This window comes from Saccoglossus kowalevskii, chromosome 2 (assembly GCF_978046115.1).
Source record: "Saccoglossus kowalevskii chromosome 2, keSacKowa6.1, whole genome shotgun sequence".
NCBI classification, from domain to species: domain Eukaryota; kingdom Metazoa; phylum Hemichordata; class Enteropneusta; family Harrimaniidae; genus Saccoglossus; species Saccoglossus kowalevskii.
Genome location: NC_140642.1, coordinates 25,016,927 through 25,089,015, shown reverse-complemented (window position 1 = coordinate 25,089,015; position 72,089 = coordinate 25,016,927). Strand labels below are relative to the sequence as shown.

Below are 72,089 nucleotides of genomic sequence, written 5' to 3'. Positions count from 1 at the left end.
TTTATAACGCTTATGACAACTGACAGCACAGTGATTTGGATCACCACAAATATAACAGCCTGACTTTGGCTTAGACTGACCAAATCGACTTTGTCCTTTACCCTTCTAACTACCACCTTGAAACTGGCTAGATTTCAGGTTTTTACCACCTGTCTGTCTACGTGCATCTCTAAACTTATTAGCTAATTCAGCCATTTCTTTAACTGACTTGGGTGACCTTTCACCTATGAAAATAGACAACTCATTACCAAAAGTACTCATCAATTTTGTTTTTTGTAATTTGTTTACCCCGGTTCTTGTGGAAAATAAAAATTACAATGATTTTTACGCTTCAATCGAAGATTATATGACTGATTTAGATATAGAGAATATTGGTATACCTGATGTAGATTTGGAATTAGCAGAATTTAACCAACCAATTACTATGACAGAGGTGAAGAAAAATTTGGATAAACTGAAGGCTAATAAATCACCTGGCCCAGATGGAATTCCTTCTGAGTTTTGGAAATTTGCACCTTTAGACATCTGTGATCTGTTGTACAGTCTATATAACAAAGTTTTTGATCAAGGGGCGTTTCCTATAGAATGGAGCAGGGGACTAATTTCCCCAGTGTACAAAAAGGGTTGCAGGGATGACCCAGCAAACTATCGAAGTATAATGCTTTTGAATACTATAAGTAAAGTATACACAGTATTCTCAGTGATAGGTTAAGTAATTGGTTGAATCGATATAATAAAATAATTGAGGAACAAAGTGGATTTCAAAAAGGTAAATCAACTTTGAATAATATTTTTGTTCTCTATACCCTTGTAGAAAAATATGTTTATACTCTTGGAGCTAGATTCTATTGTGCCTTTATTGATTATGAAAAGGCATTTGATAGAGTACACCATTGTTCATTATTTTATAAGTTGTCAAAAATTGGGATTAAGGGGAAACTGTTTAAATCACTTTATTCTATGTATCAAAATATTAAGGCTGCTGTGAAAAACCCAAAGGGAGTTACTGAATTTTTCCATATTAATGTTGGGCTGCAGCAGGGTTCTGTTATTTCACCTTTACTGTTTTGCTTTTACATAAATGACCTTAAGAGTGCCCTCCAACAAGGACGGGAATCAGTTGTGTATATAAATACTTTAAAACTGTTGTATTTGTTATATGCGGATGATTTGGTGTTGTTCAGCAGCACACCTGTTGGATTACAAAGATTACTTAATAACTTAGTGGATTATTGTCTAAAATGGAGACTGAATATTAATCTGAAAAAATCAAAAATAATTGTTTTCCGAAAAGGGGGTCGTCTGAAAAAATATGAAAAATGGTTTCTGAGGGGTAAAGAAATTGAAATTGTAGCAAAATATAATTATTTGGGCATAGTTTTTTTGAGTTCGGGAAAATGGTTTCAAACACAGAAAGATATCTCGGCGCGAGCTAGAAAAGCACAATTTTGTTTGGAAAAAACCATTATGAGGTTGGGGGGACTGCAGCCTGATCTTGCATGCAAAGTATTTGACTGAAAAATATTGCCAATTTTGTTATACGGTAGTTGTGTGTGGGGAATGCGGGGTGTAATAGCTGACATAGAAAAAGTACAAAATAAGTTTTGTAAATTTCTATTGAGAGTTAGTTTCAACGCTTCCAATGCTGCAGTAAGGGGTGAATTAGGAAGACACTCAATTAGAGTCTATGTTAATATTGAAATGGTCAGATTTTGGCTGAAACTGATTCAAGAGAATGGCTCAACCATTTTAAAGGAATGTTATAATTATCTATATCATAGAGCAGAAGGGGGGTCTAGGTGTTGGGCTTTAGGGGTAAAAAATATTTTATGTACATCTGGTTATGGACATGTTTGGTATGAACAAAGAATTGATAATAGCGAAATGTTCTTCAGTGAATTTAAAAGAAGATGTTTTGATATATCTAGACAGAATTGGTGTGCAGAAATTAATAAAAATGTAAAGCTTCAAACATATTGCATGTTTAAACAAGATTTAATATATGAAAGATATCTTACTGCTATTTCGTTGGCTACTCCTATCTATTCATGTGCTATAACTAGACTTAGAATTTCCTGTCATCCCCTAGAAATTGAAAATGGTAGATCATTGGGTATTCCACGTGACCAAAGATTATGTCCATTTGGTTGCAGGGTCACAGAGGACGAATATCATTTTACTATGGTTTGTCCAAAATATGAAGCACTTAGACAAAAATTCTTACCAAAATATTATTTTTCACCACCAACCAAGATGAAATTCATTGCATTGCTACAGAGTACTAACTCGTATATTTTACTAAGTTTGGGTAAATATTTGTTTAAGAGTTTTCATTACAGAGAAACTGAAATGGAAGTATGATTTGAAGTATATGTATCTTGTAATTTTAAAGCGACCGTGTGTAATTTAAGTTTTGAAATGTAACAGTACTTTAGGCCGGTGGCCATATAGTGCGGAATAAAGAAAATAAAAATAAAAATACTCATCAATTGATCTTTCATCACTAATTCCTTGGCTCCATCAAAACTCCTGTCAACTTCAGACAGCTCTACCCATCGGTCAAAATAACTACTTAATCTAGCTGCAAATTGTGAAATGCTCTCTCCACCTTCTGCCCTACTAGTTCGAAATGTCTTTCTATAACCTTCTTCATTCATATCATAACGCTTCAACAAAGCAGTCTTTACAACATTGTAATTGACGGACTCTGCTGCAGACAATGCCGAAAACACATACAAAGCTTTGCCTGTCAATAATGCACTAAGATTCATAACCCAACAGTCATGCAGCCATTTCCGAAAAGCACTCAAACCTTAAAATAAATGCGTCCATCTCATATCTAGTCTCAACAAACAATGGTAGCTTTGGACCCTTAGAACTAACAATGGACTGAGCCAACTGTTCTAGGACTCCATTTTGACCATTAGCTTCCGCACGCAACCTCAACACTTCAAGTTCACGCTGTCTTATTTTCTCTTTCTCCATTGCCTCATGTTCAATTCTCAACCTATCAGCCTCACGTTTGGATGCTCTCTCATCCCTCTCCTCACGCTCTCTCTCTCACTCTCTCTTCCCACGCTCTGTCCTTATAAATTGAGTCAGCTCTTCCTCCTCACATCCCAATTCTCTACCTAACTCTACCCTAAGTCTTTAACAATATCCATGCTTGAAAAGGTGTAAATCAAGTTCCAGTAGTATTAAATAAAACAATTTAAGGTAGCAAGACTATTATTTGTGTTGAAAAATATGATTTTCACATTTATTTATTAATTGATGAAATGCACCATAAACTTTCATATGATAAAGTCAACATAACATAGAATGTCATGTAAGTTGGTTAAAATGTAGATTTTCTGAAGGGAAGCAAGGCAGCCTCAGTAGTGTTTGCCAAAATCAACAACACAGGTTTAATCTGTGTGTCTATAAGTTTCAAAGATTAACTCAAGACAATGCAATGTGTATTCGCCACCACTCGATATGTTGAAATTTGCATCCCTTTTGTTCCAGTGAGCACAAACAATTAATAAGAAATGGGTTCTTCCATATTGAGACAGAGTTCAGTCAAAGACACTAATTCGTAATTATGACCTTCATGATTATTTTTTTCTCGCTGCCTACTACAGCATGAAAGGTCCAACATACTAGAAGTTCTAATCACACACACACCCAGCTGTAAGTATTGCAAAGTCCTGAGAAGTATGAATGTTATTGTTCACGGACTACTACTATCTATAGTCATAGATGTGTTAGTACGTCCATGCTATCGTAGTCTGAGCCCTGTACAATCGATGCAATTTTTCAAAACTAATCAAAGTTCTGGGAGCGTCTATTGTACACCTGATTGCGTTGTGACTGCTCGAGCCTTGGGTTTACATTACCGATTGTTTCGTGTTCTTAACTGAATTAACTGCTGCCCATCTGCATTTGGAGGTCTTACACTCTTTCGCCATCTCATGTAATCCATAAAGTTAGGATGTGTTATTAGTAGCTATATGACACACAATGAGTGTTTACAAACACTTTAGTGGTTGGTCTCAGCCCCTGTTTGTTTCACAGATTAGTCATTTACATATAAATGTGTCAGACACAAGGTCACACAGCCACTAAAAAAATCATTGATTTTGGTGTTCAAATCTGCCGATTTTATCGATTTGTAGCTATCCCATTCCTTCATTTTTTTGTTTCCAATAGCCTTATAGATTTGGATGCCCCTACATATGTTAAAACAGACCTTGATGTGAAAACAAATCGCTTGTGCTGATAAACAATCTGAAAACTTTGCCGTGACTTCATCAACGTTTTCTAGGAGTTTATGTTTTTTCAAAATATGAGGTCTTTAACAAAAAATAACGTATACTTATTGTCGTTGGATTAAGTTTCACAGCTTTAAGGTGACAATGTGAGGAACTTGAATGTGTCCAGACAAAGTATTTCGTGGATTATTTACCAACGTGTTGCAGTTTGAGTTGGGGCAACGTGACTAAAACTGAAATTAAAATTCAGCACACTACTTTTTAAAACGCGTTTCTTGAATAAAACTGACAAGACACATTCACTTTACCAGACTATTGAACAATTAAGGAAAAAAAACTTCTTATCACCAGCATAAATGCATAATTTTTTTTACCTTTCATTGAGTAACGCGTCGTTGAATGCAGATAGGGACATGAAAAACACACGTTTGAAAAGCTTGAAGTCTGGCGATTCCAAAAATATGTACTTTCCTGGGTCTTTTTGTAGCCATTTAGTCACAATTAGAAGATGAAAACAAGTATGCAAATAATAGTCTCGCTACCTTAATGTCTACCAAGCAGTACAAGCTGGTCTGACAACACCGGGTTCTCTAGACCTGAGCAGATACGAAACAGTCAATTAGTTAGGGGATTACTGACAATAGAATCCCAAATCAAAATCACAATCCCACTTCTGACACCAAAATGTCACAGTGTAAGGCCTGCTTATTGCAATTGAGGGACCACCCACAGAACTCACACTGGACAGGGGGTTCTTTCACTGCTAGAATGGGGTAGACAAGACAATAGTACTAGAAACGAAATACACATACACCAAAATATCTTGGCTTTAATACCTCTCAAAATAATTACAAGAAATAAAGCAAAGAAAAATTCAATGAATAAAGTCACTAAAATAGGGGATTTCTTAGGAAAGTGTGCATTGGTGATAACTCACAGTTCCAGGATGTAAAAATGGATGACAGTCAATGGCTTCTGCAACACAACAACAAAGAAATACAGGAGTCTTGCAGAGGAACGCTGGTATTCTGGAGGGCACCGCTGAAAGCAGGAGATCGCAGAGCAGTTCATACAAGTCTCACAGAATGATGGTTGAAGCCTGTATCACTTGTCTTACAATATCGTAGCAGCAACACACAGGACACTAAGTTGAAATGATGGACCCAAACTGTCCTCAGTCTGTCTAATTTATAGGCATGATTCAGTGACACCACCTGGGTTTCCACATGACCCAATCAGAATATGATCTTGCTAGCAGCTGTGTCACGTAGGCAACTCAGTAGATCATAAACATTCATTCAAATAACAGCACACCTGGTAGATTCAAATTCTCCTTCCAAAGTTGTAAACACCCTTTGTTATGTAAATCACAAGCACACCTGGTAGATTCCAACTGTCCTTCCAGAGTTGAAAACAAGTATGACCTGTCAATCACCTTTATGAGATGCTGACACATTTATTTTGTAGTAACATGTACATGTATACCATAGGGTCCACAGTATCTTTTGCTTACTGACTTGGCTACACTTTGTACTTGGCAGTTTCCAGCATAAATATCCGATTATTCGGAAACATAATATTGTAATGTAAATTTTGTTCATTGTATGTATGCTGTATGTTGATGCTACATTCAGGTCCTACCTGTTATCCAGAGTCTCATGTTGACTATGCCCCGGATTGTTTACTAACTTAATACTTACTTATCAGTGTAAAATTTGACCGCGAAAAAGTCAGAATAGTAAAAAAAGAAAGATAAAAGTCAGTTGCCCATGTCAAGAAAACTACAGAATCGAAATAGTCTGTTAATACCAGCGATATTTTACCCATAGAAATTGAAAATCACAATTGCATAGAAATGAACAATACAGCTATTCCGGCCATCAATCGAATCATCAGTCTTCATGATTGACTTAACTGATATTTCCATCCATCTGCTTAGTTGTCTGAGAGTGAATTTTGTCAAGTTCGAGAGTGTGTTTCTACGTACGGCGACGTCAACATTCAGTTATCAATTACATCACAGTCCCTCAACACTGTGATTACATTAAAGACATGTTGAACAGGAAGTCCATTTAGAGAGTAGAGGACTTTTTATACTGGAGACGTTCCAGTACGGAGTTGTTCGATTGGCATATCAAAATCCTTTATTTGAATAGGACTTGTTCTATATATTCACCAAAATATCAACGTTTCAAACTTGAAACAAAAGAAATCGTTGATCTAAACGACCTGCATCCTTGGAAATCAAGTCTTATGGCCCTTGTGTTTCCGAGCGAAAATACCACCGAAGATACCCGCTGAACAAATATTAATGCTGTAATTAGCAGGATGCAGGACTTACATTATAACGGTCATTATTATATATTAAAAAAAAAGTATTATTATATTTTTCCGTCCTGTTTTTATGCTAGCTTTCTCAAATTAAATTTCGAGATTTAATATCAAATTTCGAGATTCTTATATATATATATTTTTATTTGTAAGTGCGTTTAAAATGTTTTAAGGCAAAATTCCATGGGTCCCTCCCGTCTTATTGTAAAGTTCAGAAGGACCACAAGACAAACCCCTCGTATTTTCCAAGTGCGTTTAAAAAAGGGTTATTATATTTTCAAAATAAATTTCGAGATTAAATAATAAATTTCGAGATTATTATATTTTTCCGTCTTGTTTTTATGCTAGCTTTCTCAAATTAAATTTCGAGATTTAATATCAAATTTCGAGATTCTTATATATAACAGTTTTTTTATGGTAATTTTTTACATCTTAAATTTGTTGATGTTTTTTGTTTAATGTTTGTTTTTGATGTTTTTTTTAATGTTTTTTGATCTAACCGTATAAATTGTATAAGATTTACAATACTGTGGGAATCGAAATTACAGGATAAAGGAGACGATCGATTAAGTCAAGGAAAGAGACTTTATTATACGATATAGACTACACGAATACTATACAGCTACTGTCGAATAAAGCGTGAGTTGAAAGTATACATACAGTGTGGCCGGAAGTTTGGGCTTACGTAACTTGTTACTGAGTACCCAATCAACTAACTCAATAATAATTAACTTAAGTACATAACGTATCTCTTTGTGGTTTCCGCAGTTCGATTGTGATCGGCGTCATCATCAGAAACTGGTCTACCATCGCAGTGTTTCCCTGGTTTACCCCAAAAGTGGTCCTTAACGGGTTGTCGGCATCCAGCGCAATTGTGTTTCCTTTTACCAGACGACATTGTGTAATTGCGAAGCGTAACAAAAGTTCGTAATTGAAAACGAAATCGAAAAGTTCACGGTTGACTTGAAAGCAGCAAAGGACGCTACTAACTAACAATACAAAATTGCGCATGCGTGAAACAATCAATTTGCATAAATACAACAAGACAATTGCGCATGCGCGCAGTGCAAATAATAAAATTCACGGGAATAATTAACCATTTTGAAATACAAAATTACACCATTACTCCCGGCCCGCAAGTGATTAAATTCGAAGTAAATATAAACAGAAATACTAAACGTAAGTGTAAAAAAAAAAACACACTGGGGTAAAGAATCGATCATAAACAAAATACGACATTATACTAATACAACGATGTAGCTACAATCATGTCAAGTTCTACGTAAAATATCTTCAAATACTAGCATGTAACAAATTCAACTAAAGATAAATATCCATTTACATAGGCAAATTGTCACACACAAGAACTAACACAATTTCAGTTCGTTTAAGTCTGTTATTCTGCAACGAGCAACGGCGGCCGCATTTCTACGGGGTCTGGTTATTTCAATGCCGTTAGTGTCTGGTACCGTGTTCATACCGTTAATGTTAGGTAATTCGATGTCATCTGCAGCGTTTAACTCAAACGGATAGAGTTTACTGATCGGTCGATTGGTTCGTCCGTGTGGTGTTTTAATATCCACAGATCGGACTAGTCCATCTCTTCCGTAGTTTAATCTCTCAACTTTTGCCATATTCCAATGCAGTCGCTTCTGGTTGTCATGATGGACGAGAACAATGTCACCGATTTTGACGGTATTTGTTGATTTACCAGTGAGCATATGGCGTTCGCGGAGAGCGGGTAGATATTCGGAGATCCATCTACGCCAAAACTGCTGAATCAACTCAGACAGACGTAAATATCTTCGTTGAATTTCGGTTTGGTTATCACCGAAGGTGGGATCCTGTAATTCGTCAGGGTCGACTGGTTGACTTGGTAACATCGTGACGTCCATTTATTAAATGCGATGATGTGAGTGCTATCAAGTCGTCCGCGTTTCCAGAAACATAAGTAATCGGCCTATTGTTCAGGACGGCTTCTATTTCCGCTACAATTGTGCTAAGTTCATCACAGGTTACGAATGAACGTTGAAGTACCTTCTTAATAGCGGTTTTCGTAATACCAACCAGACGCTCCCAAAAACCGCCATACCATGGAGCGCGTTTGGGAATGAATTTCCATTGCATTCGCTTGTAGGTTAAATATCTGGTGACTTCAGGAGAATTGAACAGATCTTGTAGTTTATCGGCGGCTGACAGATACGTAGACGCATTGTCGGAGATCAACACGAATGGCAACGAGCGTCGTGCGGAGAATCGTCGAAATGCGCGTAAAAAGTTGCAGCAGATAAATCAGACACGACTTCCAAATGTATTGCTCTGATAACAGCACAAGAAAATAAACAAATGTAAACTTTCTGGTCCTTTCCGTCGTGTTGTCCCTTTACGTATAATGCACCGGTAAAATCGACACCAGTAACCGTGAACGGTGGCGCATCATTTACACGACAGTGTTGTAGTGGGGCTTGTATGGGCTGTTGATATGGTTTCCCGGTGATTTTTCTACAAGTCACGCATTGTCGTATAATTCTTTTCACGAGTTGGCGGATCTTTGGTATCCAGTATGTTTGTCGTAGATCTGTGACCGTGGATAATAATCCTGAGTGGAGCATGCGCGAGTGGGATTCCAACACAACGAGGATCGTATATCGATGTCCATATGGTAGGAGTATTGGAAATTTCGTGTTGTAGTCGAGAGGGGCATTATGTAACCTCCCCCTACAGCGGAGTAATGTATCATTGTCGAAGAATAAACCAAGTTGTCTGGTGAGGGTTGGCTTTCGGCGATGAGTGGTGACTCAGCGCTAAACGCTTCACGTTGAATATCTCTTATCCACTTGGTTTCGGCTTTGCGTAATTCCTCAGCGGATACTGTACTAGATGTACGTTTGTCATTTCGAAGATTAGATACAAATCTTAGCACAAGAGCTGTTGTACGTAATAATTTATCTTTTCTTGGTAATGATTTCAGAGGTGATAATAATAATGCACACGAAGGTGTGGCTATAAGCACCATAAACATCACCGGCATTAATGCTACAGTTGGTATAAGAATCCCCAGAACACTTATAGCTACTACTCCTTGTATCACATATACACCACCTTTTAATTTTCTAGATAATTTAAAGCTCTTTCTATAGGCTTCATATTCTTTCCGCAATGTTTCTATAAATTTATCTTTATCAATTGATATGTTATACGTATTTGACACATTCTTATATGAAGTGAGTTTTACATGTTGATCCATATTTAATATATATATATATAATTTATTCATTTGGTTGTGGTTGATAATATCCATTTAATTGGAACTTTTTTATATAAATTTCCAATGGAGTCACAAAATTATCATTTTTTTGAAACTCAAGAGATTTGGTAAATATATCTTTCACCACTTCAGTTGGATTCTCTTCAAATATTTTGCTTCTTACATATGTCAACAACTGTTTGTAGTTTTTATGCTGTAGTTTAAGTTTCTCTTTTTTCTCAGAAAGTTTTAAGTTCTGGTTTATTATTGTTAGAATGACTGGTATTGCTCCTATTCCAGCAATGAAAACAGGTATAGCAGGTACTAATACTAAAACTGTTGTACTTGTTAGAATACCTGAACTAATTAAAATTGCTTTATTAACTCTTGAAAGTAATTTGTAAGATTTTCTGTATGCACTACAAACTCTTTCTAAATAAGTTATTAATGCTTCAATTGAAACAATGTGTTCACTGATCATTATATAATAAACATATATTTTTTATAACTTAGTAAGAATGATAGTTGTGTTGAATTCTGTGAATATTACTCGATGATCATCTATAACCTTCTCTACAATAGTAAATTTTTTGTCTTGGGTGATAACATGGTTTTTTACAGTTAGAGTTGGATATATAATGAAAGAGTAATTAGTTGTTACTTGTTCTTTCATAGTTATCTCTATAAGGAAATGTTTACTGTCAGAATTAGTATCACCATACTCGTCTATAGCATGAAAATTATACTGTAAAAGAAAGTCTCCTGACTCATTCACAAAATACTCTAAGTCATTAACGGTCACGTTAAGAGTACTGCTTGGATGCACATGTATACCTGGTATACGACGTCTTGTGACACGATCAAAAGTGTGTTTCCTTTCAAGGATAGCAAATTTTTTCCTTGATTTTAATGGAACTATTGGTTTTAAATTGAATATCTGATCATTTTTATTCAATTCTAGCATATACGGTGTTTTATGTTTACCTTTTTTTGCTCTGTCTATATTATTTATATCCTTAATATCATTTATAGCGATATTTTGTCCTACTTCCATATATATATTATGGTGTTAAAAAATCTACTTCGATACTATTTAGAGATCTATGTAGAAATTTCATATCAATTAAGGCAATATTATTGAGATGTATTTTTTCGATATTTAGTTTAGTAGTATTAGTGTTTTGTTTAACTAGATTAAACCCATCAATAACCGTTTCATCTACTACCGTTTCTAACAATGGGGTTAAAGGTTTAACCACTTTATCACTTCTATAACTCTTTGTTTCAATATCTATATAGTTATCACGTTTTTGGATATGAATAATTATATATACACGCATTCTTCTTTCAGAAGTGAATTTTATATCATCAATCAATTTTACTTCTAAACCATTCGTATTATTTACAATACAATCGATAATCACAGTACCATGATTTGGTGTTTTTATATTATCATGCATATACTGATTAAAGGTAGATAGTGATAACACCCCATTTAGATTAAAAATACCTAAACATCCAAAGGTATTATCATATTGTAACCTGCAATTATCATCTGCTTGATAACTTAAATATAAGTTTCCTGAATTAATTAATCTTTTAACGATATTATTACTCTTTGTTATCGTTTCAAGAGGTGATACCTTGAGATGTATATCATATTCTTTATATAGATATGCTGGTTTTATAAAACTTTTAACATTATGTAGTTTAAATTGGTTAGTGATTTTATCATAATAGACTATTAGAGGGATATTTTTGATACCATCGTCTACTATAACCCGTTCTTGTAATATTTCACGAAAATTTCTTTTTACTATTGGATAAACGGTGAAATCTTTAGTTACTTGATTCAATACAAATCCAAAAGGTGTTAGTGTTTCTGTACCCTTTAATTCAGCTACAGTTTCATCAATATCAAATAGCTCTGATAAACCAATAGGATGATGTTCATGCGGATGATTATGTACAGCAACATCAGTTTTTACTAAATTAAATGTTTTTGATTGATGATTATATTGAAGACCAAATATTTTGTTATTATTTGAGTTTTTTTTTTATTTGTTTAACAACAACATCTGCCATATCAGATAGTTCTAGATTTTGATTTTGAACTACTATTTGTCCCAGACCATAATTACTTGCCATTTATATAATATATATATATGTATAATATAATAATGAAGTTATATGTAAATACTGCATATCTTAATAATCAAATAACTAATGATGTAACAGTCCAGTTTCATGAAACATTGTCAGAATTTAAATACATCAGACTTTTAGAATGTAAATTGTACAACAGTTGGTATAATATTACTGAAAACAACAATAGATTGAAATTTTCTATGACTGGAAAATCAGCACATGTAAAAGTTATTGATCCAGGAAATTACAACGTAGATACATTATCACGTGCCGTAGATTTAAACAAATTTATTAATTTTAAAAGAATACATGCTACCGGAAAAACCTTATTAGTAATGGATGATACATATAAACTGGATTTTAGAGTACAAAAGAATTTTGCTGAAATATTAGGTTTTGAAGAAAAAATATATACTTCATCTACAGTAAGTCCCAATAGAGCCAACTTTTTAACTGTTTCAGAATATGTAGTTCATTGTGATATTATTGATACTCAAAATGATATTAATGGACAGAGATGTGATTATTTACAAATTTTAACACTTCAGGATACATCAGAAATAAACAAACAAGTGACATATAGGTTTCCTAATCCAGTTAAAGTTCCGATAACACATAGATCAATAAATAGCATCAGAATATGGATTACAGATCAGGATAATAATCCAATTGATTTTAATAAGTTTCCAATGAGCTATCAGTTAGAATTATTGTAAGTATAATATATATATGACAGACCAATATCTGAGAGAATTGTACTATAATAGTGATGTTTCATATACAGGAATACAATCATTATGGCATAAAATCAAAGAAGATAAGAAAAATATAAAATATGATGAATTAAAAGAATGGCTACAGGAACAAGAGGTATATTCTTTACATAAACCAGGTTAGTGTGAATGGAATTGATTCACAGTGGCAGGCTGATATAATAGAGATGCAGACATTTAGTAGAGACAATAAAGGTTTTAGATATATGCTTACAATTATTGTTGTATTATCAAAATATGCTTGGGCTATTCCACTTAAAAGTAAACGTGGAGATGAAATGGCAGATACGTTTGAAAATATATTTAAGAAGAAAAGGAAGCCTGATAAGATACAATTTGATGAGGGTAAAGAATTTTATAATAGGCATGTCAAAGAATTATTTGAGAAAGAAAATATTGAATGGTTTTCTACAAAATCAGATAAGAAAGCTAGTATTGTGGAAAGATTCAATAGAACATTGAAAGGTAGAATGTACAAATATTTTACAGAAAAACAAACAAGAACATGGATTGATATGATTGATGAGCTTGTAAATTCATATAACAATACATATCATAGTAGCAATCATATGACACCTATAGAAGCATCCAAAGAAGAAAATGAAGGTATTGTTTGGTATAATCTATATGGAGCATATTTAACATCTGAATATGGAACTTCAAAGTTTAATATTTCTGATACAGTTAGAATAAGTAAATATAAGAATGTTTTTGCAAAAGGATATTTACCAAATTATACACAAGAGTTGTTTAAAATAAAACAAATTATATATGGACCAGTTATTGTTTACAAACTTCAGGATCTATCGGGAGAAGTAATTGAAGGAACATTTTATGAGCAGGAATTATCAGCCTACACAGATAAATCTGAAGAGTATAAAGTAGAAAAAATATTAAGAAAGAAGAGAATAAAGGGTAAACAATATGGTCTAGTAAAATGGAAAGGTTACGATGCTAAATTTAATTCATGGGAACCCATGGAAAATATTCATACTCTATAATATAGATGTTTGGTGAAAAGAATATTAACAAGTTTCTAACAAAATACAGAGAAATGTTTGGTTTTAATATTGAATTAGAATGGTGTTCTATAAGAAGAAAGAACATACATATTTTGATAGCAAATCCTGGATCTAAATTAAAGGATGAAACATTATATCAAATTATTTTAAGTTTTACAAAAGAATGTGAGAAACAGAACTTTTTTAAACGAGTTGAATTTCTAAATTTATTTCCAGATGCACAGGATAACCAAGAGGTTAGATATTTAAATGAATATTGGGTTCTTAAACTGATACAGGATACTAGAAATAGAAATGTTTTCCAAGATAAATATGGTAGTTTGATTGTTGGTTTTTTGTAGGTATAATATATATATATAATGTTTGGTGAAAAGCATATCAACACTTTTTTAACAAATTACAGAGAACCTTTACATAAACCAAAAAGAGAACCTTACATAAAACCAAAAGAAAAAGAAATTGTAAAAGAAAAAGAAGAAGAAAAAGAAATTGTAAAAGAACCAAAAATTATAAAAGAAAATTTTCCATTATCATTTACATTAAATGAACGTGTAAAATATGATCTCAACAGACCTTTTAATGTAAAAATATACTATGATATTAGAGATATATTAGTGAATATGGATGTATATACAAGTAGGACAGAAAATTTCAACATAAAATTACGAGATATATTTACAGATTACATCTTAGTACATAAAAACCCATCAGAAATGAATACATGGCTTAAGTCACCAAACAATGAAATATTGGGATCAACAGCTTAATTTTAGTATTTGGGCGGCTACTAGTGGTTGTGGTATCTCTATTAGAGACCATTTATTTAATAATAAAATTCCACCACAAATAAGATCGTTTTGTAGATTCCATGTATATTATACAGCTCGTAGAATTTTGTATGAAATGGGAGGCATACAAGCTATTCACGCTTTACCTTCAGATAGTGTTTTCAACAAGTTTGATAATCCATATGATGAAGCAGCATACCATTCAATATGTGACGAATTTGATATAGATTATAATACCGATTTTCGTTTTACATACGATCACTCTCACAACCATGGGGTTGGGGAGATGTATCAATATTATACGAATAAAGGATTGCGGAAGGTTTCTTATAAAAACGGTAAATACACAGGTAGTAAATTTTATAACACGGACCCAACCTTTACATTTTCATCAACTTTTTGACCTGTTACAAATACTTTACCAGATACAGCCAGAGCTCATTGGCATCATTTCAAAAATAATGATTATAAACAATATAATTACTTTATACCTAAGAATGGTAAGGGGTTAACACAAGCAGGGTTGACTAGATTGAATCAAAGCATTGAAGCTTATGTTTATTGTGTCCTTGGAGCTCAAGCAAATACTAGAGTTTCAATTTTAGGGAGTTCTGGTGGTGCTCAGGAAACGAGAAGAGATTTTTTGAATTTATTGGAAGACAAAACTTCAGGTGTGATTATCAATAGAGATATTATAGACGGAATACGACGATTTCAAGAAGTGATAGATGCAACAAATGTTAAATTAGATTTAGCTATATCACCGTCTTTATGGTTACTCCCCTCAAATATGATTATAAATACACAAACAAATATAACTGGTTATAATAATTTTTTACAACAAGCTAATGATGATATGAAATTTGGATATAATAATATAAACAATGATGTTAAACAGTCAGCTATGCTAACAATGGAAGGACATGATGATCCTGTACAGAGAGAAGTTAAACCACCAAAAATAACTGAAGAAATAGATACTGTACTTCCTACTACTGCAGTAGTAAATGATGATATAATACACGACTATACAGTGCTAGGATTATTAACGGGATCATTGATATTGTCATACGTGATTTTCTAATTATATAATATATAAAATGACAGATTTTGATCCTACGGAAAATATTGAAATGAATGAATTGAATAATTTTGCTGGCGATGATGTTGTTGATTATGCAGAAACATCATTTTCAAAATTACCAGCAGAAGATAATAGTAATGGTGAAATGAGACCAACTACAGCTGAAACACCGAGGATAGAAATTAATAATCAATATATAAATAAATATTTTGAAAATTTGAATTATGATGTTGATCCTATAATAAACAGATCTAATAGTAAGATATGAAAAAGGTAAAAAACAAATATATTATAAATTACCAAAAAATCAACCATATAATGGTAGACATTTGTGAATTACAAATCCTAGTAATGGTAAACCAACATCACTGAAAACACTATCACGGACACCAGATGGTAGATTTTATGTCAAAGAAGTATGAAATTTAGATCTAACCACCTTCAAACCAATACAGTCTGAGAATATAAATACAGATCCTGATTTATTAGACGTATTAGAGAGAACACAGGCTGAAAATGAATATAGAAGGGTAACAATATCGGGTTATGCTCGGGAGAAACAATTTAATGCCCTAGAGAAGCCTATAAAAGATTTATCACCACCTGATATTGGTATATTACGAGATTATCAAAATACTCTCAGATCTGAAAATGACATAGATGGAATCAAAAGTTATAGATGATAAAATTGAGCAATGGAACATTTTAAATCCGGAATATAGAAAAATAAATGAAGAATTAGAATTTGCAAACAAATCCTTAATAGATTTATACAAAAGACTTGATGAAATTAACACTAGAGAAAAAATAGAAGAATTACCAAATGAAATAATAGAAGAAAAAACTAAAATAGAAAACCAGATATATAAGTATCAAAACGATATAATTGAATTAAATGGTAAATTAGCTGACACAAGACCATTGAAGGAAGTATTAAAGGATCCACAATTAAATTTGAAAACAAAATTGAAAACATTGTTTAAGAGACATGGTGTAACAATAATATCATTGGCGACAGCTTTAGGAACAGTATTAACATCAATTGGGATCGCATTAGGAGGAGGATCTAGTAGTCCATCAACAGCCAGTGGTGGGAAAAAGCCCAACAATATCCCAAGTAAGGCTTATAATACAGCTAAATCTGCTATAAAACGTGTATCAGAATGGTTGAAAACATTAGCTCAGAAATCAGCAGCTGCTATCCCTGGTATCATAGGTTCTATTATTGGATTTATTTTAAAAATAGCTGGAACTGTGGTTGGATATGTAGCTGAATATCTCTGGATCGCATTAGTTGGAATAACAATATATGTTTTTGAGTATTTGAAGAAATAAAATGTAATTATAATATATATAATGGTTTATAACAAAGAAATTGAGCCTAGTTTTAATGATAAGATCGCCCTTGGTACTAAATCAGAGAGATCAGTTCATAGAGTAACTCACAATCCAAATATGGCTTTGTCTTCAGAAGTTCTATATGTTAGATGTCCAAAACTGAATTCTGATATGAATATGGTGTCAGACAGTCTTAATCTATTATTTGATATAACAGTCGGAGGAAATGCTGATAATACTCTTGTTCAAAATGTATCAAAAAATCTATTCTCAAGAGTTGTACTTAAATTTCAAGGAAATTGAAACATATAGAGATCTATATCGGCATACAAAAGACAGAAATAATAAAACGTTTTATGGAATATCAGATGACAATTTCAGAAAGATACAATCAGGAAATAGTGCTGTAGTTGCTAAAAGTGATGAAGGGTTTCTCTATAATGTTTATGGAAAAAAGTTTGCATATAAATTAACTCATCCAATTATAACTGATCATGGTAGTATAAATCCATCTGCATTAGGAAGTCATATTGAATGGGAATTAACACTTGCTGATCCAAAATATCTTATTAAAAGCCCTGACGGTGATATGAATTACAAACTTACAAATATTCAACTAGAATATGAAACTATTCAAGATCCAGAATTAAGTAAAAGAGTTGTTGGATTATATAATAGTGGTAAAAGTTATCTATATGAACATGTATTACATTTCAGAACATCAACTTGGAAACAATCAGACACAATTTTAAATGAAAACATAAATGTTCCTAGAAGGTCTTTGAAAGCTATATTACTGTTATTTACAATGAACCAACCACAAGAAACATATGACAGTAAACAATTTGTAGAAATAGACTCTACCGAAATAACGATTGAAGGTGTTAGTAATAAAATTTATGCTCAAGGAATAAAAAAGAGACATCAATGGAAAGAAGCAAGAAGATATTTTACTCAAATGTTGTCTGATCATGATATGGATATGAATGAAGTTAAGTTTTTAAAAGATAAATTTGCAATGTTTATAGACTTGAGAAGTTTTCAGAATACAAAGTACCATGGTAACGGTTTAAGAGTGATTAATACAAAAGATGGTGTTCAGCTTCAAATAAAAAGGAAAGATACACATGTAGGTGATACAGATGAAAACATTTATGCTCATATTTATGTTTTATCAGATGCCATGTTGACTATTGAGGGGTTTAAATTACAAAGTATTATGTATTAATAATATATAAATGATTTGGCTAGAACCTCCTTATAATATGTTGGTACCAGGCATTACGAAATGCGGAAAATCTGAATATGTAATAAAAGAGTTATTATGTAAACATTATAAAAATAAATTTGACTATATTAATATATTTTGTCCAACATTTCATGAAAACATTACTTATGAAGAAAAATGCATTTATGATGACAAAGACATAATAGTTTTAATAGTTGATGACAATTTAAACGAATTATTAATATTAGTAACAGAAACATATAAAAATTAAACAATGTATTATTTTTAATAGATGATTGTAGTAATCTACATGACAGCAAACTAAAATCGTCTCAAATAACTAAATTAGCTTTTAGTGGTAGACATATGAATATATCTGTTTGGTTTATTAGTCAAGAATATAATTCTGTGGTAAAAGACTTTAGAGAAAACATAAGAATGTTAATATTATATTATAATAAAGATGATGACAGTTTAAAAGATGCATTTTTAGAAAATAATATTATACCAAAATATAAAAGAGATGATATAATAGAATATTTAAAAAATAATAAATACAGTAAAGTTGTATTAAAACTAGAACAACCATGTAATTATAAAATATATTAAAATAATTATTATTTTTGAGATTTTTAAAATAAAATGTATAATGTAATATTAAATGGAATTATTATTACATTATTATTAATATTAATTACCATTTATGGGATTTATAAAATAAAATTTATATTAAATGGAAATAATAATAATATTTAATACATTAATATCAATTTTAATTAAATTAATTATTATTTATGGAATAAAATGTATATATAATTATATTATGGAAACTAAAAACGAAATTAATGATGTATTAATAGAAGCTGGTATTATTGATAATGAACCAAAAAAGATTGAATTAAAAAAAAGGTAGACCCAAAAAAATAAAAGATGAACCAGTAGTTGATCAAAAAATGGAACAATATAGAAGTAAATTGGGGTGTATAGTAGCATCGGGTCAATCAAATGCATTTTTAGGAAAGACATTTACATTACATGATATTAATAATATGTCAGAAACTGATATTAATAAATATTATAAACTGTATGAATCAACATATAGCACACTTGTATCTGATAATATTGTTGATGGATTCCTTAACGGAAGCAGCAAAATAGTTAGTTTTATCATGTCAATTGATGATACAAACAAGCTATCAGATGATTTAAGAGCTAATTTTCTTGTCACAACAGAATTAAAAAAATTGACTGGTTCATTAGCATATAGCTTTGGTCCAGTGCTTGCCATTATGTCGGGCGGACTTACTATTGCAAAACATATTGAAATTAAAAAAGAGAAATGTCCACTCAAAGAATTAAAAACAGATGACACTTAAAAAGAATAACGTATAGTTTGATAAAAACAATAGCGTATGGTTTGATAAAAATAATAACGTATGGGTTAAAGTACATGATATTGCTAAATGCTTATAATGCATTAAAAAGCTATGTAGATACTGACGATATTGAATGTCTTCAAGGGCATTGCTCAAAGGGTGGAAAAACACCTATATATATTAATAAAAATGGTGTTAAATCTTTGATAATAAAAAGCAAGATGCCAAAATCGAAAGATGTGGTTAATATTAATATAACTAATGATAAATGTTTGTATAAAGAACAAAGCACGGTAAGTTGTATAATAAAAGCTTTTAAGAGTGAAAATATGATATATAAGTACACTGTTAATAATTATAAAATAGATCTGTATTTCCCTGATTATAAAATAGCTGTTGAATGTGATGAATATGGTCATATAGATAGGAATTTACTAAATGAATTAAAAAGACAGAAATATTTAACTAGAAAATTCAATTGTAAATTTGTAAGATATAATCCAGACTCTGAAAATGTTAATATTTTTGAAGTAATAAATGAATTATATGTATTAATAAAACATTGAATACACATATGTTAAAATGTTTATAGTCAATTCAATTGGTTTTCAAGTGTATTGATTCAAATGGTTCAAGTGTATTGATTCAAGTCATTTTATAGTCAGTTCAAGTGTATTGATTCAAATGGTTCAATACACTTTTCAAGTCAGTTCAAGTGTGTTCAAATTATTTTATAGTCATATTATATAATGAGTGAATCAGAAACTAAACCAAAAGTAGAACCAGATACTACAGATAAGAGTGAACCCGAAAAAGTCACAACAGAAAAGAAAAAAAATCCTAATAGGGTTGAATGGGAGAGAAAATTAGCCAAATTATCTTCTGAGGCAAAAAAGAGAAAGAAAGAAGGTAAACAGATGAATAATAAACTAATAACAATAAAAGAGACCACGGAGGAGGATTTATATATTGATAGATCATCTAATAACTATTTAATAGCTCTTACTGTGGTTGGCTTATTAGTTGGTGGAGCAGCATTGTATTATCAGAGAAAAACATACATACATGACACCAAGATTGAAGAATCGCCGCAAACAACAGTAAAAAACCCTGAAAACATTATTAATATGATGGAATAAAATATAATTCTAATAATATATATATGACAGACTATACTACTACTAAATTTATTGTAAATGCTCTTTATGGTGGAGGTATTTTAAGTCTACTAACTATTGGAAACAGTTTTGTTCTCGATAAAGCTTTTAAAATGGCTCCTGATAGCCCTAAAACAAGCACAACAATGAAAAAAATTGGAACATTAACATTGGCTATATCTTTAGCTGTTCTCGAAAAAGATATGTTGGAACTAAATAATGTAATCCCAGTTGATCCATATAAAGGAATGATGTAAAATATGTTGTAATTATATATAATGGCAACTGCTGGAATAATGATCGCTGGTGCTATTCTTAACGCAACAGCATTCATTGGGGGTAATCAACTTGCAAAAATGTTAGACCCAACTGCAACTAACTTAGAAGAAGAAAGAAAAAGACATGATTTAGCTATTGAAAAATTCAATAGAGACCATAATACATGGAGCGAGCATAGATCTAATATGTATGATTTCATGCAAAAACAAAAACTAGCTCAAAATGTAGCACAAACAGATTTTGAAGTTACAGACGAAAATTTGGAAATGTATAAAGAAATGTACAGATAGATGATACCGTAGAGCCAGTGTTTTCTAAATACTATCAACCAAGTGATAAAATGAAAAAATATCAATATCTGTATATAATTAGTGGAACGGTATTAAGTGTTTATCTGATTAAAAAGTATATAAAGTAATAACACTCTTATAATATATATAGAAATGGATTATGAAGCTTTTTATAAATTGTTGGATGAATTCATCTTCTCCTGTCAATGATAAGACACAAGAAAACATGTGTGACGAATGTAAAATATATCTTATAAATGATAATGGTACAAATATATGTCAAAAATGTGGTATTGTTTATAATTATGATATTATCCCGGAATATAATATATATAAACGATGTACCATAAAACAAAAAAGCATATACAAGAGGAGAACACACTTGAAAAACATATTATTAAAACATAACATAAAACAGTCGGTTTGGAAACAAATAGAATACTATTTCATCAAACTGGAACGAATATTTGAAAAGAAAAATACAAGTCGAAAAAATTTCATCAGCTATAATGTAGCTGTCAGAGAAATATTAATTAAATTACAAGAACATGAAGAAGTAAAGAATATACCCAATTTGAAGACAAAAAAGACTAGAATCACACATCAAAAGATGTTTAACAAATTATGGAATGAATTAAATGTCACTTAAGGAAATAAAGTATAATACTAATTATATATAAAAATGTCTAAGAATTCAGTTGGTAGACCTAGAAAATATTTTAACAAAGAGGATAGAGAGAGAGCTAATAAAAAACAGGTAAAAGAATGCATGGAACGTAATCCTTTTCATTGTTCGGTTTGTGATACGAATTATCATATGGCATGTAAATCAAGACATCTTAAGACAAAAAAACATACCAAGAACCTCCTTTTACGTGATAATTAAATACCATTAGACCGACTTTGCTCGTGTTTTTCATTCTTATATTAGAGTTCTAATAATCATATTAGACTTCTATTATTTTTTTTAATATCAACAGCTTAAAGAATTATTATATATAATATATATATAAGAATGATTACGAAAAAATTATTATTGAAAAAACTATCAACATTATTTACAGTTGATGAGTTGACAAAGCTGGTAGCCGACAAACAGGCACTAACATATGTTAGAAACCCACTAACTAATCGGCAAATAAAAATGAATGGACCTACTTATAAAAAACTTATAACAAAGGGATATGAATTAAATGATGGGGTTCTTCAGCAGTCAATAGCAGACCTTGAAAAATCGTTAAAGCAGCTAATAGCAAAACACAAAGACCTTGATATAAAAGGCAAAGAACAAACCAAAGAAGATGATTTAATAAAAAAATGGGTAAAATATTACAAGCAGATAAAAAGAAGGCTACTGTAGACGCATTAATTTTTAAACGTCTTGACAAAGATGACTTACCAGAAAAGAAAAACAAACTAATAAAAGATACGAAAGGTGATTACTACAAATTAAAAACAAAACGTTTATATATCATATCAGACAATCAAATAAACAATTACGTAGGTAAAAGAACATATGATTATCAGAAAAATAACTTCACACATTTAACAAACATTCTTAATGAATCACCTGATTTTGCCTACGAATTTGATAATTATGAAGATTATATACATTGTATAATAATAAGGTCAGTTATGAATATTGCTCCTGGAGATCACAAAGAAGTAGACCATTTAGATGACGATTTGTTTAATGATTGTTCAGAATTCAACGCATATAACAGATATATAAACTATGACATGAATAAGAATGCAAAAACATTTGAGAAAATGTTCAAACTACGTGACAATGTAAAACGTGTGACAGAGTATATAAATAGCTGTTTTATAAATATCATTGTAAACACATATCAACCAGCATTCGAAAAAAGCAAACATTATAAAATAGACCTTACACATGAAAAGTTGTGTGATATTTGCAATATAGATTATAAAAAAGATAACATTGGTTTGTCAATCAATAAAGCAATGAGGTTCTTTGAAAAATACCAACTTGGATTTTGTGCATATGGACCATTTGGTAATATCATAAAATTATTCAAACCAGATGAACAAAACAAAAATATAAACCCTAGATCCCTGTATATCTACGTACATAACAATCACGCATACAGAATAACTGATACAAAATCATTCGCACAAACATACTTCAAAGGTGATGAAAATTTAGATGATGAAATAAAAACACTTTCCGTGTCAAACAAATATAAAATAAGAGATTCAACAATACATAATAATAAACCAGTGTATATTAATACATTAGACGACATAGTAAACTGCATTAAAAACATTGATGATAGCCAAAAAAAAGAGTTCATAACATTTGTATATAATGATAACTTGAAAGATTTAGTGTTTCAAATGATAAACGGTAAAACATCATACACCCCTGATATACATTTTGAATTAGGGGAAATACAATCTTTGACAATCAAAATAAAAAATATAGTAGGTATAATAATTAAAAGTGATATTAAAACACCATGTGAGGGTCATATTGAACTGACAGAAGACGAATATAGTGTATTTCACAAAGCTGATGATGAATTTTATAACGGTTTGGTTTGTCCTGAAAATATGTCATATTATAATGAACAAGTCAAAGAAATAGAGAAAAAATATACGATCGGACCTACAAGCAGCTATTTTAAAGATTTTGTACAAAAAACTTATTCCGGAATAGACAGTAGAAAGGCGTATACAAGCGATTGTATGGACATAGAACAGTACCCGGTATTTAATTATTTTGATATTTGGAAAAAATATGATAACCATAAAATAGAAGATTTCACACAATATATCGTTAAGAGCAATTATAATGTAATATTATTTCCTTCATTATACAGTAGATGCTATGGATACAAATTAAACAGGATCCCCAACAAATATGAAGTGATATCATATAGACGTCCATCATCATTACATAAATCTAACTCAAAAGAGCTTGTAGATACGTTATGGTGTAAACAAATATCAGTATCAAAGGAATTTGATACAATGTACAAGAAATGTATATGTAATCGTAATATGGGAATCATTGAGAAGAAAAAGAAAAAGAAAACTATCTCAAAGGTATTCAGGTCATATAACGAGGCGTTTACATATCAAATGCATTATAATAAGGGAGAAATCTATACGGTAGGAAAGGAAGAATGGATTGAAGAGGATAAAATAGACTACGAGAACGGTTCAACGTATATATCTCGCAGACAAATAGTAACAGACAGATTATATATCCTCTGTATTTCTGTCGAAGAGGAGCTTGTAAATGGCTTTTATCCAATACAAGACCTTGTATATGATATCAGAAGTTTGAAGAATTATAATACATATATGAAACTACTTAATAATAATATAACACCAGTTGGTATCAAAACAGATTCAATATTGATAAATAACAGAGATGTTAAGAAAGCAGCGAAACTATTTGATTTTTCAAACAAAATAGGCTGTTTTAAGGTCGAGAGAGAAAAATGGTTGACAGACAAACATGTTATACAGCATAAAAACGACTATGTAAATGTTTCAGAGATCAGAGTTCATATGCATAAAATCACTGATGAATGGGACACTAAAGAGATAAACAATATATTGTCACAACACAATTGTATGATACTTGGATCACTCCCAGGAGTTGGAAAAACATATGCAGCATCAAAATCCCCTTATAAGAAGCTATTTGTTTCACCGTACAATAAATTATGTCAACAATTACGAAAATCAGGAAACGACGCTATTACCCTTAACATGTTGCTTGGTTTGAAAATAGATGACAATATACATACTAAAATAAATCAATATGACTTATCTGCATATGAATGCATTATATTTGATGAAATGTTATTATATAATCCATATCAATTGTTTTTAATAAAAAAATGTATTAATAAACACCCAGATAAAAGAATATTAGGAACCGGAGATTGCGATCAAAGAAAACCCTTTACTTTTGGTGTGAATAATATAAATAACAAAGCACAATATCAAATGTCTTGTATTAATCAATTATTTCCTAATCAAATAACACTGAAGGTAAACAAGCGCCTAAAATCAGAATCTGATAATTTAAAAAATAAACTTATAAAGATGAAGACAGATCTGTTTGACAAGAAACAGGATGTGATAGACGTGTTTCGAAAACATAATATTAAAATAATTAAAAGGATGAAAAATGTCACAACAAAAAACAATATATGTCTATTCAATTTCAAGTTAATACCCATATACGTAAAAATGTGTTGAAACAAAAAAATGAATTCTGGGAAGAAATGGAAGTGGTGTGTAAAAAGCATTATAAAGCAAAAAACAAACGTCTATATGTAAATTATCATTATAAATTGAAATCAATTGGAGAGAAGTTTTTTATCGTAACCGAAATAGTTGAACAGAATGATATTATACTTGATATTGATAAATTGAGTCATTTTAAACTGCCATTTGCTAATACTTGTGATAGTGTACAGGGTCTTACTGTGGATAATGATTTCACAATATTCGACGCCAATACTCCATATGTTGCTCGCTTCTTTATATGGACTGCAGTATCACGTACAGATGATTTATCAAAAGTACAGGTATTTGAACACAATAAAATGGAAGTTGATTCACTAAAGCGATTTTGGACAATGTTATATTTCAAAAACAAAATCACAGGATACAAAAACCAAGACAAGAAAATGAACAGAGATACAACATCAGAAGATTATGTAGATTTAGATTGGATAAAAATTCAGTACAGAGATAATAAAACATGTCTATTATGTAAATGTTTATTTGAAACAAGAATTACAGCTGATAATACTGTAATCAGTAATATAACAGTTGATCGAATTAATAACAAGCTATCCCATACCAAACCTAATTGCAGATTAATGTGTATAAACTGTAATAGAGCGAAGCATTAACAACCCAATAAAAACAGGACGGAAAAATATAATAATCTCGAAATTTAATATTTAATCTCGAAATTTATTTTGAAAATATAATAACCCTTTTTTAAACGCACTTGGAAAATACGAGGGGTTTGTCTTGTGGTCCTTCTGAACTTTACAATAAGACGGGAGGGACCCATGGAATTTTGCCTTAAAACATTTTAAACGCACTTACAAATAAAAATATATATATATAAGAATCTCGAAATTTGATATTAAATCTCGAAATTTAATTTGAGAAAGCTAGCATAAAAACAGGACGGAAAAATATAATAATACTTTTTTTTTTGATATATAATAATGACCGTTATAATGTAAGTCCTGCATCCTGCTAGCTGTAATTCACTTTGATGTGGGAATATGTGACAAAGGTCAAAAACAAATTTGAGGGAATCCATCCGAAAACATAACTTACTGCACGTGAATTTCATGACGACGTTTTCAACGTTCTGGTTATCTCTGTTATCTCTTTACTCTACCAGTTTAGTTTGCTGTAGAAATGAAAATCTTTGCGCATAAAATGTGTTCGCGGTGATGGTTCGAAGACGACTGCCTTGAACTTGGTGCATCATAGATACAGACAACTCAGAATATGCTCAAATTAACAACTAGTCTGAATCAACAATGTATGACCAGTCGAAAACTCCCAATTTTACGACTATCAGTGATAAAACTTGGTCACCTAATAATTACGGCTCTCAAATCACGTGACCACAATTGATCGCAATGTGTTTGGCGCAAAAACAAGACCTTGCTTGTATTGTGGTTTCACATTTACAAACTTTGTGTGATTCATTCATTCATCGATGTACTCTATTTCCTGGTGTTACAACTATGAGTACATGTGTAACACAGTTAGAATATATCGGCGGCAATGTACAGAACAGGCTGATGCTTATAGCAATGCTATACTCGGACAAAGTTGGACTTGAAAGTCAACGTATGTCACCTTTCACGAATTTCAAAGAAACCTGCGTTACATTTATATATTTTCATTTTTTTCGAAAAAAAAAGGATCAAGATTTGTAGCCCAGTGGGAATTGTCTATTTGATCATAAATTAAAAACAAAGATTTGTAAAAAAACAAAAAAAAAGTTACGTGCAAAATGTGCAAAATCAATCTCACTCTAAAATGTTGGGGACATGACGTCATAAGTGTAATGACGATATCATTGATCGTTTCATGTTTGTCATTGAATATGTAATTATGAACGAGATTGTTAAGTAGAATGTGCTCCGACATGTATTAAACCTTATATGTTTTAGAGTTTAAAGGGTGAAATTAATTCGTCACGGCCATGGATATTTTTGTTAATATATCATTCCATTTTAATGCCAATGTTTTAATAATATCACTTTGATGTGAACGAAACACATGGATAATTCCGTTGCAGTAAAATTTCAGGGCATTCTAAACATATTTTGGCGTACGCTATACTATACATAAGTTTTCACTGTCATTTGTAAAAATAACCAAAGTATATACTAGAAAATGTTAAGTAATGTAATATTGTTCATATCAGCGACGTTTTGTATGAAATATTTTTGGGTGATGATACATACAAAATGTCACATTTTCAAAGTTTACAGTGATTGTGAACAAAGGAAAATCCCGTAGGACTATTTCCATTGAATATGCTTGATATCATGCGGTTTATGTATCTTGTTTTGAGTTAATTAAATTTCAGATTTAATAATATATATTATGTAATATATATATTGTAAGCATTCTAGAGAAGAACAGCCCGCATCGGCATTTATTGGAGTATTTATCGATGGGGGTGGTGGATTGACGAACATCTCACCGACTGAGGGCAGTATTGCATTAGCTAACTAAATACGTAACAGATGTATCATTCCGTGTTAAAATATTTCAGGTGTGATCCCGATAGAAGTAAACACGGAAACAATATTAGAATACGAAACTGAATACGAAGAAAGCCTATGTCGATACAGCACTCAAATGTATCCGTAATTGGATTATTCACTAGTGTGATGGTGCTGTTTCGGGTTCTTTGTTGAACCCTTCATCAGTCCGAACAGTACTTGACCGAATCGTTCGATTTATTTAGCTTTCAGAATGTTCGACGTTATTACTTTCATTATACAATTTAGTTAAAATGGAAAGTAATTCTTCGTCGTTTGTTGTGTCGTTTTTCACGAGTTTTTAGAGTAGAACTTGTAAGTTTTATTCAAGTTAGTATTTCTACGAAATGCAAGAATAAAGGGAGGATTTGGAAAAACGTTACTGAGTAACGGATCATTCCGAATTAAGTCCCAGTTTTCTAATAGGGCTCTTTTGAGCTTAGACCCTTGTAGGGCTAATACCACTAATTGAATTTCCATAGACGACAATGTTAACATATGACGAGATTGCTATATGAAAATGGTGAACAAAGTTGAAAACATGGCTCATAAATGGGAAATCAACATGCCAGTAATCAACCACATGAAAAAAACTAACATGTTGGTCAGCTCAAACTCTTACAAATCTCAGGTAAACAAGACACACCTACTGTATTTGGATTGCACCTAGAGAAATCACTGGAAAACACCAAGATTAGAACATCCAAATACACACAGAATAAACCAACAGGTACACAGCCGCTAAGTAGTAAACAAAAGACCACGTGTTGGTCTCACCTTTGACCCAAGTGATTACGCCCTCAAACAGGGAGCACCTGAGAAAAAAAATATTTAGAAAATTCCATTGGTTCTTGCAAAGCATTTACATTGAGCAGCCATTGGTTGATTTGTGGCATGAGACCTGTATATAAGCGTTGAATGTAGTTGCGAATATTGTTTGCCCTTCATTATTAGGCACTGATTCACGTAAATGTGAGATACGATTGTCATGTTCATTAATTGAAGAGTATCTTTCGATATCATTATCTGTGTAAACACTTTCACGCAATTTTTCAATAAATAGATTACGTTTATGTAAGAAATCGTGCAGATTATTACATGTTCGAAACCGAATGGTTCGCCTTTAATAAATTCTTTGAATGCTGATGTAGGGTGACAAAAAATACGTTTCAAATATTGAAACGTTTCTGTTGTCTTGGTGTGCGTTTTCACGTCTAATATATTCAGATCATGGAAGCGTTGTTCTTTATATAGGTCAAGGTCAAGGTACGTGACTTGGAATATTCAAATGTGAACCGGTATTTGTTATGAAGCATATTGGCTTCCTGAACAATTTTGTGTAATTCAGGTATGGTACCTTTGAATATCATGAAGATGTCATCTCGAAAACGATACCAAGTTTTAATATATCGAGCACCAAGTAGTAAAATTCAATTTTCCAGTAGGTGGGATGTAATGTCAGCAATCTCAGGTGAAGATGGTGATCCCATGCTAACTCCACATGTTTGGGTATAATATTCATTATTAAACTCGAATGTGTTTCTTTTCAGAATGATTTCAAGGTTTTTAATTTTATATTTCAAAGGTAGTGGACTTAGTATACATTGATGCGACATCCATGGTTACTAGGACGTTATTTTCAGATACTTGTATTTTTTCGATTTTGTTAATAAAATCAGTAGTATCTGTGATGTATGTATGTTGCTTTTAACGATTGGAATTAAAAAGTAGTCAATCAATTTTGATATTTGTAGTAGAAAGTCGTGCTGACTATTTTGATATTTTAAGTTTATTGAATGTTTCAAAATTTGCACGTTTTTTCAATGCACAACTAGTTTTTGCGGTCGGCATACAATGGATGTAAGCTATTAAAACAGCGTGCAAAGTGAGTGCAAAGTTGGTAGATTTGCGTGTATATTTGAACTAAGTTGTTGTCATATCTAACTGTGAAGTTTTGAAAAGTAAATAAAATGCAAGTGAAATCCCCGTATATTAGTGCCATATGAGCTGACTGTAACATGTTCTAAAACAGCCTAAATTGATATGAAAAGCATTTGAAAAGTTGGTGGGTTTGCTAACATATTTTACCTACGTCATAGTTATATCGACCCCGCAGTTAAAAATATAGATACAATTAGCAAATATGTTAGAAAAGCCATTATATTGGCAGATTATACCACTATCAAAGCGTAAAATGATTGAAAAGTTGGCAAATTACATGGAAATGTGAACTATGTTTTATATTACCGAGAACCATCGTTAAAAGTTCGAAAATGTAAATAAATATGTCGTATATGACCGTTTATTATCGTACCGACTGCTGACGCACGTAGAGGTCACAGGTCAGCTTACGAAAGATACAAGTGCAAACGAATGCAGTTTTGAAACATTTCCAAACATTAAATGGCTGCCAATTTGAATAAAATTCAAATGACCCTAAGAGCCGTGTGATCAGGTGATCGACCTGTCACAAAAGTTAAGATCAATCGGGCGTTGCTAGTAATTGCATGGGAGACTACCTTGGCAAACAATCTGGTACAATACTTTTTCTGCTTCGTCACAAACATGAAAAAGACATAAATCATTTTTTTTTGTATAGTAGAAAGTCGTGCTGACTATTTTGATACTATTCTACCCAAGCAAGAATAACGAGCATGCAAATAATTGTTTGCTATATTTTCACTCTGTGAAATACACACGTACCATATCTATTTCATCCCATTTTCAGTCAAAAATCATCTTTTTCAACTGAAAATCCACATTTCTCAGCTGTCTTAAATAGTTCTTGTAGATGTTTTCGTTGGTAGTCACCCACATTCACTCCGTTATCTTAAAACAAAACTGTTTAAAATATCCTGATGACTTCTTCCGTGTTGCATATCTACCGGTGCTCTTTTGACTTTTTATATTTATGTCCTACCCTCGCCCTTTTATAGGTATGTTATGCGCAAATAAAATTACATCGCATCTGACGGGAATTCGGAAATCGTGAATTCATTAAAACAAATTTTTACTCGTTACATTGATATCTGTTCATGTTTCACACTGCTGAATGTGCCATTAACTGTGTAGTTCCTCTATGGTATTTCGATGTATTTTCGACAGCAAACGATGTACTAGTACAATGTACAAAAACGTATGCTAATGAGTATTATTAAGCACATATTGCATGGCCATGAGGGCGCTGGTATACGCCTATTTCCCCGAGGGGTTGTGGGGTACCAACAATACCTGCTATTGTTGGTAATCCACAACCCCGAGGGGAAAATAGACTTATACTAGTGTCCGAATTAGGCCATGCAATATATGTTTTATAACGCATTACACGTTCATACTAGGAACGTGCATAGATCGTCTGCCGTCTTCTTCTCGACGTCTGCTAGCGGTGTCCTGATTTCTTCACAAAACGATGTAAAGACGCTTCTAGAAAACCTGATTGCGTCCTTCGTCCTCGGTGCATCTTTATTTTCTACTAGTGTGTCAAGTTCTTCTTCTGAACTGAAGCTAAATCGTCCAGTCTTTCGAGGCGGACCATCGATATCAGCGACCGAACTAGCAGACGACATATTGGAAATCACACGATCAGGTGACGAGTGACGTCCTCCCCGGGCCCTAGTTGATGTACTAGTCTCCCCAGGGAACTAGTAATTTCCCTGGTGCTACTATGGTAATTTAGCCGATAACACGTGATCCTGTCTTGACCAATTACAGTACAGTATTAACGAGTGATGTGTTATAAAATAAAATAGTACATACTGTTTTTGTTTAGGAGAGCGGATGAGTGCGATGTACGTTAGGAGTCTATTCCATGTTATAAAATAATAAGCCATGGTCATTCGGGCAATATCATGAACATGTGATATTATTTAATAATGACAAAAATACTGTTTGCCAGCTATATAGTTATATATGTTCATTTCTCATTTGCCGCAAAATACGTATTATTTGGTTATGGATAACTATGTTACATTTCGGATATCCAATCACAAAAATTACGTGCTGTTAGCAATCTTTCCGGGTGCAGTAAAAGAATAAGTTTACTTTCGTTTAAAAAACGATAATGCCGTTTTTGCATAGAGTATGTTTTTCTTGGGTTACATAGATATACTAGAATAACAAGTCATCTGAAGATGACACAGTCCCCACTTGTCAGATGTGATTATGGCCATGAATTATGAAGTTTGAATGTATATGTATAAATCGGGTAGGAAGATTAAGTTGAAACATTACAAGGCACATACCCTATATCGACATATCAAATAAGTCTATACCAAGTATGGTCTTATTTGGACTAATAATTCACAAGATATTAACAAAAATTAAAAATTTATTAAATATGCAAATGAGTTTATTAATCGATACCTTGAAAAAATAAATCAATGTGCATCTGTACCAGTGGTCACTCTGTCTTTGTACCAAGTCTCAGCACAATCGGTCCAGGCATCTCCGAGAAATAATGATGGACACACCCACAAAACTGGATTTTACAGGATTTTGACATTCAAAATGGCCACCAGGCAGCCATATTTGATCAAATCAGGAAATAAATTCATGTGAATATGTATACCTCTTCACTGTGTATTTGTACCTAGTATCATTGAAATCAGTCAAGGCATCTCTGAGAAATACCAATGGACAGACAAAAGCCATGATTCACAATCAAAATGGCTGCCAGTCGGCCATATTTGATCATTTAAAGATCAAAAAAGTAAAACGTGCATCTGTATGGGTGGTCATTTTGTCTTTGTAACAAGTCTCAACAAAATCGGTCAAGGACCGAATTTGACTGAATTTTGGCATTAATAATGGCCGCCAGTCGACCATATTTGATCGAATTGGAAAATAAATTGACGTGCACATGTATAGTTGACCACTCTGTCTTTGTGTCAAGTTTCAAAAAAATTTGTCCAGCCATCTCCGAGAAATCACTCCGAACGGACTGGCGGAGGCAAAACTACAAGCCTCCTCCCGGACATTGTCCGGGTGGGGGCTAAAAATACTAGGGTCCATAATAAAAACAATTATTTCCCATCCATAAAACACCTAGTTATTTCATAAACACGAATAAAAGTGAATGTCATGTATAAAATTTGTATTGTGTATATTTAGTCTTATTGCTAATGATTACATTCTATATAATAAAATAATGTTTTTTTGTTTAGTATTGTGGCTAAGTAAAATATGGCGCTCTAAATGTAAACGCTAATTCGATTTAGTGATAGGTATGGTATGAATTATATTGACGTATGAATTTTCAAGGCTCGGAAAATTCTCGGACTGTAACAACATGGATTAAATGTAGCTGCACACGCTCTACTTCTACACGGTGGTATGTTTCTAATGTCTACGAGTCTTTCAGTGTTCTTTTACATTGGTAAATTTTAAATTTGTTTTTGCTTGATTTAGTAAAAGTTTTTATTCACAACAATTCTGAACACTTGAACCATCATTTGCCGAACAGAAAACCAGCACTAAACTGTGCAGTGCTCTGGGTAAACTAGGGCCTATATAGAGCACAACACGACGACGCATTTCCGGTAACAAGAACAATTTAATATAACCCATATAAATATGCGATACACAAGTTATCAAATTACCTTGACGAAATAACTACGAAATAAGTACTGAACGTTGTTATGCAAATTCAACGTCACGGCTCGTCACGGAGGTACATTATAGAGATTACGGACCGACCTATCGATTTAGATGTGGTGTTCGATGATGTGTTCTCGATAACCGTTTTATCATATGACCATGGCAGATATCACCGTAACACTGAGCTCAGCGTTCTCATACCCTGCCATATCGGCAGTGATATTCCGTGTTAAACGTAACGTAATGGTAAAATACTTGCCATGGTCATATGGTAATATAATATATTGACATGCGATTAGGGTCTGTGAAAAAGTATACACATTAGAAATGAAACAAAATACCAAACGTTGTAATAACATTCTTACGACATCACCCAATGGATTCATATAGTAACACAAATATTATTCATAACCTTTATTCCTGTGGATCACCGCACAGATATGGTTTATTCTACTAATATTTCCAATACAGTGATCAAGGAATGCCTTTCCATCCAAACACCTCCACTTCACACATATGTAAATAGTTTCTATGATCTTTCAGTTGTACGGCAACATAACGTCCGTTTAGCTGACAATCAAATGTGATTTTCTCTCTATATGTGTTTGCGTTCCAGTCTATTTGATCTCCACATTGGTCATTTTGGCTTATATCAGAGCTGCTACCAATTGACACAACAGCACCGTCAATTCTATTAGCTGAAATATTGAATATGCATTTTATTAGAAATATTGGGTGTATTGAGGGATATTGAATCCCATTGGGGCCGGGTGATGCATGGCATAAATTCAATAAACTATAATGAAATGAACAACTCAAAGTCTGCGTTATTCAAACTTCATATCATGATCACCATTTTTATAACAAAAAGCAATTGCATTTATGAACACATTGTCCTAATTCAAGAAAGTTGGCATATGATATATTATATTTTTTTATTCAAATTGTTTATTTCAAACAACTTACAATGAATAAAATCTGAGATAATATTAATGCGTTCCGTGTATTATTGTTTAAATGGTATATACTTACAACAACAATCTTGCCGATTTGTTATTACCACTTGAGATATAGAGTATGTTTCTCCCAAATCTAGTTTCCACCAAGCGCCCATTTCCTCTGCAGTGTGGGTGCAAATATTACTATATCTGGTATCATCATTTCCATCAATAGCGTACCCAGCATGTCGATCATTAGTAGTGCTGCTTTGGCTTGCTGTTCCTTTTAGTGCAATATTTTCTATTTAAGTAAAACATAGTATAGAATTGGTTAGATCTTTTAAGAACGTCATATTTTTCAAACATGCGTCTTTTCATGTTTGTGCTATTCGTCAAACTACAGCTCTTTTTCTATAGTTAATTCAATACCACAAAAATATCAGTTGGGTGATCAAAACTATAAACTGTTCTCAATTCGTGAACACATACATATATCCTCTGTAATGTTACATACACGGTAATGATGTGAGGTATGCAGTTTTTTTCTCTCTCATTTCTATTTGTAAAAAAACTGATGTTTTTAAGACTGCAAACAATAAAACACTCAGAGTGCAAGATATATAGATATATATATATATATATGAATCAATATCAAAGTGCATTTAATACTGTTTGCTGTATAGTGTACATAGTTATTATAGTTGATATACTAATACTGTGTAATCATATAGTTTATGTGCAACATTGTTCAGGTAAGAACTATGTGTACATACAGCAACGGATTGCTTCTAAATAAAAAGACTGATATGAGTTCTGAAAATTAAGTGACTAAAAACACCAACCGGTATATTGACAAATGTAAGCCTTTTCTTTCCAGCAGTAATCGTCATCAAACCAAAACATTGGCTTTTCCTGAGGCATCTCCCTGGAAACGATTTGATATTTGAATCAGTAAATTTTAGTGATCTACAACTACATTATTTTTCGTTCTGAGAGTTATTTATCTCAAGTTTGTATGTGAGGTATTCTAAGACTGGGATTGTGTCGGAGCTGACACCGACCACACTGCACTGATACAGTTTTTGCAAGAATGCACGCATATGTATTATGTGTGCCCATTCCCTGCTGTTATTCATGTGTTACATTTACTATGTTGACTCGGTCTGGGTACGAATCTCAGGGCATGGCTACTTCACGTCACGTGTCACGTGTGTGATAACTCACCATAATTGCACACAGTCCTGTCCATGAATGTCTTTTTCAACGTTATTATTGGGTTGCTTGTGTGTTTTCTCTCCTCTTTTCATCACGTAATACCAACGTTCGTCGCTAGTAAATGAAGTATCGTCATCATCTGTCCAATGCAGTCGGGACGATTTTTTTTAAAAACATTGGTGTAATTTTCAAAAAAAAAATCATTTTCTCCACTCACCGCTAAATCACCACTCACCGCGAAAGTGGGGATTTCACGGCGAGTAGGGTATTTCACGAAAACATTTATTTAATTCATTTGAGACAGGAACAATTTAGTCTCCCTGACTGTAGTCAGTGTATGTCACATTGAGGTGGTTCGTAATCCCGGTTGACAGCAATCATGGCGTCTACATGGTGAACGCAGGCGGGATCACGTGACATAAGTTGCACTATTCAGATTGTAGTTATCTCTGAATGCCGTGACGTGTTAATAAAATAGCACACGTGGACATGTGCACTATTCTGATTAACATTAATTACAGTGTAACAATACCTCATATGTATTGAATTTGAAACTAAGGATAATTTGATCGGACGTGGGAGGACAGGTGACTTCAACTTTGGATATTTGACTTTGGAAAGCTAGTTGAAGGGCATTTATTTTATGAGGACACTTTCTGTTCACATGTTATTTACTCTTGATATAACTGAAACCTCCGCTGCTCAACGTAATAAGTTAAACTTCATATCTCAAGTCATTTAAATCGGCCAAAAACATTACGGGATGACAGAAAATTTATTATTTTGTTGTTCGTAAATATGTAAATATTTTATTTACAAAATAGGTGAGTCAACTCACCAGGGGGGAAAATATGTTATCGTTATGCACACCGATTCTTCCTGTGATTTCTACGTCACTGTTCGTCCAAAACCTGCACATAATTTCCTATAAATAATGAAATTTCCGTGCGTTGAATACTTCCTAAAGAACCCATATTGAACACGGCGCGGGCGTGAAATTCGATGATTCGCGGTATTACACTCCCCGCCGAATCGAACGATCGGTTCTTTACTGTGAAAAAATAGTGACGATACATCATGATGACGACGGTGAAAAAGATTGTAATTAAAATTGTTTCAGTCTGATTTTAAATGTGCCGAATATGCTTGAACACGCACATAAATACATTATACTAGTAATAAGGTATCATTTAACACTACCACACAGTTATTCAGGAAACGAATCAAACAATTCGAAGATATCGTATACGTGTGAGAACTGGTAGTATAAGATTAGTCATGCTTTTCCCTATCCAGTTAAGTTTGCTGTAGAAATGAAAATTCTTCAAGTTGTGTTCGCGGCGATGCTTCTAAAACGGCTGCCTTGAACTTGGTGCATCATAGATACAGACAACCCAGAATATGCTAAAATTCACAACTAGTCTGAAAAACTCCCAATTTTACGACTATCAGTGATAAAACTCGATCACCTAATAATTACGGCTCTCATATCACGTGACCACGATTAATCGCAATGTGTTTGACGCAAAGGCAAGACATTGCTTGTATTGTGGTTACAAAATTTGTGTCATTCATTCATTCATCGATGTACTAGTACTCTCATCCTGGGTGTTACAACTATGAGTACATGTGTAACCCAGTTGGAATATATCGGCGGCGATGGACAGAACAGCCTGATGCTTATAGCAATGCTATACACGGACAAATTTGGACTTGGCACTGTTTTCATAAACACGTTGTATAAAATCTATTCAGCACACGAGAAACGTATTCTTTTACCACCCTTTCGTAGGATCTACGAGATCCTCACATTACAGGTTTGAAATCGAATTACCAGTCTTCAAATAACCGTGTACTATTATGTACATTGTAATAACTAAATATGTAATTATGAACGTGACTGTTAAGTAGAATGTGCTCCGACATGTAATAAACTTTATATTTTTTAGAGGTTAAAAGGTGAAATTAATTCATCACCGATAAGTAATGTAAAGCTTCCATACTTTTTCCCAACTGAAGGAACATTTTACAAGGGCACAAATAATAAAATATACCATGAGGTAACATATATTTTCAAATTACAACAATGATTATACAATCACCAACATTTGAGGTATGTGTAAGGTCATATTCACCGATAGTCAAAACATAGCGCCCTCAACATATTTATGTTGTTTCGACTTTTTAATGACACACGGCAAGAGGAAAATGTGACTGAGTCTAATCACAGTCCCTCAACACAGGGACTGTGGTCTAATACTAGTTATTATAAATGAGATTTCGCTATACCTTAGACTACATTGCCGTAGCTAAAGTGGTGTAGTGTCACGTACCGCCAATCCATACAAATGCAGATATACTGGTGAAAAATTACGTACGTCGCTAAGAATTCAGTACTCTCCGTCTGTTGAATTCTCATTGAACGGATGTTCATATTTCGGAGCCGGCGCTGGCAATAAATGTGTTCTCAACATATACTGTACGGTAAATGTTTACATATACCTTAAGTCTCTACATGCCAGTGGGTAAAACAATGATACTTGCTTTGTACATTCAAGGTATGTGTGATTACCAGCTGTAGTAAGATTAAACATCGCTGAAAAGGGCCAATTCTCACAGTATTCCCACAATTCCATTCCCTTGTCACGTGTCAGCGAATTCAGGCATGCTTGTTGTAAGTTTTGTTTCAGTGAACTTCGGTGTTACGGCGTAGTATGAGAGAAAACCGAAAACCGTATCCGAAATGTACTGCTTTGATGAAAAAACAAACAAAAAAAACATCCAAATCATAATAGAGAAATACACGGGACATTGCAGCGACACACTTTCTTTCTAATGAAAGTAGTTAAAAACAAAAGTAAAGTATTCATTTTTACGTGGTGGCGCTAGTTAGTAGCAGAAAGATGGCGGGGCAGACGATGGTATGTGTTGATGATTTTGAACGTTTTGCACAAAAGCACCTCGCAAGGAATGTCTTCGATTATTACAGAAGTGGTGCAAATCTAGAAGAAACACTGAAAGATAATAGAGAAGCGTTTAAAAGGTTTGGTGTGGTAGTAATGATATTTACTCGATTCAAGTTCATCATTTATCTTGGGTCACGGTTTGCGAGTGACCGTGATACCATATCTGACCCCCTGCCCTGACCAAAAACTCGCCTGGCTGTAAAACACCATGCTCGGACCACTTAAAATTATAACTACGGATATACGTATTTGTAACCAAGATGTATTTGACAACGTACACTATTTCCGCATTCAATTGTTCCATTCCCTGGGCCGTGGTCCTTTCCAGTCAGGTTGCCGCAAGCCACGTGAATGTTTTGATTAAGCGTTTCAATATTATTTGCTTTTAATAATCTTTACAATCGGTACAAATTAAAAAAAAAGGGGGGGGGGCTTTCACACGGCAAAAAAAATCATCATTTTGTACACCAGGTTCCATAAAGGCGTGAATTTGTTTTATGGACATTTATAAATATTCATAGAACATTTATCCCGAAAGATCTTCCTAGTTCAGCTCGATAAAACTATTTTATAATGCTATTACCCATGAGTCTTTGCAAGGTCTCTTTAATCATTGGCCAAGTTACTGCCATGATACAGGAGATAGATCTCATCAAATTTGTTTGAAACGCTTAAAATTACAGTGATTCATTTGCTGGAATAATTGAAAAAAAATGCACAAGTAGGACATTATCATTTGAAATTTATAGTCGTTTAAAAATATGTTTGTAAAACAAATTTACACCTTCATGAAACCTGGTGTACTATATTGCAGATATGAATATTTAAGTATTTATAAAACTTGTATCCCAGAAAGTTTTAGCTTTCATTGGCTTTGGAAACAATTATATATACCCATTACCCACATGTCTTGCATGTTTTCTTTCATCATTAGCCAACTTATGGCCATGCATCCTAATCGCTTGGTGATTGGTCTTATGATTTTCAAAGATCATTTGAATTATAAAACTTTTTTTAAATATTTATATAAAAAAAAGTCATTCATATTTTATTGGAGAGGTTTTCCAATGTTCCCCATCTCTAATCTTAACTCTAACCCATCCCCTACCTGTTTTGCCCCCTTCCAAATAACTTGTATGCCCCTCTTGAGGATATGTACATGTATAGTTACCTAGAGGGGAATATGCAACTAAGGGGGCTGAAGGGTAAGGGGTGGTGGAACATTGGAAAGTCTTTCCCTGTACAAACCCACTTTTTTGATTTTTTTAAAATTTTAATTGAAATGATAGATTTTTTATAGTTGATGGAATTGTGACTCGCGTACCTCACATGATGACGGTTAGAGCAACTATTGATGATTGTGATCGACTCAAATATATTAACGCTTTTAAAATAATATTTATTCATTGGATTCAACTGACACTGTAATTTATAAGTATTTAAAAAAATAAAAAAAATTGGTTTATGATGTTGATTGTATGAGCGTGTGTTCACTACACAGCACTTCACAAAATGGAGAAAAGCACCATTTGTTGGTTTTCATGATGTTCTCTTCTGTGGTGGCTGTAAGTTTTAACACTTATTATGTAACATTGAATTCACAGGTATAAAATAAGGCCCAGAGTCTTGCGTGATGTGTCACACAGAAACCTTTCTACCACCATACTTGGTGAAAAAATTGACTTTCCTATTTGTATTGCTCCGACTGCTATGCAGAAAATGGCTCATCCCGATGGAGAGATAGCAACAGCGAAAGGTATGTAAGCAAAGATCGCCATGTTGTCTGACCATAAACAAATAATATAGCTAATACACTGTCATGAATAAAGGGCCACCAGTAATTTTTTCAATTTCTACTAAACTCAAATAAATTAACATGCCTCAGAAGCAGAGCAGTGTTAAGATGTGCGTTAGTACATATGTAAACACATCTAAACAACTCAATTTCTAAATATACATGTACTATACAATTATCCTAAAAAAGTACTAGACAAGTACCAGTATTTTTCTAGTCTCTACATGTATTCTGTAAATTGCTAGACAATTTGTGAGCTCTGAAAAATGAACAAATATGTAGCTGTTAACATTTCACATGTCAATTGTAAAGTTTTACCCTATTAATGTCCTCAAATTATGGTATCACAAAATCAGTGAAGTAAAATACTTCAATTTCGCTTTGAATTATTCTTCGCTATTTTCGCTTAAGGAATAATTCAGTGAAAATAAAATCCAGCGAATATACTATATTTTACATTCAACTCATCAGAAATCAGTGAAAATAAATTCCATAGAAAACTCTCAAAAAGTCTTTTCAGCAAAAATTAATTCCAGCTAAATAAAGCATTTTACAGTAATACCAATACGTTCCCTTGTCACTTTTACAGCGGCTGCAAAAATGAAGACTCTAATGTGTCTAAGCTCCTGGGCCACTTGTAGCTTTGAAGAAGTTGCTGAAGCAGATCCTAATGGGCTAAAATGGTTTCAATTATATATATACAAAGACCGTGAAGCAACTGCACAGCTTGTAAGAAGAGCCGAAAAAGCTGGCTACAAAGCCATAGCACTGACAGTTGACACACCTATATTAGGGAGACGATATGCTGATGTTAGAAACAAGTTTCAATTGCCTCCCCACCTATCGTAAGTAAAGAATTATTTTTCTATTATTGGTTAAAACTGATACAAATTAAAACAAAGTGTTACAGTTATCTCAGAGCACCCTGTTAAATATTGTTCCATTTGGTGTACCTGGTTTACAACTCAATACATTGCACTTAACCGATGTATTTTTTGCTCTGATTTAAGTTAAAAAAAGTCTGACTGGTTGTCATTTTTCTGTATAAAACTATAATTTGACCTTTTCTAGGTTTGTACATTTGGAAAGGTAACTTTCCTTAATTCCTTTGTTTTTGGATTTGTACTGTCACATCACATATGGGTTCTCACAGTCTAATATGCTGTCCCAGTGGCAAGACTCCAATGCAAGTTTTGAACTTGAACGTGACTTTGACTTCTTGGAATATTTTTAATCTGCAATCTGCACATCACTTAAAGTCACCATCTTTGTTCATAATCTTTAAAACTCAAGGTTTTATTGTTGGGTTGTTAAATATTTACAATGTAGAGAAAACTACCCAATGAAAGATGGTACTGTAAAAGTTTACCAGTGTCAAAAATTTGCATTTCAATTTTATTCATCAGCATCAAAAATATTCATGCATTGAGAGAGATCAAAATTAGTACCCTGCGCCACCGGAATGTGCCGGTGCATTTCCCAAAATAAGCATTGTGCGCCCCCTAGTTGCGCCATAATTCTGCGCCCCTCATTCTGCACCATCGAGAAAATTCATACTGTGCCCCATTCTCGGTTCAAGCTTTTTAGCTCCGCTGTCGACTTTGTCGAGCGGAGCTTATCATATGAGTGATTGTCCGTCGTTCGTGTCAATGTTTTACATTTTCGACTTCTTCTTGAAAACTACAAGTCTGAATGCTTTGATACTTGGTGTATATGTACCTTGGGTAGACCTCTCTCATATTTGTTTATTTCATGATTATATCTTCAATTCTCTAATTTTGGTGAATATTTTTGTCATTTTTGGTAAAAAGTGATATTTTCAACTTCTTGTTAGAAACCGCAAGTCCAATAGCTTTGATATTACATATATAGGTACTACATGTGGACCACTCTCAAATTTGTTCATTTCATAATGATATTTTTAATTTTCTAATTTTGGTGAATATTTTTGTTATTTTTGGTAAAAAGTGATATTTTCGACTTCTTGTTAAAAACGACAAGTCCACTTGCTTTGATATTACATATATAGGTACTACATGTGGATCTCTCTCAGATTTGTTCATTTTGTAATGATATCTTCAATTCTCTAATTTTGGTGAATATTTTTGTCATTTTTGGTAAAAAGTGATATTTTCAACTTCTTGTTAGAAACCGCAAGTCCAATTGCTTTGATATTACATATATAGGTACTACATGTGGACCACTCTCGAATTTGTTCATTTCATAATGATATCTTTAATTTTCTAATTTTGGTGAATATTTTTGTCATTTTTGGTAAAAAGTGATATTTTCGACTTCTTGTTAAAAACGACAAGTCCAATTGCTTTGATATTACATATATAGGTACTACATGTGGACCTCTCTCAGATTTGTTCATTTTGTAATGATATCTTTAATTTTCTAAATTTGGTGAATATTTTTGTCATTTTTGGTAAAAAGTGATACTTTCGACTTCTTGTTAAAAACCGCATGTCCAATTGCCTTGATATTACATATATAGGTACTACATGTGGACCATTCTCAAATTTGTTCATTTCATAATGATATCTTTAATTTTCTAATTTTGGTGAATATTTTGGTCATTTTTGATAAAAAGTGATATTTTCAACTTCTTGTTAAAAACCACAAGTCCAATTGCTTTGATATTACATATATAGATACTACATATGGACCACTCCCAAATTTGTTCATTTCATGATGATATCTTCAATTCTCTAATTTTGATGAATATTTTTGTTATTTTTGGTAAAAAGTGATATTTTCTTCTTGTTAAAAACCACAATCATTTATGGTCAAAAATGATATTTTTGAATTCTTGTTGAAAACAGCAAGTCCCATTGCATTGATACTATGCATATTGTTCATTTTCTAATGATATCTTCTGTTCATGTGTGAGGGCGCTGTTTTGCTGCTGCCAACTTGGATAAGTACAGTCCAGTTTTACTACGTTTTACGGATTTTATGGTTTTGTGTGATTATCTTCATTGGATTCCTCGTTTATGTTAAGTATTAGTGCAACTTCTTGGTTTGTTGATGTTCGTCTATATATTTGTGTTGCCGTGAATTCTGTCCAAAACGTTTTTCACATGACGCCCATGCTGAAATCGCCACATTGTCCATTACTCATTACCATATGAATAGAAGCAAGTTTTTCCGCGTACCACCTGTTGCAGATAATTGTTTCTGACACTGCTTGATAAATTGCAACTCTGGACATGTCGTCACGAATCGTTTATAACACACTACAGTTACTAAAACTACGCAAGCAACATTTCGCAAATCTAACACACCATGTTATACAAACCACTAAAGATAATTCCATCTGGAGACAACGTTGTCGACGAGCGGGATCGCATATTAGGCACCCAATTACTGTTCACTTGACTATACGTCCGATTTCGGACAACCAAGTTATTGTTGTTCCTAGATTATCTGCATTAGTTCAACTATCTGGGTTTAATACCACTGTACATGAGCCATATGATGCTAATATTATTCCTGTTATTTACAACGTTTTTTCTGCTGAACATTATCGTTATCGTCGCAAATCTGGAAATTTCGGAGTGGACTCTACCAATTTGACCTCTATTGACCTACAGCACACATCCCGATCAAAGTTTATGTCAGAGTTAAAATGTGGATTATTAAATTCTCGTTCAGTTAGGAATAAATCGTGTGCATTAAATGAGATGATCTTATATCATGATTTGGATTATTTATTTCTCACGGAAACATGGCTGAAAGGTGATGTCAGTGACGGACCTGTCGTTGTTGAGTTGACTCCAAGTGGCTTTAAGTGTAGACAGTTTCCTCGTCTTACAGGTGCTGGAGGTGGTATCGCCATCGTTCATAAAACTACCGCAAAAGTAAATACATCGTGCTCGCAAACATTTTCATCGTTTGAGTGGTTAGAGATCACTGTTGATTCAAAACATGGACGTATTAGGTACATTCTCATGTACCGCCCGCCTCCCAGTTTTTCTAATAAACTGACATTTAATGGATTTTTATCGGATTTCTCAGATCTTCTAGACATTTACGTTTTGGATACTACACCAATCGTCTACCTTGGAGATTTTAACATTCATTTTAATAAGCCAGACAATCGTGACACCTGCAGATTTCTGGAACTTTTAAAAATGCATGATTTAGTGCAGCTAGTAGACAAACCTACCCATCGTTCTGGTAACATTTTGGATTTAATTATTACCCGTGAGAATATTGTGTTATCATTGGAAGTGAACCAGGCCGCAGCAATCTCTGATCACTATCCCATTTTCTTTAGTTTGTCAAATCATCATGATAATACATCAAATCGTACCAAAATTACTTATCGCTGCTTCAAGAACTTTGATAGGGATAATTTCGCATCTGATCTACTCGAATCTGGGTGTACTAGAACAGTTGACCAGGTAGATTCTACAGCTAAGTTACGTATTTTCAACACTGCTGTATCGGAAACGCTTGACAAACATGCCCCCATGACTGAGAAGACTGTTCACGTTCGTGTGGCCGAGCCGTGGATAAATGTTGATATTTACCACGCCCGCACTGAACGCCGTAAAGCTGAACGGACGTGGCGGCGAACTGGTTTAACTGTCCATCGCCAAATCTACAAATCTAAACGAAATAAAGTTAATGATCTTATTGATGTATCACGTAGGAGTTATTTCGCTGATAAGATCGCGGATTGTAATGGTGACCAAAGAAAACTGTTTTCCATCGTAAATGGTCTTCTAGGCTCGACAAATAATTTGAATGCGTTGCCGATTCACGATAACAAAATAAATTTAGCGAATCGTTTTAGCATGTTTTTCGTGGATAAGATTAAGAAAATCAATCAAGGACTAAATCTAAATTTATTGAATGGAAACCGTTTTAACGAACTGCACAAGTTCTCTGGTGATGAATTGAAATGTTTTGAACCAGCCACGGAGGATGAAATAATTAAAATTATAAAAAAATCGTCGTCGGTTTCGTGCGATTTGGACTGTTTACCCACTAATATATTAAAAGATGAAAAGATCCTTTCTATCCTGCTTTCACCTATAACAGATATCATAAATGAATCACTTCGCACTGGAAGTGTTCCTGAGAAAATGAAATGTGCGCTGATTAAACCTCTGCTCAAGAAAGCATCGTTGGATTCAAACATGCTGAAAAATTATCGACCGATTTCTAATTTGTCTTTTATATCTAAAGTCCTTGAACGTGTCGTTGCATCCAGAGTGAAACAACATTTAGAGAATTATTCGTTGTATGAAGAGTTTCAATCAGCGTATCGGACCGCACATAGCACTGAAACGGCTCTTTTGATGTACTATGCAGTATTGATAATTCTAAGAATTCAGTTGCTCTCGTACTTTTGGATCTTTCAGCCGCTTTTGATACTGTGAATCACAGGATTCTCATCGATAGGTTGAGATCAAATTTTGGTTTAAATGGTCTCATCATCAAATGGTTTGAGTCGTATTTGAGTAACCGCATTCAAAAAGTGAAAATTGGAAATGTATTTTCTGATATGACGTCTATATTAGAAACCGGTGTTCCACAGGGCTCCGTCTTAGGGCCATTATTGTTCTCAATGTACATGCGTCCATTGGGCGAGTTATTGCGACGTCACGGCGTAAAATATCATTTTTACGCCGATGACACACAGATTTATTTATCGGTTTCTGAAGATGATCAAATTCGCGCCCGGGTGATACTTCAGACATGTATTCAAGACGTTAGCGATTGGATGTCTTGTAATTTCCTACTTTTGAATGTGTCGAAAACTGAATTTGTGTGCATGTCGTCTCGGAGATTCTCACAAGACTCGTGTCCTTTGTCTAGTATCGCAATTGGTGAAGAATTGGTTAGTGCTTCGTCAAGTGCTAGAAACTTAGGTGTCTTGTTTGATTCGCAGCTATCTATGGAAACACACATTTCTACTATTTGTAGATCTGGATATTCCCATCTAAGAAATATTAATCGTATTCGTAAATCATTATCCCAATCTGATACTGAAAAGTTGGTACATGCATTCATATCTTCTCGCTTAGACAGCTGTAATTCATTATTGTCTGGTCTCCCTGTAACTAAGATAAAACCTCTTATTCGTGTACAAAATGCAGCAGCCCGCCTTGTCACTCGTGCTCGAAAATATGACCACATTACAGACATTTTTATTAAACTTCATTGGTTACCAGTTGTACAAAGAATCAATTTCAAATTACTTTTACTAGTGTATAAATCTTTGTATGGTTTTGCCCCAAATTATCTATGTGAATTAATCGAATTTTATGTACCTAGTCGTAGTTTAAGATCTGAATCAAAGTTTCTTATTAAAACTCGTCAGGTGTGTAGTAAAAAGTCCAAGGTGTTATACAAAGACTGTGCTTTTGAAAATTTAGGTCCTAAACTTTTTAATGAATTACCTCTGTCTGTTCGTTCTAGTCCTTCAGTAGACATTTTTAAATCCAGACTGAAAACGCACTTATTTAAATGTGCTTTTAATATTTGACTGATTGTTTATTGTATCAGCGCCTTTGATCTTCATATGTTGGAATTGTTGCGCTTAATTAAATAAAGTTATTATTATTATTATTATTCTTTAATCGAAATGTGCATTGCTAACAGCGGAGCTATCTCAGCCGAGAGGCTGCTTGTTAAAAATGTAAAATCATAAACTCATAGACGGCAAGCCTGTTTATCAATGCAATCGCCTGAAATCCTGTTATATAACATTTGTAGGGACATCGAAAAGTACGAAGCTCTTGGAAACAAATAAATTAAAGGAATCGGCTAGCTATAATTAGGCACAATCGGAAGATGAATCGCCAAAATTGCTCGTTTCCAAAGGGGTAGCGTGACATTGAGTCGGACATATTCATATTAATATGCAAATGAATAATCTGTGAAACAAACAGGAGCAGAGCAACTCATTGCGAGAAAAATAGTGCCCGATAACACACCGTACATGCTTATACACCCAATTATGGGCTTTCAACTGCTGATTCCAAGGTGATGAAACCATGAAAACAAACATTATCTTTGGGAGTGGCTGTCTGAATTATTAGAACAAAAACAGAAATTTTGTTTTTGAGGTCATTATCTGGGATATGATTTGAGTGGTTGAATCATAAAAACGAGAAAGAAACGTCAATTTCGAGAGAAAAAAAGCAATTGTTGTTCAATTACATTTACTATCTTGAGAATTTTGCTCATTTTGTTGGGCTGCACTCATCGCGTGGCTACAATATTGTGAGATAATATTAATATTAGAATTACAGTTGTGTAATTGTGAGCACGTCTGTTTTTGTAAAATACTAGACAGTTCAAAGAATGCAGTTCATAAAATCCCATGATGAAATACAAAAGAAGTGGCCGGTGCAATGAGTACAATTAAGTGAAACATTGTTTCAACTATGTAGACGGTAGATCTAGATTGCGTCATATAAAACAACATTGCATTGCTTTTCGATGGTGCAGAATGGCAGCCTAATTTTGATAAAAAGGACTGTATAATTAATAGATTAAATATTGAAACATTGTTTAAACTTCGTAATAATTGACCTAGATTGCGTCCTTGAAAACAAATATAGTTTGTACGTGAATTGTCACATTCTGGTGGCAGTAGTTCTTGTGCCTGGTGGAGTAGTAATGTAATTTGATTGGTTGAGCAAATAGCCACCTGGGCTTGTACATCGAGGCAGGAAAGACAGGCTTTTGGCTGTTCACTTGCCAGCGGACCAGCGACGAGTGAGCACAATAAATATTGTGTGCGGAAGGCAGTGGTTTGCCATCATAGCCATGCAATGCAGACAGTTATCAAGTTATGAACTGAAGCCTGTGCAAGTCGTGTGAAATGCATTGTGTTGTAATTGACAAACAACCTAGCTGAGGTGTGGTGGTCGGCGCGCTGAGTGGTCGTAACTTCGTAGTGTCAAGTTTCTGCAGGATTTACTGGGACACGCTGTAGACGCCGGGGTTCAGATTGGAACTTGCTGTCGGGTCTACATTTCTCTTGGTCAACAGGAAACGTTGGCGAGAGAGAGACAGCTGTTTACGTCGCACTAGTTGTCGCTAACTGTGTGGGACCACGCACATTGACCGTCCAGTGTTGAGCCGTGTGTGGTAGTGTATAGCGTTACTGTGTAATTTTATTGTAATTTGTATTTATGTATTTGTAAAATAACGCATGATCAGTTGTTGGTTACCGTAGCGTGGCCGGCCAGGTAATTATTGAATTTGTACCGATTAATTTGGTTTGCAATGTGGAAAGAACTTACTACTGATAATTAATGTGAAGTGATTTAGGCAATTATTTCTAAAGCCAGACTGCTGTAGAGTGTGGGAGTACAATTGTATTTAAATGAACAATATGCATATTGAATCCATAATTCAAAAATATAACCGTTATGTATGTTAATTGTGTTTTTTTGCTTTATGTATATAAATATAATATAATGTACCACGATGTGCTTATTGTGTGCGAGTGCTCGAACGTGACTTTCGTGTATGAACAATAATAACACCCCAAACCTGTGACATGAATGAAGAGCACAAAATGATTTGTTTCCAATAGTTACAACAGTATTTCACATAAAACCATCCCAATTGCGTTGCTAAACAGGCTTGAAAATCATTACTGTAACTTCATTTTTAAAACAGAATGGGGTGCAGTATGAATTTTCTCAAGGGCGCAGAATGATGGCGCAACTAGGGGGCACACAATGCTTATTTTAGGAAATGCGTTGTAGCAGTCCGGTGGCGCAGACTACCTATTTTGAGCCTCGCACATACCTCCCTCTGTGCATGTTTCCGTCTGTCTGTCTGTCCATCATGCCTGGACCTATCATGTTCAAACACCACCCAACCATATATTTTGGAATACTCATGCATATGCATTTGTTTCGCATTCCGATTCAAGACGGTTGAATGGCATCCATTTTAAGTGCTAAAATTTATCAAAATCAAGCATTTCTGTAATTTCTGTAATGAATAGATTTTGTACAACTTGGCATGTACATTGCCCATAATAGGATCTTGATATAGTTCATTTAGTTTTTTCAGATCAGATTCAAAATGGCTAACTAATGAACATTTTGTATTAATAAATGCCATTTTTCTGGAATACCTTGACTGATTTACTATTTCATGTTTTTGTTTATCTGGTGCACTTTTTCAGTTCTTTTTTGAATTGTAGTTGAATTTGTGTTGAAAATCAAAATAAAAGCACAATTTTGAATAAGTTTTAAAAGAAAAACAAAACAAAAACATGTACATCAATTTTGAAAAACAAATTGACAAGATACTTTTTATAATTTTCTTTTTTTGACCTTAAATGAATTCCACTATTTTCAATGAGGAAATTTTCCCATAGTTTGACATGTATATTCTTTGGTTCAGCCACGCTTTGCTGGCTTTAATAAATGACAACATATAAATACAGTGTACTGTAATTAACAGAGATCATTACTCTTGGCCTTCGTTAGAAAGACAGTTGAACATTCATCTTGTCTACTAGTGATTGAGAAGCCTGGTTAACCTTGAACAACATTCTGATTGCAGCAAATTTATCATTGAATTGCAAATAAAAAGACTCAGACTTAATTTAAATAATGCAAACAGGGTAAATAGCTGGCAGTTAACCTCATTTATTATAGTTTATATATCACCACTGATTCGTATAACCTGATTTATTTTTGACGTAGGTTAGCTAACTTTGACAACGAGGATAAGCATGCTACAGGTGTGAAAAGTACAAATGACTCTGGACTGGCAGCCTATGTGGCCTCATTAATTGATCCATCTCTCAACTGGGAACACGTGGAGTGGCTGAAGAGCATCACCAAATTACCCATAGTAGTCAAGGGAATTCTCACAGGTAGGTAATTAAAACGATTTCACTTGTGGCATCATCAAGTCACCATTCTCTCATCACTTCCTTCTATTTACTGTGTCAAAGGTATTCTCTTTGACTGCTGTTTTGTAGCACATCTAAAGCCTGTTTTCTTCGCAAATGTAATTCCCCATTAGATGCTCCATGAACACAATTGATGATATGCAAATGAATGCACTTTGACATTGACTACGTGTATATACCAATGCAGTGTATGCTGCTGAAGCTTCATGTAGGTTTGTTTGGTTTTCAAATCTTTACGTCGCTGTACATCCTTCAGTGCATGGCAGACAAAACTGAGAAAATGTCATTTTACTGGTGTTTATTATGTCAAAATCTTTCTTTGTGAGGCATTTACAATCAGCTCAAACAATTTTGTAGAGGAATGACTTAAAATAACAACTCAATTGTATATTCACATGGTGTAGGCTGATCAGCTGATCACAAACTACTGAAATATTGGATGTATGGAAAAACCAAAAATGCACCAAATTTGGGTGAATTTTTTTTTAACTGGCATCAATATAATTCATAATTCACTAAAAAAATAATAATCAAAATGAAAATCTTTTGTTACATGTGCTTTGTGTATGTTTATTTTTTACAAAAGAAAGAAGAGAGGATTAAATAAGCTAGTTGCCTTTGATTGTAGGGGTCAATTTCAATTTTCTAATTCTGTGTGCGTGTGATTACATATCAAAAATGAGAAAATTTAATTTCATATAAATTTTTTTATATAATTGATTAGCTGAAGATGCATTGGAAGCATTGAATCATGGTATTGCTGGTATACTGGTATCTAATCATGGTGCCAGGCAGTTAGATGGTGTCCCTGCTACAGTAAGTAATCCTACACACATATTCCTTATCAGTTTTGGCTTGCAGCATTGAAATAGCTCTAGCAATTGTGTTTTTTTTGGGGGGGGGGGGTGCTTAGCTGAGCAACCCTCTCGATATTTATCTGACATTTTATGTTGCAAGGATGAAGAAATTTTAATTATAAAATCATAAAACTGTAAATACAAAAAGGTGTACTCAACGCTTCATTAATAATTGTTTTATATGTATCATGTGGTAAACACTTTCTTGAAAAAAATTATTACAATTTAGCTGTTCAATATCTTAAGAAATATGAACAGTGATGTATGTTTACCTTACTGGACTTTAAATAAATTCTTTTGTCAGATAGATGTATTATCAGAGGTTGTGCAAGCAGTAAATGGCCAGGTAGAAGTGTATTTAGATGGCGGTGTCAGAACTGGTACAGATGTACTAAAAGCAATAGCTTTAGGTGCTAAATGTGTATTTCTAGGTAGACCTGCTCTTTGGGGACTAGCTTACAATGTAAGTACATGTGTATCTTTGAGTGTGTTTGAGTGAGTTTAACCAGCATTCATTTTAGTGTTTTCATATATTGCCAACTGTCGTTTTTACAGAGTTTGTTAGACACATAATGCCATCTGTCTATAATGTGTATATTGACCCTAGTTTGGATTATGGTTTAACTTTTTCCCCGCCAGACTTTCTCACCCAATACTTCTGGAACTGACCCCTAATTTTGGAACCAACAGACAAAATTTGAGTAAATTTTCAGTCTTTACTAAAAAATTGTGTACATTTTTGTCCCAACTTCTGAAGGAAAGTGGAAACTATAAACTATTTTGCGAATTTGTCATTATATGACCTATTGTATAAAGATCAAAATGATAGAAGAGGATTGCATGGTTGATGTCTGACACAAAATTTATATAAAACAGGAATATTTTTATATACATGTATTCCATTTTTATTTTTCATTCACAAATTAAAGAATTGACTTCTTAAGCCAGTCTGTAAAGGGCGATCTCTTGCAGGTTTGATTTTAGTTGTTTCGTTTTCAGATTCACAGTCAATGTTGGAAAATTATATACCGGTACATTGTACTTTGTAGTTTGTATCTGATTTACTATTAAACCACATTAATTTCACAAGCAAGTCATGGGAAATCACAACATTTTGTTGCAGTGGACATTTTGTTGGGGGTAATTTGGACATTAAATTACAGTCAAAATTTGTCCCCATAAACTTCTTAAATCTTCAAATTTTAAAAATTGCTAGCCGCAAAAATATAAATATAAGTATGTATTTTAGGGAAAAGAGGGTGTACAACAAGTACTACAGATTATAAAGGATGAATTCAGTCTAGCGATGGCCTTATCAGGTAGGTTGGTTCATACTGTCACTCCTGTCATAGTAAAATATGGATGTTGTGTAAAGAAGTAAAACTAATTAATCGATATAAACTTAAATGGTGATGAATGGATTCTTATCACCACCTTATGATATTTATATAATGATAAACATTGTATTCATTTCTGTTTTTTGGTGTCAAAGGTTGCTGTACTGTCAGCGATATAAAACCCTCACTAGTATCTCGACATTCATACGACTGGTGTAAGCTGTGAGACTCTCTTTTATAGTGGCAGTTCAAAAGTTCATCTCAGAATCGTGGAATGAAAGCAACGTACATATCATTTTGTCGTCAAATTAACATTGGTGTGCTGGATACATCAATATGTTGTTGAAAAAGAAATGATTCCAACAATAACAATTATTTTGTTTATTTCTGAGCTGTGGAAATGAAGAGTCGCTGAATTCAACAGTGTGCGTGAAAAATATTAAAAACTGAAATTATAAATAGAATGGCAAACAATCCTTTGAAGAGCTTGTCACTGTGTGAAATATTGCAGCTATGACGGTATGAGTGATTGGAGATTGTGATAGAAATCAAATTAGCAATATTTATAAGATGGAATAAGATGTATTTACATGAAAAAAAATTACAGGCTATTCAAATGGAAAGGATATGATGTCAACGTAGGAATAGTGTTGAATGGTAATTATGTCACATGTCTTATTAACTATGGAGTCAACAGTATTATCATGTTTGAAATATATCACCTTTATACGTCTGTATAAATATTATTATGACATTGATTTATGTGATCCAGGGATAATACATGTAATTATAGGAAGAGTAGTGAGGCAAAAGTAGAACTAGAATTTACTGAAATGTGTCATGCGTATACTCTTGATAAAAAACCATTTCAGTATCATCAAATCAATATGGAATTTTCAGCTTTTGATGAGATCTTATGTGAAGTGACTTCAAAAAGTTCTGAATCATGTGACAAAGAACACTTTCCTGTCAATCTTGACAGCGTTATTTACTGACATTTTTTTGTATTTCTTTGTATAATTCTGACTTGGACATTGATAAAGTCTTGTGCAGAGAAATGTTTTTCAAGTTAGCTTGTAATCAGAAGAGTATCACTTCCTACTACCAGTAAACTAAAAATAATATTTTACAGTGTCAACTTTGTTTGAATAATATACAGCTCGCTCAGCAACAGAATCTGAATTGCAGCAAAGACAGAGAAAAGAATTGCTATGTTCACACGGCAGCATTCTACCAGAGCCGAACTACTGCACCTCCCACCAATTAACAGTAGATTATCTCCAATGCGTTCCTACGGTCGGGGGGCCGAACGAGAGCCGAGATCTGCCATAGTTCGATTCAGTTCGGTTAGAGCCTAATGGAACAGTGCCCTCAGATAATTAGTGTGAAAAAAAACATGGCTGAAAACGATATTGGTGTCGAGCTTGTGTTATTTCTTTACATGGCACGATTTTGTTGATCTGGGATAAAACAAAACACACTCACAATCGAGTCTGGTGTTATGATTTAGGTAATACAACATGTAGTATCTCGAATAAACAGGAAACACGGTAACTGAAATGTGTTACAGCCTATTCGCTAGAAGTTATTGTCATTGTTCAACTGCTGTGATATGTGTTACAGTTGTCAATCTAAACCTACTAGGAACATGTCACCTTACCGTGACTGCTTCTACGATTTTTATCTCTGGTGTCTTTGAAAAGTATCTTCAATTTTCATTGGATCTGTTCAGTCCTTCTTTCAAGTTTTTGTCGCATAATTTCGTACGCCATTTTTCTGTTTCCTGTTGACCTGTCAATCTATCGCAGTATTTTCTTACTCTGCAAAATAGATATTAGGGCACGTACCTCGTTGTCAAATCGGGAAATTGCGTGAAGCTACAAACGATATTGTCTCCACCATAATTGAAATGAGAGGTTATTACTTGAAGTTGAAGAAGATGATTGAGGGCGTGATTTGGGCTCCGATAGTTTATGCCCTGCGTATACACAGGCGGGGCCATGTCGGGGCTAAACCTATCGGAGTTCAACCCCAAGGGTTTATTGGAGCCAAGCTTGGCTCGAGCCGAACGCGTATACATGGTCATTTTTGCTGGCTCGAGTCGTAGGGCTCCGATAAAATGCTGTCGTGTGAACGTAACAAGAGTGTCCGTGTTTGATGGTTGTGTACGAGTTTATGTTGTCTGTAATCCCTTCTCAACCAAGTCACTTGCTGTTGTTGAAAGAGCCGCAATATAAATAAATTTGAAACAAATAAGATTTGATGAATAAGTATTTGCTTTGGAAAGCATAACAATAAACGCATATGATGTCAAATGTAATTGTCTTATACGAGAGATATTGAATTTAGATTTTAATAAAAATAAAGATTATTCAAATTATTCAAGATCTCTTTATCAGATATCAAATTTATTTAAGTGAGTGTCTTTTAATATTATAATGTGTTCCAAGTCTTTCAGCAAGAAACAAATAAATAACAGTAGTACTGTTCTTAACAATGTGTTTATACCTGTACTGTATCTGTGTTATTGATATAAAACTCGTTTTTACATAAATGAGAAGCTTTGGTCAAAATAGGTCATATTTTTATGATCTAGCATCTATTGAATATTGAAACATACTACTACTAAAGCAATTCAGTAGGTCCAAAAATGCGATTCCTTATTTATTAGTCCCCATTCGGACAAAGTCCGAAAACGGGGACTTATAATTCAGTCTCCGTCAGTCTGTGCGTCTGTGCGTCCATCCGGAGTCATATCTCAGAATCCCTTGGAACGATTCTGTTCATTCTTTGCATGTGCCTAGTACTTTATGTGGGACATATGCACATGCAGTGGTTTAGCGATTCGATTCAAAATGGCCGTCTGGCAGCCATCTCGTTTTTTGAAAATGTTGTATTTTGGACATGCTTTGTCAGTTTTCATTCAAATTTAGTACATAGATCATACATGTCAGGATACATGTCCATGACGATTTATTTCGCAATTGGATCAAAGATGGTTGACTGGCAGGCATCTTGTTTTGTTTTTTTATGCGGTATCTTGGACGTGCTCTGTCAGTTTTCATTGAAATTTGGCACATACATGTACAATTATACATGTTAGGATGCATGTCCATGACAATTTGTTTCAAAATCTGGTCAAGAATGGCCGATTGACAGCCATCTGACTTTTTAGCTCCCGTGAAACGGAGCTTATGTGGTACCGGTGTCTGTGGCTCTGTGACTCTGTGACTAAAATTTGTTCCACTGATAACTCAAGATTTACAATGTCAATTCAAATGAAATTTGGCACACAGCTAATATATGATCAGTAGATGTGCTGATTAGATTTTGGTGCAATTCCATGCATATTAATTAGTCAATTATTGCATTAATTAATTTATAACTTAGAGTCTCTAAAGTTTCGTAACAAATATTTGACTAGGGTGAGTAGCCTAATTTGCATATTGCAATTACATATTCTGTCGCAAAAAAAAACTGGTACCGGTAATATTTCATTGGAAGGTCTGCAAATTTGCAAATTTTAGTATATAATGATTTATTATATCATGATGGATGTTATTTGAGCAGATACAGCGACTAAAAATATCAAATGTATGCGAGTATGGGGAGTACGCATGCGCAGTTACAAGAGTGACGCGGCCATTTTTTCAGTTTGACGAAAAAGCAGTACCCTTTTCGATTTTCATGAACGCAAGTTCAATTTCACTTTGTGTGTCATATTCATCAATAGACAAAATCGAAGACAGATGCCGTACAACTTTCTGCCAATCTTGATTCATAAATGTGCTGGTTATATGTACAGTGTTCTCCTCGGGCCTGCGTTGCTTAGACAATAGCCGCGTAACTTTCGTTTCACCCGTGATTCTGCAGTGTTCTCATCAGGTCTTTTAAATGTATCGGGTCCGATACTATTCTTTCTTTCCACGATACTGTTTCCCTCAAGCTGAGCCGTTTCCAGGCCATTGTTTTGCAATGATGAATCAGAACAGAACAATTTGTGTGAACTGATCGATCCTAACTTATTATCTGGATAATAACCTGCAGGTCTGCGGATACTTCTGCCTACTTTCAAGCATGAATATAGAAGGAAATCAACGAATTTTTTTCAGTATCGTTCCAGACTTTGCAAGAAATTTATATAATAATCACAGTGATCACTACTATTGGGTTCAAAAATTATTTATGATCATTCAAAATATAGTGGCCATGGCTGTTGGTTCAACCCAGTCATCTTCACCGCTATTGCAACGCCATGAGCAGAGAAACGGAAAGCTGAATCCCCATGTCTACACTTAGTCCATGTATAAGGCAGACACCCGACAGCACAGCAAGGAAGTTTGTCAGTTATATTAAAGATATAAATTTTCTATTTTACGTATTGGAGCTACACAACGTGACTGAAAGCACTTCCAATGTGATCTAATTTGTGAACAATCTCTTTGCACTTGACTCCCAGTGTCTTCTCCTCGAGCAGACAGTAATGTTTCACATTTGTTTTCGCATGGTTTCCATCTTACTCAAATAAAACAAAGCAGTTGATTCCTATTTTACTTAGTGTTTATTCTTGTTTGATATTTTTAAACAAAAATGCACTCATTAAACAAATAGTAAATATGCGAGTTTTTTGTTTTTGCCGAACGAGGACAAGGAAGACAAAATGGCGGTAGTTTTGTGTAGGGTCGATTGTGATCTTCGGTTTGTATCAAAAGCACGTCTCACAAATGAAATTTTTTTTTTTTCGAGCGATAATTTGATAGCAATTAAACAAATTTCATGTATGTTGGGGCTGGATCACTTACTTTCAAGGGCTCAAAGTCCGGACGGACATTAAACTACAATGTTTTTATTTATATGTTCTAGGTATGTTGTACAGACTTTTTAGTTGTACTATTTTGATGATTTAATTTCAAGAATCTGTCAAGGAAACAATCTGTTGTTGTGTTCTCGTAGGTTTAATTTAGCAGATTTTACTTGTCAGCGAAAATAGCGAAATTTGTCCATTGCGTCAGGAAGATCTATCTCAATTTGCTGCACTGAGGTTAATTGCGGTTTTTACTACTCCATCGCTAATGACACTAATTACCAAGAATTAAAAAAAAACAAGTGAAATTAAGTTGCATTGGGAAAAAAACCCATAAGAAAATCAAAGCAAAAATTATTCAACTGCAGACGAGACAAACCCAGACCTCTAGAAATACCTCATTTATAAAGTGCCTCATTAGTGCCCTTTGTTTACAAGTATAGTGTCCTTGCATGTTTTTCAAAATGCCCATATCAAAATCATGTGTTTCCATATACAGTATATCATAGATTCTCAGACATCTTGATCAATTTTATTGATGGATTGACCTACATGCAATTACATTAACTTATTAGGCAAAGCCTATACCTTTATAATACATGCTCTGATCACACTGGAGCTATTTACAGTTTAACTTTGATTGGACTTACTACTATATTTCCACAATTTATGTACCATTTTCATTCGTATTTGGCACATACATCATACATATCGGTGTGTTTCATAATCAGATCAAAGATGGCCGAATAACGGCTGTTTTTATTTTTGGCCATATTACTACTACATGGAACACGTGTTTTGATGTAAATAAACAATCTGTTGTATACGCCACTTGGAACTCAAGTTTCAAAGACACGCTCGCGACAACCCCTCCGCTTTAATATGACGAGCACAAAGAGAACTTTCAAAAATTTAACGAGGACTGTGTCATTTTCAATGACTTGTTAGTTTAGTATTTTAATGTCAAATTCAAACTCTTGTCGCAATGCCTTCTATAAGGCTCCATGGATGATTTCAATATAAATGGTATATAATAGTGTTAGCAAGCAATGTAAAAAATCCTCCTTTGAGGGTCACTGGTTTATGCTGTAAAGAGAAAGGAAACCATACAAGACCTCATCAATTACCTCTATCTCTACCTCTACCTCTACAAGTAGCGTATTTAGGTCATATAAACAGTAACAAAGCTATGTCAAGAACCTTGGGGGGATGACAGGGTTTGAATTATGGTCGATATCTACTTTTTAATTAACACATGTTACAGGGGATGATTCTTTATCATGACCAAGTTCAGCTATCCAGTGGCTATGGCAACATTTTCAGCTTCATATTCACCATAAAAGTAAATATTTGGTATATTTATTTACAGTATGAAAATATGTGTCATATTCCCAGCCATTATTCAAAAACATGCTTCTCGCCTTGTCCATGTGCGAGTCCGAAGCTGTATCTCAGACCATAGACCTGTCTTTTAAGGTCTATGCTCAGACATGCCACTTCAAATATTACACATATTTAATACCGGTACCTTGTCTAATACATACAATGTATGCACATGTGATGATTGGATCAAAGATGGCCAATTGGTGGCCATTTTGACATGTTTTTTGAAAAATCTTATCTTAGTCCGTGTTGTCTGATTTTTTTTATACTTCATGGAAGGATTACAATCATGTTTTGTATGTTATGCACTTCATAAAATGGGTAGAATTCTGTATGCTTATGGTTTTTGATAGGATATACACAATGGAGACTGTGCATTGCAAAATCCTTGTTTCTGTTAAAATAATTACAGTACTTCAACCAACTGGCATAAAATGACAAATATATTTCAGATGCTTTATCAGTCTACTTGTGTCTTTCTGTGACTTGTTTCTGTGTATTGCAGTTTTTTGGTTTGTTACCACCCACTAAAAACCAACTTTAATGATTGAACCAATCAAAAATTTAATAGTCATGCTTTTTTTTTCAAATATTCAGCCACCTCCAAAAATAATTTTTTCATGGTCCAATAAAGGGAAAGATTATGGTAACTAATTTGATTTTTGTTGTACTGTTGTTTTCATATCACCAACTGCACAACTATAAAGTCACTTGTGGTGGTGAGTATGTTTCCCCACTTTCACTGAGAAAATAGCAGCTAGTGATATGTAATAATTGTACCCCGGGACCCCATAATAAATTTATAGCAAAAAAGTGAACAAATTTCATTTTGGTATAATATAGAATAGAATTGCTTTATTGCATCCCTAAAAAAATGTTCATTTCTTCTATGGTTTTTAGCATAGTAAAGCTAATTTATAATAAGTACATATGTTTCTCTAGTTTATTTAATAATATATTCCAATTTGACTGTATTTTTGCCTGTGTTTGTCATGGCCTATTCTACCTGTTGTATAGCTAAAACAGTTACCAAATTTGACTGTATTTTTGCCTGTGTTTGTCATGGCATATTTTACCTGTTGTATAGCTAAAACAGTTACCAAATTTGACTGTATTTTTGCCTGTGTTTGTCATGGCCTATTCTACCTGTTGTATAGCTAAAACAGTTACCAAATTTGACTGTATTTTTGCCTGTGTTTGTCATGGCATATTTTACCTGTTGTATAGCTAAAACAGTTACCAAATTTGACTGTATTTTTGCCTGTGTTTGTCATGGCCTATTCTACCTGTTGTATAGCTAAAACAGTTACCAAATTTGACTGTATTTTTGCCTGTGTTTGTCATGGCATATTTTACCTGTTGTATAGCTAAAACAGTTACCAAATTTGACTGTATTTTTGCCTGTGTTTGTCATGGCATATTTTACCTGTTGTATAGCTAAAACAGTTACCAGATTTGACTGTATTTTTGCCTGTGTTTGTCATGTTCTATTTTACCCTGATTAATGCCTGACAATACAAAGTAAACTGTATCTGCATGACTGATAAATAAATCAATGTCAGTGTCTGTAGGACTATGTGACCTTGAAAACACATTAAAAAAGCCAAATTGTGGCTCTGCAACATGCGCCAACAGTATTCTTCCATTGAATACTGCTTGGTTACTAAGAATAACTGTTACGCTGCTGGAACAGAAACTGACATATTTCTACAAGGTCATAAAGATATGGTTTATGATCATGTTTTCAATATCTGTGCCAACAAATCTGTTACAGATGCATGATAACATGAACTACTAAATCCTTCACTTGAACACCAAAAGTGGATCAACCTATATCCTTTAGTGAGTGTGCCATTGACCCAAATGCAGAAATTCATTCAATATCTTCAATATTATATGCTTTATCATGCTATATAATGAAAAAATAATCATCTTAGAACTTAGTGTTGTAAATAATAAAATGATTTAAAGTAATATAAATAACAAACAATTGAAAAAATTAAAATGTTATTAATTATTGAATTTCAAGTATTTTAATAGTTACTTGTTTCAAAAGTTTTGAAGTGATAATCTGACTTGGGGGTGGGGTGCATGAAATCAAATGCAAAAGCCATAGCTGCTGGATGGGGAGGGGGCCTTAAGTAAGGAGGTGCTGGAGAATGTATTAATACTTTTATAATAAAATTTTGTACATTTATTATTACATGTAATTTATTAATCTCAAGGTTCCTATATTGAATGTTATAACGTAAATTAAAAGTTCCCAAAGAGTATAGCAATGAATATATGCACAATTTCACTTGCTAAGTTTTATACTGATTAATATGATATCCAAAGTTTGAAGATGATCAGTTGATAATTGCTTTAGTTAGGAACAACGTCAAAATATCGATGTCGAATAAAAAACTGATTTGCTTTAGTTTGGGGGTTGGGAGGTTTGACCTCAAAAAGTTACCATCCTACAAAAACGATTTTATTTTTTAATGAAGTCAAACAAATCTTGGAGTATTTATAGTTCGTTTTTTTTTCTTTCCAATCATGGACAAAAACAACAGAAAAATGAAAAAAACATCCACGATGAGAAAATGGTTTGGTCCGAATGTAAATATGTGCGTCAATTTCAGGGCATGGACCTAGAGCATGCACAGAACCCAGAAAAGTAGTTAGCGCATGCGTATATTCCCCTTCATTATTTCCTCTTGAACGACTTTTTAAAAAAAAGTTATGCAGATGCAATTTGGATTTGTATTAAAAAATAAAAAAAGATAATGGTGACATTTACTACATGAGAACATGCATACAATGTGTAATGACAATTTCATTGTACTTCCTACTTATGTAAATTGTACTAGGTTATTGGTGCATTTGTAAAGTCTTTTTACACCCATCCAACAACCAACTGCTATGCCATACTACTGTCCGATTATCAATTTTTATTTATTGATGAATGTAGTCTGACGCCGTGATCAATATTTATCAATTAAGTTTCAGTGGGGAGGTTGGGAAAAACTAAAGGAATTAAGTTTTTTATCCTACATCGATCTTTGACAGCGTCCTTTAGTGTAACCGCAATGAACAGAGTTTACGACCAAGACAACAATGACAAGTACAGACATTTTTCTCTTCATCTGGTGATACAGGCAAGTATCCAGTATACATAATCTCAAAATAATTACCAGTCTTGAAGTGAAATTTAAATACCAGTAAAAATAAAGAATTACACTTAAAATGTAACGCTTACCCCCCATAGGAAATGAAAATATTTTTTCTTTGGATTTTTTTTTTTTTGACTTGGGCAACAGCTGTAGGGTAATAGTTGATTTTCTGTTTCTCAGAAAATCAGAATGTCACTAGAGGGTGGTGTAATGCTGATAAATACAGTGTATTTTCACATTATGTTGGATAATGGTAATTTAAGTATACCTGTCAAATTTATTTAAAACTAAATTAATTCATGCAACTGCAGGCCCAACCTCTAGAGAGTTGGAAATTTGCTGCAACAATAGAAGAAAAAAAATAGAAAGCATATTTTCCCTTGGTGATCAAGTGTTAATACTATAATGTACACTTAAAACGGCGGTATGTGTATCGTAGTAGATATAAAATATAGGCGACTGTGCTTGTGTAAATAACATGAACAGTGTACAGTATGCTAAATGGACATGTACTAGTAGCGTTGACTACGTCATTGGAAGGAAATGGGTGGATAAATCACTTTAACACTTCTAAGTGAACTTGGTGCACTTAATGCTGAACAGCAGGAATTGTGTTTCCTATACCTGACAGGCTTTTCCTATCCAAAACATTTTAGCTTGTGAAGTGCTTTACTGATTTGTTTGGTTGTGCTTGATTTTGATTGATGGCAGTTTGCTTTAATTTGTTTCTGGTATGTTAACACTTATTAATATTTATGACGTTTTATATACTGCGCGAGTACATAAAAAGCACATTTTTACCAATTATAGACCATTATTTTCTATTATAATAAATATTGTCTCCATTATTATCTGTATTTGTGATTTTTATCAACTTCATTAATCACATGCTCAATGATCAAAAAACATTTTGCTGTATGTAACCGCAAAGCTCTTCCTGGAATAATTTATTCACAGAAAATTGTATAGCTACTGTAGTCACTGGTAAGTAAACCTAATTTTACACTATTTAGTTTTATTTTGGTTTAATCAATTTTAGAAATTACCGGTTTGTTTTTTCTGCCATGCAGGAATTTGTCTCTTCTGTATATCATGTAGGTGATGAAGTATTTATCCATCATGCGCACAACGCATTTATATCTGGATCACTTCACTTGGTACAAATCAGTCTCCAAGGTGTTGAAAGGAAACCAGGAAGTGATGTCACTTAGTTACCAAGAGAAGCTGCCATTCAGATGAACTTTACACCAATCAGGACATTGCATAGCTCCTCCTGAATAATTAGCATATTTATGAGCCACCTTTATATATACAGCATGTTGCAACTCTGTTCAGGTAGGCAATGTGTTTATTGCATTTATTACTACTCAGCTAGACGCGCATACTGTGTGTGTAGTAGCGTGTAGACTATAACCATATGGAGAACCGGTATGCGCTGTGAATGGACAAACATTGAGAGAAGTGCATCTTATTGTCTAATAGAAATGGAGTTGTTTGATTGATTTAGTAATGCCATTCATCATAGAAACCAAGTCTGAGTTTGATTGATTCTTCAGTCTGTCCCATCTATTACAACAGCTCTACTATGGAACCAAGAACATCCTCCTTCGTAATTTTTATCGTTGCTGTATTTTTCTCTCAACCTATTGCCATGGTAACCTGTGAAAAAAGAATTGATGGAGACGATAGTTTGCTCATTTTGCAATCACTGTGTGAAGCGCAGTGTATGGCTAACTGTACAGTTAGTGATGTGAGTACATGACAGATTACTTAAATATCTTGCTGTGAAAACATGTTTCACATCAACCGCACTCCTTGATGTATTGTGCTTTCTGTGTTACCTCTTTGAACACCATAATTGTTACCACTAAAATTTTGACAAATCATTTTGCACATTTTTTGTATCATATTTTTTTTCACCAAATGAACATAATAACCAATTCACCTAGAGGTTCTTTCAAAAGTTCTTGAAAACATTGAAACAAATTAGTAGGTTTTGGCATTCAAAGGTTTATCCTTTAGTCCCACACTTTCAAGATTTATTTGTGAATTTTTTCAGTAAGATTGTACACGTGACAAAGCAATAAAAAATAATGAAAACTTGTACAAAATCTTAAAGGGCAGAAATCGTGCCGCGTCCTGTTCGATATGGGACTCATAGAGACGTATACAACGCGTGTAAAATACATTGTTTATTTACATGAAATTCGAACACGCGACGACCACCACGCTTTAAATTTACATTCTTATGAGAGTCTACATCAACTGACAGTCAACTGAGACTGTGTAGAGACTGTGTGATTTGTAGTATCACTAAGAATGCAATGCTGTATTCAAGTCAAGCAGGATATGATGACATGCTGTTAGTTAACAACAAGTAAAACGTAATCCAATGAATATTTCATAATTCATGCACATGAATTAACTGTTAAATATTCACGATTTGATGGTTAGAGAGAAAGTCTATCATAATTATTGTCATAATTTAACTGCAATCAAAAAAAACCCCACAAACTTTGAAATATGCACTTTTACCAGTACCGGTATTACTTTTTTTCAAAGCATGAACTGTGAGAAAACCATAAAATCTCAATTAAGAGTTTAAAAAAAAAAAACATTATTAAAGCAATTTGATCATATTTATTACATATCTGTTGTTACCGCTAACTGTATCTTAGTTTCCAAACTCAAAAAAAAAGGTATCACCTTGAAAACTGTTTTTAGCAGCCACAGAGCTCATGATTATCGAGGTCAAAATAATTTACAGTCTTCTTCCTCGAGTGTTTTTGCTTTTCCTGCTCATATATATTTCACTTACTAACAAAATATGTCCAGTATTTCAATCAGACAGATTATTGAGGCTATAAATATATGCCAGTGCTCCATATTTATGATTTGTTTACCTTCCACTTTTGCTTGCTTGGTGTGTTTAGTACTTAATAAGTTGTTATATTACTTGATATGGCTGTGTTTTTGAGCTGCAAAGTGGTGTTGCATAACAGTGAAGAATCAGCAATTTCCTTTCCACTTTGATTTATGACAGGATTGAAAGGAGAGTTGATTTAATTTGTGCGAAATTGTATGAAAAGTGCTTTTAATAATTAATATGAGCTAGAATGTGGTAGAAAAGACAAAGTTTTAGTTCCTGGCTGCTACATTACTAAATGCGAGATCGCAAAAGACAGGGGGTTGATTTTGTGAACCCGTTTTTGTCACTTTTTCACAAGTTTAATAACAGTGGTTGAATATGCATCATCAAAGATATCTTACAATGCATGCACATACCAAGATGTTACTTCATTGTGTGTGTAAGAAGCAAAAATGTGTTATCATTCTGGTATAGGAAATACATACCTAAATGCACATATTTCTGCAAACCAGTTTTTGATCATCCAAATTTATTTTTTTCGTACAGCGTAGCTATTATTGTCCCATGAACCCAAATATCTTTTATTGGATTTATTATTTTATGGTGGAATTTTTAAAACTTTCAATTTTTTTAGAAGTATTGAAAGTATTTATTTTTACTCATTTTGACTAAATGAACATGTTTGATCTTACCCCAAAATTTGTTGTTAATGTGAAGATAGCTGGTAAATCTGTAGTAGCACAAACTTAATTGTTTCCAAAAATAAAACGCTGAGTTTGCAAATATTGCCTGTAATTTCTATATATCAGTATATGGCAACCCAATACATAGAATGGAAACAAGTCTTGTGACTTCATATTGTGAGGATGAACAGTTATTGTGATATGGCTGGTCTGCCATAACGCTGCAAAGACAAGCACATTGTGTATGTCATGGCTGTATTCCATGAAACGGTCGTAATGTTGTGAAAGCCATTGTAAGGAGCTTGATGAATTTGTTTCCTTTTTTAATGTGACTGTTGAAATATCTTATAGACTGCATTGAATTTAACCAATGACCATTTGACAATGGCACTGCGGGCAAGCAACAGCAATAATGTGCTTATTTTACGTATAAATTCTCCATGCAGTGTATATAGTAGAGTTAGCCATCGGCATTTAGGCATCAATCAGACATTCAGTCAACACAACATATACTAGTACACTAGAAAGACCCTTAAATACTAATGCTACATGGGGCATCAGATTACCAATTTTACTGGATTCTTAACTGATCACACTGATCTATTCATCTTCTTTAATTTCACTTTTGCCGCTCATTATATTATATTTGAAAAAAAAGCAAACATTTGGCAGATTTTAAAGTTAAAAACATTGAACAATTAAAGATGGTTTTGTGCAATCTATAATCCACCCACATTGCAGTGATTAATATTACTATTATATAAATAAACTTCTTGCTAGTACATTGATCAAGATTCAGTGAAGTTGTCGTTTAACGAAGACGTGATTACTGCTGATACCTTGGAGAATTGGTCTTTAATTTCTTATCATTGATTTACTTATCTCACGATCTTGATAATTATCTTCTTTAAATTCAATGATTGTTCATTTCCTCTTTAAATTTTATCTTTTTTTTTGTTAGATATTTGGGTTTGTTAATTATTTTCTTAAATGAACATTTCGCGGAATTAATTTGTTGCACTTGTAATTAATAAGTATGAATCTAGGAATTTAAATAAGATACATGTATATTGTTTACATCATTATACTTTTTCCTTCATTTTTGGAGCTTTTATTTTTTACATCACAGCTAAGAATAATTTTTTTTTTTTAATTGTAACGTAATAACTAAATATTAAAGACACTAGCGGTTGTGTAATATCAGGTTTGTGCAGTGAAAGTATTACCTGACACATATAACAATGGATATAATATATTCATCCAGATTTGGCGTTACAATGTATTTGAAAATGTTGATTTTTTTTTCTTTTTAATAATCAAAATATTTTTATAAATTGAGTTTGTGCAATTATGCAAGAAGCATTGAGTATAATGTGATATCTGTATTCAGTGAGTTGTTGAAAATACATACATGTGCACAGAAGTTAAATCAACTCAGCTTGGTTTGGTTTGTCTTGGGCTTCCATGCATGATGAGATGGAGTGAAGTTAACATGGTGAATTAGTGATTGTTACCAGAGTTTCCCTCATGATTTTCTATAATATGATCTGCATTGGATGTCAACCATATTTTCCTGGTGGTGCATTTTGCCCTATTCGGTCTAGTTGTATGGCTATTTCACCAATATCTTGGAACATAATGAACATCTCAGCATTACAGGATGTAAGAGGCTAGTCATTAGAAAATCCCAGTGTTCCTAATGGTCAATCCTTTAATATTTTAGCATTAGATCTTATCAAAAGCTAAGCCTAAAACAAAACAATCAAACTACTCCGCATTTACATTCAAAGTCAAGTACAAATATATTGAATTGAATAGTATGCTCACTGAATTAAAAAAGAACTTTTGGCAATTCCCAGCAGTCATTGTAAAACTACAAAAAAACTACAGTTAATTGACTGTAGTTGCCATAGTGAACTACTAATACTACTATTCAGTACAATTCACTGCATTTTATACACTCAACTGTTAAAAGGTATGTTAGATTCTTATGATGGTCAAAAACATGATTGGAATATATTTAGCCTGTTAATCCAATGGAATTTTAATGCACTAGAACAAAAGCATCTTGATATTTTTTTTTCAAATATCACGATCTCATATTTTTTTTTTTACCTATTCTGCACTGTGGTCTCAAAGTATCAATTATTATCAATTACAGTACAAATCTGTATAATCTGTTTATGTGTTTTGCCTGTTTCTATTACAACTTCCTCTGCAAATGGTTCTACCTTTTGGATATTGCACATTACGTTTTTTAGTGATTCAACCAAATATGCTAAATATACCTCGTTTTGCCCAGTCTTGTAACGCTATGGGAAGTGCTCCATCCCATCAGGGCAATAATTTCCCATACCACACCTGGCCCAGCGCGCCCAGCTTCATTCATCATTCAAAACAAAATGCATCATTCTAAATTAATTACCGGTACATTGTGTGTTTGAAGTCACGCCGTGGTAAAATTGCAATTACACCTATCGGTATAAGGGATATGATAAAAACTTTATGAACTGGATACAGCTTTTGCTGTTCTCGGTCTTAGGCCGTAAAAGCTGTATCCTGTTCATAAAGAATACCATAAAAAGGTTAATTATTCACTGGGTTTTAATTTTGCTTAATTCACTGACTGAAAAATGCGCTAAATTAAAACCCAGTGAAAATGTAAAACTTAGCATAGAACACATTTATCTAAATGATAAAATTGTGAATTAAAAACACACTGAATATGCCTGAAATGGTAAATCAGTGAAATTTAAACCCAGTGAAAATTAGTCATTTCACAGTATTACCAGCAACCACTGATCACATAACAGTACTATTTAGCCAAAAGTACACCCACAATTGTGGATCGCTGCTAGTGATGGACTTTGGCATTTTGGGTAAACACAGAACACAGACTGTGCATTGTCAATGCTTGTCTGTTATTAGATCATTCAAATTGCATTCACAATATGCAATCTCAGCCTTGAAGAGTCTTCCTGTTTAGTTTGCTAATCTTTAATTCGAAATTAATTGTAAATATTTTCTATATTATTTATCTGTTAAACGCAGTCTTTTGCTAAAATTTAAGCAATTTACAGTATATATACAATTTATAGCCATTGTTTTTAATGGGACATAATGAAATTAAAGCTTTTCCTTTGTTCTTGTTTGAGTAAATATTCATTTGGTCAGTTTCAGACTTCAAAACAACACCCTCGCCCAATCCCACCCCAGAGTGATTTTCATGTCTACATCTATAATTTCGGGTTGACAGTATTTACACACACACACACATACACATACACCTGGAAAAAAATAAGACATGTGTTGAATGGCAGTTAGGGCTTGACCATGGTAATAATCAGCATCTCTTGGATGAAGTTTGAATCACAGCAGTATACCGGTTATTATAGGGTATATCTTCCTTTATATACAAGCAGGCACAGCTGATCACAGTCCCCTATTGCCAATGATTAGGGAAATTACAATTGCTTTAACCAACAGATGGACTGAAACAGGTTTAGTTAGTGAGAGTTTTGATTAGTCCATAAGTCTGACTGATCTGTCAAATATTATCAATTAATGTTGTAGGATGCTACGATATACTGAAATAGATTATTATTATTATATTTGTGTCAATCATTTTATTACCTATTTTGCATTATTTAAAGTGAAAAATTTGAAATTACTATTACCCGGTAATATAGTATTAAGCATTTCCACTGTTTGTCTTTTATACTTTTATTTAACACTTTTAGTCTGCCATAGACATATTTTTTGTGTACAAGTCTTGGTCCCATGGGGAACCAGGCATGGGCCAAGTAAAACTTGTTTTCCAGGCATACCTATTATTCATGAGGTATTCAAGTCACAATTTCTTGTTCTGAGACCATAGGTCTAGCAGTTAAAGAGACCTACATGTAATAACGCAACTCGTTTCACTTAGATTTGTTGCATGGATTTCTCATTTTCTCAGTGCAGGAAAATAATGACCATCAATTAGAAATGACGTCACATATCTAATGCCTGGAGCAAGTGTCTCATTTTGTTTGATAGTTCATTTTGATCACCGTCATATTTTGCTACTCTGAATTTAATTCACAATTAACTCGACTATTGTGTTTGGTTTTAGTTTTAAATATTCGGATCAGCTTCCATCTTGTTGAATGCTATCAAGGTTATACAGATAGGCAATATTGCGTAAAATTATTTTTGTTGTTCCAGTACAGACTACCGTGAAATAGTTCAAGCATGAATCTGACTGTCATCTGCCGAAAAAATAAATGCGCTTCAAAAGAGAGTTAAAATCACTCGTGACATTTAGTCAAATGATCATGTAAAAGCAACTGTAGAAAGCATCCAGTGGGTTTCCACTTTGCAAAGTAGTCGGGAAATTATTAAATGATCACATACGATGCAATCAGCGACATGACAAATTTCAGTCCCAACACATTTTTAAATCTGAGTAGAAATGATGAGACATCTCCGGGATTTGTCAACCACGTAATCTATTAGCAGTGTCGGGAGTGTTTGTTTGCTAGTGATCCTCTCATATCATTTACACTGCACACATTGCAAGGAAATATTCATGGGCTGAGAATTGGTGTATGTCCTTGACTAGAAAAAGATCCCCTAATGTGATTGAATATCCCCATGAGAGTCTGCATTGTATTGCACACATCCATAATGAAGAGATTAGCACAAGTTAATTAGAATGGAAAGAGATGAAGTACACTATAGATTAACCCTTATCCAACATTCACTCCCCATAGTCACTAAACTAGTTGGTGGTACGTCCACAGTAACATACATCACAAATAAGTTTATTTATTGTTCTGTTTATGATACTGTAAATGAATTAATTATTCACTGGTTTTTAATTTTGCTATTTTCGTTGATAGGTAAAATTCGCTAAAATAAATCCACATAAACATGTAAAATAATAGTATTTGTTTCTCTGCCAAATTCGTGAACTTAAAACACAGTGAAATTGTTCAAATACGGTATGTTGTTTTTATGATGCATGATATACTGTGGAATACTTTATTTTCGCTGAAAAGGCTTTTTGGGGTTTTGTATGGAATTTATTTTCACTGATTTTTGATGAGTTTAATGTGAAATATAGGAAAAAAAGTGTATTCGCTGGATTTTATTTTCACGGAATCATCCCTTCAGTGAAAATAGCAAAAATAAATTCCAAGCAAAAATAAAGTATTCTACAGTACTTGAAATATAAAATAAATTGCTTTTTTTCGTTGCCTAGTTCTCATTTTTATACATTTTTTTTCTGCAAACTGTGAAGCAAGTCAGGATGGTACAAATGTTGAGTTGCTTACCTTTACCGTACAGCATTTAAAGAATGGGACCCACACAAACAAAGACGATGACTTTGAGTGTTGCGTACATCAATAAGTATGTTATCAAGGTTTAATTATGCAATTCCTGAGATGATTCGAACACTTTGATGAATATTCCAAAGAGTGAATGTATTTATTCAGTGAACATTGCGTCAAAACTCGCATTTGTGCTTGCCAATAGAGAGAGCATTGAATTGTGCGAAAATCGATATCAACACAAATCACGCACATGCGTTGCGAGACAAGACGATTATTAAACCTGATGAAAGAGGCACGTCAGACTGACATATTGGAACAATGTGATCTGTATTTGTATTAATAAATGAAAAAAAAAAATTAAATAGACAAAAGACAAATTCCTGTTTATGTTAAACCCATGTGTCGGCGAAATCATAGCATTTGAACCCTTTTTATTTTAATTCAATAAAACTACTCCCTGTATGTTGGATGAATGAAATTATGCCCTCTATGGCATACTCTTTATGGTAACCCAATAAAAGTATGTATGGCTACGTCTTTAAAAGCTAATTTGTTTTGAAGAAAAAACAACAACAAACAAACAGTTAAAAAGTTATTGACAAAAAATTTCGAAATAGAATTTTTAATTTAAACATTCTTTTTTTATTCATATATGTAAATGAGTCGTCATGAAGAAAGAAAAAAACTGAATGATGATTAAAAAACAGAGTCTCACAGATGGTAGTTTTACAGATTGCATAAAATATAAAATGCAGCATCTTGATGTTGTCATAGATCTCATATTTTGTACATTTTTCATTATCCTCAATTTAAATATTGACAAAATTAGAAACTACTTTCAAAAAGTTTAAAGCGCGGTGGTCGTCGCGCAGCGCGTGTTTGAATTTCATGTAAATAAACAATGTATTTTACACGCGTTGTACATGTCGCTATGAGTCCCATATTGAACAGAACGCGGCACGACGACTGCCGCCTTTAAATCTATCTAGTCTAATAGTGAAAAAAGATGATCAGTTCTCATTGTGCGTTTGATATCATGTGGATTATCAACTTTGCATCAACTTTTACTCAATAAATGGCTAGTAAATGGTTCAACCATTCCTGGAAGGCAAAACCTTCAATAAGTATCAGTTTTAATGGTTTAATGCATACG

The 72,089-nt window shown here is 33.4% G+C and overlaps 1 protein-coding gene across 1 annotated transcript; it reads left to right on the top strand.

Moving 5' to 3' along the window:
• The first annotated feature begins 38,741 nt into the window (after positions 1 to 38,741).
• Positions 38,742 to 55,229, top strand: LOC100376613 (2-Hydroxyacid oxidase 1-like). Its single transcript, XM_006813541.2, has 8 exons — positions 38,742 to 38,902; positions 40,430 to 40,581; positions 41,210 to 41,465; positions 50,319 to 50,491; positions 51,255 to 51,346; positions 51,692 to 51,850; positions 52,637 to 52,706; positions 52,880 to 55,229. Exons 1-8 carry the CDS (start codon positions 38,763 to 38,765, stop codon positions 52,948 to 52,950), a joined length of 1,113 nt encoding a protein of 370 aa, XP_006813604.1. The 5' UTR covers positions 38,742 to 38,762; the 3' UTR covers positions 52,951 to 55,229.
• The last annotated feature ends 16,860 nt before the right edge of the window (positions 55,230 to 72,089 follow it).

Coding starts and splice junctions, on each gene's coding strand:
- LOC100376613 (XM_006813541.2), top strand. CDS start 38,763: ATGGCGGGGCAGACGATGGTATGTGTTGATGATTTTGAACGTTTTGCA. Junction 38,903..40,429: donor AATAGAGAAGCGTTTAAAAG/GTTTGGTGTGGT, acceptor TTGAATTCACAG/GTATAAAATAAGGCCCAGAG. Junction 51,851..52,636: donor TTTGGGGACTAGCTTACAAT/GTAAGTACATGT, acceptor TATGTATTTTAG/GGAAAAGAGGGTGTACAACA.